We start from the raw sequence: 72,089 nt of genomic DNA, 5'->3' as shown, positions 1-72,089 counted from the left end.
GTCATTTCCAGTGTCGCTCTCTCTCCCGTTTCCTGCTTGGGGATCAAAACGTAAGCTCTCACGTACTGCTCCAGTGACGTACCTGCCTGCTGCTTTGCTTCCCACCGTGACGGTCACAGACTCTAACCCTCTGCAACCGTGAGTCCCGAATGAAATGTTTTCTTTTATAAATTGCCTTGATCATAGCATCTTACTGCAGAAGCAGAAAAAAAAAAGACACCCCATAATGTGGTTAGTAAATCATGATGAGATTAATATATACACTGGAAACTTTCCCCACCAAAGGCTGACAGTTAAGCTTTCATACATGGATATCTTCTGGTATTTGACTTGAATGTGTAAGGCATGATGTGATTTTTGACAAGGTTCCTCGACTGAGAGTTACATAACAGACTTGATCTCATAGTCTACAAACTCAGACTATGAAAGTAGTTTCTATCTCCACATGAATTTCTTCCGTGAGTGAGAACTAAATCAATGCTAATCAAGCATAACTTCTCAAGACAGTTCTGAAATTTTTCTTTACTCTCTTTTTAATTTCTAAAAGGTGGCATCTGCAACACAGATGGATCGATACAACACCCAGGGACAACTATCAAAGGGCACAGAGATCGTTGTTACCCATGCATACTGGCATTTTCTGTTTGTCCTTCCTCTCGCTGGTCTCTAATGCAGGACAAAGATCCATTCCAATACCTACCACTGCCCATGGTCCTATCTTGCTTTTCAGATAAACTGGACAGTTCCTCTGGGTCAACTTTGTATAAACCTCGGAGCTCTACTGGTCTAAAAACTCTTCTCTGAACCCCTGGATGATGTTTCTCTCTCTCTCTCTCTCTCTCTCTCTCTCTCTCTCTCTCTCTCTCTCTCTCTGTGTGTGTGTGTGTGTGTGTGTGTGTGTTTCTGTGACCATCTTAAGGGTAGAGCAAGGTTTTAGCTGCTTTCCCTACTGCCTTGTCCAGAACCATGCCTGTACCACGGCAAAGGGGAACTGTGGATTCTCATCTCCTCCCAGAGCCCATCCAAGAAATAGCACTGAGGTTATGATTGAGTCCCATATCTGTTGACAGAGGCTTTTGTCCCACCCGGTCCCACAACCATTCAGTCCCAAAGAAACACACACAGATCTACATTAATCATAAACTGGCTGGTCTATTAACTCATGCTTCTTATTAACTCTTATAGCTTATATTAGCCCATAACTATTGTCTGTGTTAGCCATGTGGCTTGGTATCTTTTATCAGTGAGGCATTCTCATCTTGCTTTCTCTGTGTCTGGGTGATGACTGATTATTGAGTCTTTCCTCTTCCCAGAATTTTCCTGTTCTCGTTGCCTTGCCTCTACTTCCTGCCTGGTCGCCTCTACTTCCTGTCTGGCTACTGGCCAATCAGCGTTTTATTAAAGCAATAGAATATAAGTGACAGGGTACACAATCATTGTCCCACAGCACACGTCTTCAGGTCTGTGCGAGGAGTCCTTCATTCCCTCATACTATCCATCAACCTCAGCTGTCTTTAACTAGTCTTTTTCTCCAGATTGTGAGAACTGTAGTCTGAGTGGGTGGAAACTCTCTTTCTACGTCTTTTGTTCATAGCATATTTTGATATTTCAGTTTTCCAAGGTACTAAATTTTGAAACCACTTTTTTTTTTAACAAATCAAAATATCTTTTCCCTTCATTGGTTATCCTGAATCTCAAAGTCTGTTTGAGAATTTGAAGCTGAACATTAGCTTTTTGGTTAGTTATATCCTTCCATGTCACGCTTTGGATGGCTGTTATAATGGCTCTATGCTGAGATCTGCGGGAGTCCCCTGTGCCTAATTAGGGTGTGAGTGGTCAGGAATCAGGAGAAAGACCAGGAAAGGGCATGCACATTCATTCAAACTTTGGGTCATTATCTCATTGCACAAAAAAATTGAAATTATTTTGGTACTTTATTTCAAAATGAGTATGACATTAAAAATGAAAGACTTCTCCTTTCACTGCCAGATAAACATGAACAGGGACAGTCAGTAATGCTTTGCCAGTGACTAGGCAAGGTATTTACAAAACACTGGCCCATCTTTACTGGGGAGGTGTGACTGATTTTGTGAGTCCTCATTAAGGGTATTAATGAAAACATTTCCTAAACATATTCCCAGTGGAGTAACTGTAGCCCAGCAACAAGCTGAAGTAGCAGTTCCACTTGGACAACTCACCCACCCATTTATGAACACATATCAGGCCCATAAAGATACCCTGCACGTTCCTCTCAGCCATGGCTCTTTCTTTCCATCAAAGCAGCTGCAGGTTGAGCGCCTCGCAGGGAGTTGAAAATTCTGGTCCACATCAGGGGACTCTTCCAGTTTCTTCTACACCAGTGCTAACCCCTTTACTAATCAAATTATTTTTTCCTAATCTAGTTTTTAAAATCAGGTGACCCCAGGCAGAGCTACATACTAGTTCTTAAAAAAAAAAAAAGAATATAACAACAACAACAAACCTGGGGGTGGGGGTGGAGAGTGCCACTGTGGCTTGCCAGCAAGTCTCCATTGAGGCCCATGTGTGGGGGACTCCCTTTCATTTTGTGCTAAATGTCAAGCAGCAGTTGTACCCTGGACCTCCCGCACTCACCAGTCTTCTCATTCTGCCAAGTGAGGCATTTTATAAGGGGCACAAGAGGCAGAGCTGGACCATGACTCACCCTCCTGTGAACCTCGGCTGGACCATTAGAGCCCCCTGAGCAGCCCAAGAGCCATGATTAGAATCTCCGCTCTTTGGCTACTGCTGAAAGCGCTAATGTCATGTTCCATCCTGTTTATAGGCCCTGATTTACCACTGCTGGACAATGACTGCATTCACTTCTTTATTTCCATGCGTAATGCTGCCATGAACATCTTTATGGAGTATTTTTTCCTTCTGTTGAATTCTTTCCATGTGATAAATTCCCATAAATGAGATTATTAAAACTTTTCCAAATGATAATTATGACAATTGTACAAAAATCAGATTTAGGATAGAACTCTGTTAAAAGAGAATGCAAGTTTGCCTCAAAACTTAACAATAACTGTGCATGTGGTCAAGATGTGGAGAAACAGGCCAACATGAAAATTGTACCAACATAATGGGGTTATGCTGGTTTCTTTTTTCTTTCAATGTTTATAAAATACTGTTGAATTTTGATGGAATTTTTAAAAAGACCCCTGACATTTTCTAAGCTTAGGAGTATGTCAGTTTCTCATTGGAGATTATTGTTCATAGTCTTTAAAGAGCCTATAAAAAAAGAACGGCTTTCCGTCAGAGCCTTACAGCTTTAATTACACAGACTATACCTCCATTGTTTGGTGGAGGCTTCAGTAATTGGGAAGTATCTAAGGGACAATGACAGAAAGAACATTCACATTTCACTGTCCTCCCCTTTCTCCTAAATATGCACACTTGGGGACTGTTGTAATCACAACTGGCTAGTAACTGAGTACATAGAGAGCAATATTTTCATATTTCCATCCTCATTCAGATTTTAATCTAATTTACATCTTATATGCAAATTCCAGAGGAAAGGCAAACAATAAGAAGGAAATACCATTAAAGTTTAAGTGGCTTCACGTTGGGTGGACAAGATGAAGTAAGACATCGCCTTTATTTGTAAAATTATCTTTAAAAATTGTCTCAGAGCCATGAGTGTATTCTAATTGCTTATTAATTTCAATCAAATATAATAGACCACAATTCTCTTCTTGTTGTTTCCAAGGTTCATTATTTCATGCTACTCTTTCTTTTTTAATAATCCTTTCTTTTTGAAAATCATATAATGCATATGTTTTGATCAAAACCATTCAATTCGCTTCCTTCCAACTTCTCCCCTAGTTCCTCAACTTTCCCTCACACTTTTTGTGCACTTCAAGACCCACTGAGTCCACTTAGAGACGCCTGTATGTTCATGAGTACCTCAATACCACGAAGCCTCTATAATTCAGTGGGAAGGTTTTGGTTTACATTTTAAAAACCCAACAGAGGTTACAGCATATTTTCTTAAACCATGGATCACAATCCTATATGGACCTGAGAAATTGAATATAGGGGATGTGAAAAAAATTGGCATCAGTAAAGTATTTTTAAATGTACAATGTCCAAAAATCAATCCAAAAGCAAATGTGTAATATATCAAAAGTATTTCTTCCAGCACTTGGTGGTGCTGTGTGATTTCACAGCAATCTGGGTTCTGAACACATAGGGAAAAAGAAGTTACAAGGGGAAAGGCGTTTAGAGTTCTATCAACATGTGTTTGCTAATCTGGAAGGGAGTCAGGCAAATAGGTCACTCATTAAAAGTTTACATGGTGAATTCACTCAGGCTGGTCCTGAGAACAGCAGCGAAGGTTTTACGGGCCATCCTGGGTGGGCACAAACGCCCAGCAGAAGCATTTCTTCGTCACAGATCCATCTAACTATTCAATGGGTACTCCATCATTACCATTAAATAAATAAAGTAAGTCTTTGCTTCCCTCTTTCTTCTCATGAATAAGAGAAGAAAATTTGACTGTAAAATTAAACACTTCATTCCTCATGCAGTTTTATAGACATGTGGATGCGAAGGAGCTTCAGAGCTGGGCACTGACGGATGTAAAATACATTATGGAGTCAGCAGGCTATTTTTCCTTTATGTAATGACATCATCTTTTAGTTTTTAATTTTCAAACTCCACTCAAACTCACATGGCCTATCAGCAGCCCCGTCTCCATCTCAGGATGGAGATGCTGAGGGTTCTTGGGAAGCCCTTTCAGTTTCTGCTAACACACACACAGCAAATTGCTGACATATATATTGGAAAAGAAGAAAATCTGCTCAAGCTTTTATTAGAATGGGCATCTTTCCGATAGGAATCTTACTAACTTTGCTTTGCCAATATTTCCAGAAAAGAAATCCAAACATAAATGTCTTATTTTCATCTGGCTGCTAGTTGCTCAGGGTTACTTGATGCTTGCTGTAAAGGATTCTGTGCCCCCCCCCCCTTCCTCCTTCTGTGTTCTTCTCACAAGGGCTCATCATTTATGGTTAGCATAGCATCAAGACTAGAGCACAATCCTCTCAGGGCTTAGGCATTAAGTTCGCTGGTAGCTTGATTTCCCCTCACCCTCCCTACTAGTCCTCCTCCCTTCATTCCTTCACTTTCTCTGCTATTCTTCAACACAGTCACTGGCTTTTTAAGAAAGGTGCTATAGTTTGTAGGAATTTAAAGGCCAACAGGAAACATAACTAGACCAGGGCACTTACAAGCCAGAAGTGAAAACAGTCATCACACACTACAAGACAAAAGATGGATGAAAAATTGTCCATTGGACAGGACTGGAAGAACAGAGAAAGAGACCCATTCAAATCGCTTCCTTATTTGTGAATCTGGAAGTCAAGTCACTGCCAGCAGCAGAGCACATCTGCCATAAAAAGCAACAGAGTGTAAATGGCACTGTGAGACAGACTGAATATTGGACATCTTAAATCCCATGACTATGGAAATTACACAACCAAGAAATTTATTGTGTTGGTTCAATTGGTTAAAGCACTAGAAGAGACACCAGGTAACTTTTTCTTCTAAGTACTCCATTAACAAGTCAGGAAGGGCCTGGTGATCTTGTAAAAGAATAAAAAAAAAATCCTCCTATGAGACATCACATATAAATACTGCATTTATGGCCTCTACATGGAAGATGGGTCATGGGACACGGTGCACAGCAGCTCTCATGAACTGAGACACCTTTTGCTCCCACCTGAGGTATCCATTAATAAGTGAAATAGCAAAGCAGTGCTGTGTGGAAAGCCATGATTCTCTATTTCTGCTCAAACTGGACCAGAGGAGATGCCTGAACTAAACACATCCTAGAGTAGGGCCCCTGACCCAAGCGATCCTAGAATGGGACCAACTTCCAGAGATAGAACCTGTTCTTGAGAACAGGAACACCTGAGGGTTATGAGCTCCTTGAGAAAGAAGAGATGAGAGCTCATTCCAGCACCCACATTTAAGATTTACCCATCAAATAAATGACCCTCCCCAGGGAGAGCTAATCAAAGTTGGAGGGGAATTAGGAGTTCCACTAATTACAATCCCTACTCATGGAAGAAATTAAAAAAGAAAAAAAAAATGAAGTGCTCCCACAACCTTCTAGCATCAATGTAAGTCATTAAAAACAAAACAAAAATGAGTTCCTAGAGGCAAAGGATTATGAGAACCCAGGGATTTGAAAGTATCCATGAAGGATTGAAGGAGCATACTCATGCTGAGTAATTTCACATTCAACTCTCTTCCAATTTTTCTTTGACATAGGCTGTAGCTCTGTCTTCAGATAAATTAGATCTGTGTTAGTAAAGAAATGGTGGGAAAGGCAAGGAATAGGAAGAAAGGGCAATAAGGGAAATAGGAAACAAAGAGTAAAAGGTCTCCAAGAGGTGGCTCATAGGACAAGAATTTGCCACTCTAGTCTGCAGACCTGAGTTCAATTCCTGGGCCCCTCCCAAAGATACAAAGAAAAGAACTGACTCCATGAAGTTGTCTTTTATTCTCCCTGGAATACACACACACACACACACACACACACACAGAGAGAGAGAGAGAGAGAGAGAGAGAGAGAGAGAGAGAGAGAGAGAGAAAGAGAGAGAGAGAGAAATTTAAATTGACTAGGCACAGTAGTGCACACCTTTAATCCCAGAACTCACGAGGTAAAGGCAAGCAGATCTCTATGAGTTCAGGATCAGCCTGGTCTACAGAGTGAGTTCTAAGACAGAAAGGCCAAGTAGAGAGATCCTATCTCAAAAAGCCAAAAGAGAGAGGGGAGCAGGGATTGCTGGTAATAAAGAGGTAAAAATAATCCTAAGACTTTTCCTTACAAATATCCTTTGAGTTCAACTCAGGCTAGAGAGAACAATAATTTCAAAGTCGGGAGCCATAACAGACAGAGGAATACATCTCTCTACAGGACTCCACTATGCCTTCTACCTTCACTTGTCTCTGAACGTAAATTATCCTTGCGAGAATGAACACTTCTGTGGGGAAGCATGTATGTCAAGTGTTTCTAGGGGGAGTGAAATAGCACACAAAGTTACGGTGGTCATTACAGTTATATTTTCGGGACACACCAATGCAAGATATTCATGGTGTAGACATCCAATGAGTCTCAAGGTCATGAATCCTGCAGTAGAGAAGAGGACAGGGTCTGGAGCAAGTACACGTGGAGGTGGGGTGGACGAAAGAAAGGGAGTTGGTTATCTCTACCAACAACAGGGCCTTCACTCAGAACTTGGCTTGGTTCAGAAGAATCAAACTTGGTGTCTTAGGGTTTCTATTGCTGTGAGACAACACCATGACTATGGTAACTCTTATAAGGAAAACACTTAATTGAAGTGGCTCACTTACAGTTTCAGAGATTCAGTCCATTATTATCATGACAGGGAGCATGGAAGCATGAAGCCTGATGGGGTACTGGTATAGTAGTTGAGAGTCTTACATCTTGAGACATTGTGCTGTATTCTGAGCATAGGAAACTTCAGAGCCCGCTCCCACAGTGACACACTTCCTCCAACAAGGTCAATCCCCACTCCAACAAAGGCACACCTCCTAATAGTGCCACTCTCAGTGAGATTACAGGAGCCAACTACATTCAAACTACCACATTCGGTTTTATTTCTGAAACCCAAAACTTGCATTTGAGAGCTGTGAAAGGGAGTACCCCTCTCACCTAGCCCCTCTCACTTACTGCTTTACCAAGCAAGGACTTGAAAATGGCTTCTGTTTACTTGGTAGAGTTTTACTGGTGGTCAGGGAGGGGGTGCCCTTCTTTGGAAGCAATTGAGGACTTAGAAATCTATGGACTTACAGTTGGAGAACAAAGGGAAGGAATTATTTTTAAGCATGAGTTTTTGTACACAAGTAAAAGCATCATTCCTTCAAATACCACAAGGAGGCGCACTTGACAGCATTTACAGGACCCTAATTATCATCATAGTAGAGACTAACAGACTTAACCCCATTTAAACATTTCCATTGTAAACCACAGGCTGTCTTGAGAATAAATCCAAGGTTACCCTTGGTGACAGGAGAAGCCTGCAGAGGGAATTTACCTGGGAATAAGAAACAACTTCATGTCCCATTCACTCCCTAACCAGGACTTCAGGACACCATCTTATTTTTGCATGAACCACTAGGCATAAAGTTACATCATAATTCACGTAAAATGAAGAGCTGGCCGTAGGGCCCTCTGCTGGAATGGATCTGTGTGCTTCCTCTCCTCTCACAGTTGAGGCTGCAATGCCTCATTACCTTCATGTGCAGCTGTAGCAGAGCAAAATGTCATACTAACATTTGCTTTCACTCCGCGTCTACTGGAGAAGAGGAATAAACATAGTTTAATATGATCCTAATCACCTTGATTTCCAAAGGGGCAAGTAGATGTGATGTCATCACGCAACTTCTGAAGACGTTTGTCATGCTAACAGGCAGCCCAGAAAAGGCTGATGTCCTGATGCTGGCCTTGGGAAGACTTCAATCTCATCGAAACCTCAGGTCTATGACTGTGCCTCCCATTAAGGAAGAAAACCCGAGGCTTCTGTTCAGCAATGTGTCTTAACTTGTAGGGCAGTACCAAATTCTGCCTTTCAGCAGCACAGAGCTGCTTCTCTGTGTAATCTACAAGGATGAGGAAAGGAAGCTGCCAGCAGAAAGAAGTCCTATTTGCTGCATCAGAAAGACTTCTGAGGGAGTGATCTGCGTGTACTCTTTTTATGATGTTGGAGAGAGTAATTGCCACTCTGCCCCAGCACAGCCCCATTCTGGTCATCTGGCCCTGCAGTCATGTCACACCGGTAAGGAGGTATCAAAACCAGAAAGTGCTAGACCCGGAAGTCATTAGGGCCTCAAAAAACATCTAACTTCTATAACCTGATTGATTACATATGCCTTGAAATCTTACATATATGTGTGTGTGTGTGTGTTGAAGCTTTCAATTTTCTATTATATGTACGCAAAGAACTAGAACTGCCAGCAACAACACATTGACCTGCAGTCACAGCGTCCAGCTCGGGAAACGCACTCTCGTTGGGGCAGACTTACTGCGCTGGAGCTTCCAGTAGATCATATATAAGACATCACATTGACCTGCAGTCACAGCCCCTGAGAGAGTTCCTGTGAGAGTCATTCACACAAGATGTCATCACTGGAGTGTCTAAGGATTAGAGAGATGTCTGCTCAAAGTCTCTCTCATATTAAAGTGGGCGAAAAATCAATTCCAAAAGTTATGAAATGTAAATGTATTTAAAATATTTTACTAAATATTTTAAATGTTTTCATTAAAGCTCATAGCTCTTGGCGATGAGAGATGGCATAGCTGTTAAGAACACTTGCTGCTCTTCCAGAGGACATGAGTTCAAACCCGAGCACCCACATAGGGTCGCTCACAATCACCTGCTAACTACAGCTCCAGGAGATCCTAAACCTCTGGCTTCTGCAGGGGCCTGTCCTTATATATGCTGGCACACACACATACATACACATAACTAAAATAATTATTTTTAATTTCATAGCTTTCAATGAACTGATGCTAGATATTTTTTCCCAAGTCTTCATCTAAGCCTTCCTCTCAGGGCTCAGAGAACTCTACAGAAGAGAGGCAAAACAAATGTAAGAGCATATGGGAGACATCAGTGACAACAGGCCTTCTCAACACTGCCGGATTCATGCATACAGGGTCTTGAGAGAGGCCACGGAAGCAGGCACAGGGTCTCTACAGGTTCAAGTCAGACAGGGTCCCAGAGCTGAAAATGAAAGGGAACTCTCTCATCCATAACCCAGAAGCTATCTTTAAGTGTCAACCACTTGAAAAGAAAAAAACTAGTTTTCTGAATGACTCTCACTAGGTACACAAACCACACTTAGGGGCAGGCCCCATGTCCAGCAGTGGAGGGCCAACACAAAACGAACTCAAGAGCATTTTTGTATACTTTCTGTCTCAGATTGCTTTGACTGGGCATCTCCTTACCTCACTTGTCTTTTGCTTATGTATTATAGAGTGTGTGTGTACGAGTGTGTCCTGTTTTTTCTGTTTTATTTTATTGTTTTGGTTTTGCCCATTTGTATTTTAAAAAGAGAGAAAAAGGAGGGAAGCAGTTTGAGTGGGTGGGGAGGAGATGAGGAATTGGGAAATAAGGAAAAGGGATCAGAAATAAATTGCATTAAAAATTACTTTTAGTTAAAAAAAATCTGCACCTAGGAATACTAGGAATACTTCACATTCCATCACAACTTATTTTGTTAGGATGACTGGATACCAGTACTTGTTAGCAAAAAGAATCTTTAGGTCTCAATATATGAACAAGATGGGAATTAGAATTTTACAGCCCAAATCACGTAGCGAAACCAAACCACTATTCTAGAATTCAAATGACTGACAACCTAAATTTTGGGAGGAAGAAATATATGCATTTCCGCACATGTATCTCTACAGAATTCATATTTTTTCGTTAGGTTATTTGCTACTTGCCATATTCTAAGTGAAGTGGCTTCTTTTGTGACTACATCTGAACTTTGGGTTAGCTACTTTATTTGTTGAACTTACTCCTCTCTGGTAAAGCCAGAAGAAACGAAGCCTTTTAATGTCCCTGACATGATGACTTTAATTAAACACACGGGGGGGGGGTGATAGATAGGAGAGAGGTGTGTGAAAGAGAGAGAGACAGAGACAGACTGAGAGAGCAAGAGCGCCACACAAAGTAGCTCTTCGTAAACATAAGAACAGCCTCGATTCCCTTCCTATCCTCTTTATAGCTACCAGCCGACATGGTTGTTTTTGTTTTATTTGCTGGGCGGTGGGAGCACAATCAGACGATGTTCTACATGCCACAGCATGCCTGTGGAAGTCCCAGAACTATTTATAAGTTGGTTCTCTCTTTCTACCATGTTGGTTCTGAGGATCAAATTCAAATCATCCGGCCTGACATAAGACACCATGATCCTGAGACCTCTTGCCAGCTCCTGGACTCTAGTTTTAAAATGTGATTTTCACTGAAATCATGTAGATTTGTTTTTGAGAAATAGACAGCACAAACTTCAAAACAAAAATGTGTCTAGGCTGAAAGCTTCCAGACAGTAAAGCATGGGCTTGAAATAGAGTTCAATAAGAGGATTCACCTTGCTTAGATGTGAGGCCCTAAGTCTTGTTCTAATACCACCAAATAGAAGAAAGGAGGAGGGGGAGAGGAAGGAAGAGTAGGGAGGAAGCGGGTACATGTGCTGAGCTGAAAAATAAACTGAGTGAGGTGAAAATGCATTGTTATTTGTTGCAACATAAAAACATTATCTTCAAAAAGTTGATTCGCTTGCATGTATTAAACTGTAACCCCATCTGCTAAAACAAAAACCAACAACAAAAAAACTGCAAGAAGTTTAAATAATGCTGCAACATGCAAACCTAATTCCATACCAGAGCTGTTTTCCTCTCAAATCTTAAAAGTCTGATATATAAACATGTCAGAGGTCAAGATGGTGATAATAAACTTAGAGCCTTAAACTGGTTTTCAAAAAGATGACATTTCCATCTATACAATTATATTAACAAATTATATGCCAGCAAGCTTCTTCCATAAGCAAAGGCACTGTTAAAATAACAAATGGCACATTATCATCTAATAGCTGAACTTTATCAAGCATATCTTAAACATAATATGCTAATATTTTATGACTAACTCCTAAATTCAAATGATACAATGGCAATTAAAAACTAAACTCCATTGTTTATCAACATTATAAACTGTAATCAAATTCAACTTCTTTTAAAAATAAATTACTATGTCTCTTTTCCAAGTCAAAAAAATGATTGTTTAAGAACTTAACATCCTATTTTGGCTCCTGCCCCTCCCCAAGTCCTTTCTCTCAAAATGAGTGAGCTACAGTAGCCAATTCTTATTTAAGGCTCCCATGTATCTACCTCCCCGACTCTGTACTCTGAGACCTGTGATCACAAAGGTGTTCCGAGCAGGCTCCAGACACAGTAAGGGACTATCAGATTCACTGTCGCCAACATTGTGCCTTTAAAACAGTAAATACTATTTTGACAAAAAGTGTTGAGAAACCCTGACTTTTTCTCCAGTTGGACATTCTGAACTCTACTCTCCCAGTTATAAAAGCTTTAACTGAAAACGTGGTGCAGGTATGTGATTTGAGCTATGTAGGCAGCTAAGGCAGGGAGATGGCAGATTCAAGGGCTGCTCTGCGCTACAGCGTGAGTTCAGGGACAATTCCGGGACGCTACGTCAAAATAAAAGCAGGGCTTGAGGTACAGTTCAGTGGTAGAATGCTTGCCTGCTTTCATGAAGTCCTAGATGAAAAAGAAATGAGTAGGGGGATAGAGGCAGAAAAAAATACCTGTGATTAGGACTAAAATTTATGAACTACTTCAAAGACATGTCTAAATTGGGATTTATCTGACGGGCTTAAAATAATTGGTTGGAGATTAGTAGCTCTTTTTTTTTTCTGTGAAGTACAGCCTTTCAGTTTAACTTGGTATAACAGGATTCACATTTTAACTTTCAATTTTTAAAAGCCATCCTAATGCACTACATAGAAAAACATATTTTTCTATGAAATAGTCAATCGCATATCTACATCTAAATGGATTATTCAGTCCATAACAAGCTTATTCAAATACAATAAAAATCACTTAAGATACTTTTATATTAACATCCAAGCTCTGGTTCACATTCACTCAAAATGGTTTAGATGCTGTGGGTCTTGACTTTCTGTCTTTAAGGCATCATGTAAATGTGGCCAGGAGTCCTTCAAAACAGGACAGCTGTCCAAGCTCAGAGGCAGTGACAGGACATGTGTGGGAGTCCACTTATCTGAAAAGAAATACTAAGGTTTTAAATCACACTTCGGCAATCCTGCTTGGATGATGAGATTTATGTCTACCATGGAACTAGTAAAATTATAGAGGATTATGTAATATACATTTGAACTTACATATTTAGGGGAGAAATCAAAATAAAAATGTGATGTTCTAATGTTGGATCAAAAATGGCACAAACACATGCAAAAGCAAAATATGGATACTATAAAAACAAAAATGAAATTGTAATGGATTGCTGTTTGGTAGCTGAGCTTCCTTATAACTTAAAGCTACAGGACACGCAGAGACGACAGAACCCCAGAGTGAGTTCTCTGTGTTACCCAGTGCAGGCTCCCACTCAGGCAACTAAGCTCAGCCCTGTTCTCCTTCCCCATGCTAGGACTTTACTCCAAAGGGTGGAGCACATGAACTCAACCAACAACAAAAATTCTACGAAGGAGAGAAATAAAGTGAATTAGGGAAACAATTTAGGAGGCTCAATTAGCAAACAAAACTTATGTTTTATTTACCAAAAACAATGAAAAAAATCATAAAATACAAGAAATACAAAAGTGGTAATAAAACATAATAAATTTTATTTTTCCTTAAAACTGGAATAATGGCCATGAATACTTAGATGTACCTTTTAGTCAGTGTCTAGCAATCAATTTTGTTTGTTCTTTGTAGCTATATTAAATGACAATCTTCACATGTAAGCAGTAATGTAATTTCTATCATCTTTGCTGCTGTTGTTCAAAAGCTAAGATAAAAATGAAAACCACATAAGACAGCGATTTGTAAGATGCCATGCATTATAGCTATGGAGGTAAAAGCAGGTTCCAGTCAGAGTAATGGTCACACTCACTCACCACACACTCAGTACCCCTATATTGCACAGATACATTTCCATAAAATCAAAATATGTATTTTCCGTTATCTCACTTCAGCTTATGTTTTTACAAATTAGAATTATTAAGCAAGGCGCTATTAACAGAACAAGATTTTATTTGCTAAGTTTAACAAATTAAGCATTTAAAGAAAAATGATTACAGTAATACTGAAAGATACTTTTATTGGCTTTTTAAAAGACAAATGCAAATGAGGATATATTTGATAAATCAATTTTTAAAATTGTCTTAGATGTAAATAAATATAAGATCTAATGCATCTCTTCTTGTAAGAATTGCTAAGGTGAGTAATCCTCAAACCTAAGACTCTTGTTTGAAAATCCCTAAAACTACTATTGCCTCTTAGCTTCTTTTTCTTTAAAGGGCATTTGGTATACTCACATCTTCTTAGCGTTCATCTGAAACCATTCTATCTTTAAGAAAGTTTATTTCTATATATTTAGTTGACTTAATTTAAAATTAATGAAAAGAACCCTAGACATAATTCTAAGAAAAGAACGTAAAAAGCAACTTATGTATGGTTATTTACAGTTTTCCTAAATAATATCATACTCAATCTGACAAATCTTTTCTAATAATCACACTGCAAGTTTTAATAAACATCATCTATAGCAAAGAATATTTCATGTTTGGAATTACCAGATGAATCTAAGCCAGAAACTAAAGCATTTGACAAGATTAATAATGTAATTTTTATTACGCTAACGGTCAAGTCAGAAGCATTTACATGCTAGAAGTGTTTACCACTCAACTCTTCCAATTTTATCAAACACTGATTAACCAAGTGTGACTGGACTTTGCTGCAACAACTTTGCAGGTTCTTTCAAGTATATGCGTATCTTTTAAATAGGCACATATGCAAATGTGCAAAATAAATGAAGTACAGACAATTAAAGAATGAGCAGAAATGGCTTTTAAGCATAAACCACCCTGTCATTTAAGTTCGAAGCTCCACCTCTCATCGTCTTCTCCTGCTCTCAGTAGTTTTCTATACTAGCAAAGCTGTGGTTTACAGATGACGTGGACATTTCACATTGGTACGAGGAAGGAATGTTGGCTTGAAGCAGTCTGGAGACAAAGAAAAAGGCACTCAAAATGTATTGCGCTATACTTGTTGTAATCATAGCACAGTAAACACACATTTTATAGCTGCATTTCTTTTAAGTATATCACAGTCTTTGGATAAAGATAACCAAATGTCTTAATATTTTTTTTCTTTTTTTTAAAATTTTTTTAAAAACTTTATTTAACTTTATTTCATGTGCATTGGTATAATGATGTCAGATTCTCTTGAACTGGAGCTACAGACAGCTGTGAGGACCTTCACGGAGTCTACAATATTTACATTATAGCTGACTCTTTAAAAATCACAAAATAATCACACTACTCAGAGAACAGTGTTCAAGTTAGCAATATTTTTTTGCCTTTTATCTCATTGTTAATACTACCAAATCCTTGGTGCCACTATTCACACAGATATTTTAACGATTAAAAAGAAAATTTAGTATCTTATGGGAATAGGGGATCTTAAGGAACACTTAGACTAATATTTTAATATAATCCAGAAATAACCTTTATATACACATTATATTTACATGTATAGTCTTCAGCAAAAATAATGGTATATTCTTTTTATCTTTTTAATTAAAATATAATTGAATCATTTCCTCCTTTCTTTTCCTTTCTCCAGTTCCTCTCACCTAAGTCCCTCTAGAAATCAGGCCTCTTTTTCTGTCCCTGTTAGATATGAATATAACCTGCTCAACCCATTTAGTGTTACCAGTATGCACAATTTCAAGGCTGACCACTTGGTTCTGGATAGCCAACTAGGGGTTCATCCACGAGGAAGACTACTTCTCTCAATCTCAGCATTCCTTAGTTGCCTATCTTCATGGAAGGGTTGAGCACTTATAATAAGTAACAAAAGCTATAAATGTAAATAATCAAATCATAAACTACACAGTTTCCTTACAAGGAGTAAAATCCTCCCTCAGTAACTACAATGTGTTGGTGTCAGGACCTCCCTCCAATTTCAAGCTCCTCCGATGCTCAAGATCAATAAATAAAATGGAATGGCATATAGGCAAACACATGTGCATCCTCTCCTGTGTGTCTCCTCCACTCATGCGCAGTATTTAATGCAGTTCAACACACTGGACTGCTGGGACAACGACAGGAGCAAAATGTGCATGTTCAGTGCGAATGCAGTTCTTTTTTTTTAAGATTTATTTATGTATGTATGAATGTATACATGCCTGCAGGCCTGAAGAGGGCACCAGATCTCATTTAGATGGCCGTGAGCCACCATGTGGTTGCTAGGAATTGAACTCAGGACCTCTGGAAAAGCAGCCAGTGCTCTTAACCTCTGAGCCATCTCTCCAGCTCATGGATGCAGTTCTTCTTTTCAACTGTCTTCAACCCACATGGTTGAAGCACATGGATACAGAGAGCTGAGTAAACATATAAGGTCTCTTTATCTGAAGAAACCTCTTGGCTGTATAATAACTAAATGCTGACTTCACACACCACTTCTGCAAACTCTGAGTAACTATCAAGTTCTCTCTGCTCATTTCTTTTTTTTTTTCCTTTGTAACAAAGTGCTTTTCAATCACAAATCTGGGGTCATTCTGGGTTTTTGCTTGTTTGTTTGTTTGTTTTCTACCAGATATCTGCATAAACCTTGTACTACATTTGCAGAATAGCCATCCTTTCTTTGTATGTTGTTATAAAAATTACTCTTTTCAAAGCCTTCAAGTGTTACATTGCTAGTTACTTCAAGAGCACCTGTGGCAAAGCATTAAAGGAAGTTGAGAAAGGAGGATTTAAGTTTCTCTGGGCACAGAGGTTCACACCTGAACTGTAGCACTTAGGAGCAGCCCAAGTTTAAAGCAAGCCAGGACTACATAGAAAAAGCCTGTCTCAAAAGACCAAGGGCAAAGGTTAACATGCTTGCTTGATCCATGTGTGAAGTACTGGGCCTGATCATAACACCACAAAATATAGAAAATATGAAATAGAGTTTTCATTTATAATTTTGCATTTTAAAATTTAAATTAATAAAATTCAATTCAAAATTTTTATCTAAGTTATCTAAGAGCGTCATGCAACTTATTAAATTTCAATAAACTATTAAGTGCATAGCAACCAGCATAAAGCATACTAAATACATTAAATAAAATGAGTGCATATTAAATATTTAGCATGTATCTGGAAAATATGACCCTATAATGTGAATAAACCAAGATCATATTAACATTTCTTACCTCTACAGTAAGAAGAAGTACCTTGTTCTATGCGCAGCCGCCATACTTTCAGACATGTTTCTGACTTTTAAGTAATTAACAAACCCTCTGAAGAAAAGGAGGAGGCCTAGGAAGATTGAAATAACAAGTATGTTCTTAACATAAGGGGGGCACACAGACAATAGACAATTATAAACATGATTTCTTCTGCTCAAGGAAGTAAATTTGCAGAATCCTATTTATTCTATATTGTATCTTAAACTACAATGATAACTCCATCGTGATAAAATATAATAACATTTTATTGACATTCTTCCAACTCTTTCAATTTCTTAATCATAATTATAACAAAATTAAAGCAGGGTAAGCTATAAAAATCCAAAGTCACATAGAAATATACAAGCAATGATCATGCTAAGTAGCAAAGTTAATGCATTTTAAATAAGTCCAGTCCTAGAAATCTAACTTTAAAAAAAAAAGACAAAAACTTATTGATTCTTTGTGGTTTTCACATATATTGTGTGATATTTTGTTTGTGTTCTGACAAACAAAGCTTGCCTAGAGATCAGAGAGTGGAGCTAGCCATTAGTTAACCATAGAAGCTGGGTGGTGGTGGCTCATGTCGTTAATCCCAGCACTCGGGACGTGGAGACAAGAAGGGATAAGGCAGGGTAGACAAGACCTCACCCCTTTAGGACTGAGGAATAAGAGAGGAAGTCGTTGAAACCTCCCTGGTTTTTACTAAGACTGCGCTGACTAACGCTTCACACAGCTTTCATTCTGGTTCCACTCATCTCCCCAATTCCTCGCATCTGCCCTCTCCCCTTGCAACCGCCACCCAATCAAAACCAAATTTAAAAGAAAAACCAAAGACCAAGCAAAACAAAGCTTTATACAAAATAAAAACAGAAAATTTAAAAGTAAAGAATCTTGTTGGGAAGGTGTAGTGTTGAGACACAGTTTACCCTTTAGTCTTTCCTTTTATGAACCTTTCTGATGACGGTAACTACTGAACAAATGAGGATGTCTATTTTTAAAGTTCCCAGACAAAATGAGTACAGATAAAAGACAAACCTGTCTTCTCACAATATAAAGTGCCTAAACTCGTGAAACCTGCACACAAAAACGGGCATATTTTTAAGTTTTTATTTTTAACTCGTATGAGTCTAACAATAGAAACTGAGACAAGTCACTGCAGTGATTTCTCTGGGATCAGACAGCTGAGGAGGCTCACTAATCAGAATGTTACTTTATATATTACCCACTTACTTCACTAAAAATGTTTGTGAAATGCTTCTGAGTTTCAGATACAGAATGTATTAGATTGTGTAGAAGCATTAACATTATTCATATGAGCCTCTGAATATTCACATATACCGTTTTCTGGAAAGCACTAACTAGTAAATTTGTGACCAGAAGCAGTGGGGAGAAACAAAAGCAGAAGGCATAGATGCATGTGACCGCCTTCACTAGGAAGGAAGAAAAGTGCTTATTCATTTGAAATCAAGTCCAAAAAAAATTTTACCCAATTCTCAGGCAGTAATCAGAGCACTGCAGAGGGGCACATGTGTAACAGACTAGAGAGAAGGAAGAACATATACATGGTAAGGAAACGGAGGCATGAAGTTTCAACTAAACCGAGTCCTGTCTGCTCTCACACTCAACTCTCTCCATTTGTGACTCCCTCTCTACTCTCCCCTCACTCCCTTCCAAATGCGGGCCAAAAACAAAAACATTGGGTTTTTTGTTTGTTTGTTTGTTTTGTCTTTTTCGAATACAAAAAGCACTATTGAAAAATAACAGATAAAATTTAGTTGTGAGATCCCTTCCTTTGTCTATGAAGCTACTAGTTCTTTAACATAGTTGTTCTATTCCTGCGTTTTCTAAAATAAGCCATTCATTTCCAGAACCCACTCAGTGACTACTAGTCTTAGCATTCTACTTGTATCCTGCTTGTTTTAAGTAGGAGACGGCAGCATTAGTGCTAATGAAGTCTGTAACTAAATCTGAGACCCTGGCTCTGATGGGAACTGAGACTGTCACCCGCACTCTGTCCCATCGTTATCTCTCTCTAAGTTCACTCATTTCTTAATGCACACAATAAGCAAACACAGTCACTTTTATGATAAATACTTAATAGAACTGATAGTTTCTCCCCCCACTTTTAGGTAAAAGACTCAACAAAGAGCAAAAAATTCGGGAGGTTAGGACAGAATTAACAATATATAAACCTACCTTAACCATTATATAAATATGATCCCCAACATAGTTGCAACATTAAAATAATTTCACTATAATAATACAGAAAGAATTTAATGACCTTACCTGGCCACCAACAATTTGTTTTCCAAAAAGTCCATAAAGGTTCAATACTATGTCTAAAAACCTAAAGGAAGACTGCCACCTACTGTAATCTAAAAGAATTAAAATATGAATTAACAATCAGGACTTAAATGTCTGATTGTATGGGTCAAAAGTATAATATGATGTTAAAATTAACTTAATTACCATGTATTATTGAAAAGTCATAAATTTCACCAACATAACAAAAAAACATGCCTTACAAAAAGACAACTAAACCAAAGTGCTGTGATCACTGGGCATGAAGCCTTTCCCTGCACTGGCAGATTAATGATTAATAAAGGGCACATTTCAAAAGCACAAAGAATGTTTCCATGATCCAAAAATAAGAGAAGGTATTGACTGCTCAAACCCTCCTACTCACATAATATCATTAAAATTATGCACGTGTGTTTCCTAAGATAATTACTAAAGATAACAATATGTGAATTAGGTTGAAACTGTCCAGCTCTGCAGGACTTAACTGCCACTCAGCCTCTAGTTCTCTGAGGTGACCTAGGAGACACCGCCTAGGAGTGCCATCTCCAAGTGATGCCCTCGAGGAGGGGCACTCCAGAGAGCTGGGAGCTGAGAGGAGAGAGTGCAAGGATTCCACACCAGACACCTTATTTCTGCACAACTGGTAACAACTTATCTGTACTTTATGATCTTAGAAATACGTTAGCTGAGTAATAAAGTAAGATTATTTAAGCTGAACTACATTAAGAAAAACTTACCAAGTACAAGAAATATCCACCAAAGCCAATACTGTCCATTGAAATAGCCAGTAAAATAGTCGGAAAACTAGGGAGTGAACATAAATATGTTAACCATATTTATATTATTAAATTTGGACATTCAGATTACTTTAAGTTTCAGAATACTTTATCTCAAATAATCTTTAATGCTTAAAAAGGACAAATAAAAGCAGCATGAAAGGAAAGCACAGGAATAATACTTAATGGTATACATATGTATCTGGGGAAGACGCTCTTATACAATTGCAAACACATAAAATCTCTATGAACAGAACCTCCACACTGCCTGCAGGAGAATAAATGCCCAAAGATTACAACTGGAACTAAACGTTTTCTTCATTGAAAAGGTCACGTCGATTTCTTACAGTCTCAAAGCTACAACTACCATTCCACATGTGCCACAGCAACCTGCTGCTCTGGATATCAGCACAAAAGACACATCAGTTTAATCTTCGCAGACAGGGATGTGTGCTGACCTCTAGAAAGAAGCGCTTTGACCTTCTGTACACCCCCTAGTGTTAATCACTGCCCAAATACTAGACACATAAAGACCCCCAACTCATTAGAGACTTTACATTTTCAAACTAGATGGCTGGCATTCAGCTCCCAATAGTGAGCTGAGAATAGCTAAATGAGCCCTGAAGTGGCATTTCAACAATTGCTATTACTAGCCATGTTTGCTGGTCTTCTATTCTATGTGAGGTGGGAAGTTAACAGGGCCTCGTAGCACAAGACACAGGTATCTTCTCTTGAACAGACATTGTACTTCATGGAATTTAAAAGGTTTATCTTAACCTATTATGGATAATTTTTCCTTATACAAGTAGCTTATGTACCTTAAATTATGTATGTTTTGTATCTTAAATTACCTCAAAATTCTTTTAACTATTTCAGATAACCTAGTCTAACTTAAAAAAAATTGTTTTAATTTTATCTCTTTCTACTCGTCTCAAACTGAATCTTACCTACCTAAAAATAATTTTGTTAAATGCAGATTGATGCCTGTATCTGAAATTAATTAAAAGTATTTCCAACTATTTGTTGGTAATTTCTATAAAAGCTTAAAATTCTACAACTTTAGTAATAATAAAAATACAAATTTCCATGGTATCACAACTTGGGAAGTATATAAATGGAGATTATCAAACCATTTTTTTTAATTACTGGAGCACCTTTTTTGGAATAATTGTAAATTAATAAATACCTATTTATCTAAGTTCTAAGCTTGGAGTTTTGGACATTCTGAAGATCTGGATGTCATGGTCCTTTGAAAAGCACTGAAAATGCAAGGGCCACACCTACCACACTGACAAGATACACAATGAAAAAAGAATCTGACAACTGAAAAATTACTTTTTAATCAAGAAAAAAAAATGTCATAAGGGTTTTAGAAGTTGTAAGAAATATGAAGGTAAAGAGCCAAAACAATATACTTTCAACGTTCTGCATATGACACCCAATAAGTGATACCCAGAAACTCCCATGAGAGAATGGGGCTCTAACGCCCTCAAGGTACAGGCTATATATAATGGGTTGACTTCTTCTTGTATATAAAGAATGACCCTAATAAATTACCAACTTTAGGAAAATTGAAAAAAATAGTTTTTGAATGGTTTTCTGTGTTCCATGATTTAAAAGAGACACTCCATCTGAATAACAACAGCTCTGTTGGCAATGCAGCTAAGTCTAGACACACTTAGCTCCAACTCTTTCCAGTGTCTCTACCAGGAAAATCTGCAAGGGCAGGATTGCAGCTTTGTCTTTGTGAAACCCACTGGATATCTTTTAAAGTAAAATTAGAACAAAAAACTACCAGAGGACAGTTCTCATAATGGTTCAAACGTTAATCACCTTATAAGAAACTAGTCTATAGATCCCAACCAAGAGTCAACAGATGAACATTCAAAACCTATAATTTGATATGTAACAGTACAGGAGTTGTTAAAAGAATCAAAACCCCGGGAAGCTATAAACAAATTCAAAAATAATAATATATCATTCAGAGTATTAATATTTGTACAATGCCTACTTTTACTAAATTAATGAAGCAGATGCATTATCTAAGCATTTGGCACATTTAAAGAAGTGAACATTTCAGACTTATGATTCTACTATAAACTTCGGAAGATTCAGCACTTTCAACCAGAAAGCAATGTTTAAGTAAATTCTATTTGTATAATTTACATACTTTAATAGTTACATCATTTAAAATTCTGTGGACAGCTGTTATAACACAGTCCAAGAATGGATTCATGTGATGGGAATTCTGAGTGCTTGTAAGAAAACTAAAGTCTTATGACCTCAGTTTCTTCAAAGACACAGAATTGTTCTTGGAATGTGCTTTTGTGCCTGTCCCATGTGTCTGAGGTTCTGAATTGCATGAGACTTTAACTGCCTCTTTGTTAGGCTGCATTCACCTAGGTTCCACAGTCTCTACAGAGGCGAGCAGATAGCTTCTCACTGTTGACACAACAGTGAATAAAGTCACCCATGACCATTCTTCTAGGTCTATCCTTTAAAAACCCAGAGGAGAGACTGCAGAAATGGCTCATTAGGTAAAGACACTTGTCACTAAGTTCAATGATCTGAGGTTGGACCCTAAACCCACATGGTGGAAGGAAAGAACAGACTCTCAGAAGATGTTTTGCACACAGACAAACACACAGAAGAGTATGCATGCACATGCACACGCGCGCGCGCGCACACACACACACACACACACACACACACAAAATAAGAGAAAGCTAACAAAGCCAGGAAGAAATATTTGTGAAGACGTTCAAAAGAAACCTTCCAAGGCAAAGGTAAGAAAGAAGCAAACTGATTGTGTGCCTGAGAACAAAAATTTGTACAGAAAACTATCTCATGACAAGAGATGTTGTTGAGACACAAATGAGAAAAGAACATGTTGTCCCCAAAATGCCACCCTGACAGTCATTTCAGGGAAGAGAAAATTAAGAAAGGCTTAGGAAGAACATGTGGTGTAAGGGATAAATGTTTGTCAATAAGCTTTCTCCTTTCTCTTTTTCTGTTTCTAATTTTGAGATTGGGTATTACAATAGAGCCCAAGCTGGCCTCAAAACCTTCCTTCCTCAACATCATAAGTAGGGGCTGTGGTGTCCACCATACTCAGCAAGAGCAAGTTCTGACAGCCTTTACTTTTGAGCTCCCAAAGCTTTGAGGAGAGAGGAAGTATTTAGTTATTATTTGAAATAGGATTTTCTAATAGTCATTTCTTGTTACATCTCTAAATGTCAGAGTTCTCAGTGTCCGATTTGAATATACTTTTAAATAGTCATTGGCAAACTCTACATTATTCTTAGTGACGTTGAATACCTCTTTCACCAACCTTAACTAAGAACAAAAAGGCATAGTAAAAACCACCTTAGAAGATATTTAAATTCATAACTTATTAAACAGAAACCTTTGTGGGTTTTAGTTAGCCTTAAACTTTTACTACATCACAAGAGCAGAAAGTATGATTTGTTCAAAACATATATATTGTATTTCTGCATACTATATGTATAGACACACATCTGTATACTATGTGTTCAAAACATATATACATATACTGCATGCTATAGGTAACTGGGCAAGGTACTTTGCTTTCTATCCTCAGAAATAATCCCATGAGGCAGTTTTTATCAACTTATGAGGAAACCAAGTAAATGTTGAGAACGTTTAAATAACTCAAAGTGAGGACACAGATACCAAAGATGGAAGCATTTTCTTATTTCAAACTAACAATCTTTCACATACAGTTAGGGCACATACAGGTATAACAAATCTGCACGGTTAAAGAATGCCAAAATAAAAAGTGTTTGTCTTTACTGGATGGAATGTGTGTGCATGAAGCAAACACTGCAATGAACAATACATTTTAGGTAGACATTATTAGGATGCTTACCCTAACAATAAGGATCCATTTGATCAGAGAAAGGCCAAATCCACAGATAGCACCATACCGTCCAGCTATGGTGTTGGTGATACAGAAGGATAAGCAGAATCCAAGCCAGTTGAAAATGAATGCCACTAAAATAACAGAAACAAGCTTTTAAGGTCATAACTTCTATAAAGTTAACAGAAACACAGTTAACAGCAATACAATCATTGCCTAAATGGAATAGTGGTTTCTTTAAGTCTACCCACTGAGCGGTCCCTACAGACTGCCACAGCTGCTGTTTGCATCTTTATCCATTACAACAAGCAAATAAACTGGTAAGCTTGGTTCCTTCCATCTACTCAACAGTTTCTTTAAGTTATCAGTGTGTCGAGGCTTATTACTAGTATGTAAAACTACATTATTATTGATGAAGTTCAGTTTTCATTAATCTTTTAGGGAGCATATAAAATAAGTATTTTGACTTTCATACGTGTGTCTCATTGTATTTGTTCATATTTGTCCCTCCACCCTGCCTTGTACTCCTCTCCTCCCTCCTACTGGTCTCTTTCTTTAGATATTCCTTCTTTATGTCTCTCATATGTATGTGAATATTTATAATATGTAGATTTAAACTATGTGATTTAAACATAGGTTCTGGATGTGAGAAAGCCGACACTTGCTCTTACTTCCTTTCCATATTCTCACTTAAAACTTCATGCATAAACAAGCAAAATACCAGATCACAATATTCTTCCTGTGGAGTCTGATCTCGAAGGGATCAGTCAAAACTGGGCTTTTTGCAAAGGTAAAAACAAAATAATCAAATATAATATTCCGTAAATAAAAAGTTATAATTCTAATATATTCTTTTTCTGGACTAAATACCAATATTAACCTAATCAAAAGCTATTTTAGATTATACAACTTATACAGACAGAACAAGTTTGTTTTCAATACATTAGCATCTATATTACCATTTAAGGGAAGGGACCTGTTGAATTTTATATGATAGATTCTTGATGAATATGCTCAGTGTCATAATTATTTGAGAAATGCAAATTAAAATCATAATTAGACCACACTACATGCTTTTAAGAAATTCTAGACTAGAAATATCACCAATAGTGGTTGTTGATGAGGAGAAAATAAGAGCCCTCATCTGTCTACTGCTGATGAGGCTGAGAGAGAAGGTTGCAATAATCACTTTGGAAGGCAGACTGGTATTCCTCCATGTCAGCTAGTGTCCTACTGCTGTGACAAAACACCATCCATGACCAAAGCAACCTGAGGAGGAAAGGGCTTATTTGGCTTACACTTCCATATTACTGTTCATCTTCTAAGGAAGTCAGGACAGGATCCCATATAGGGTAGGAACCTGGAGGCAGAAGCTGATGCAGAAGCCATGGAGAGGTACTACTTACTGCATTGCTCCCCATGACTTGTTCAGCCTGTTTTCTTATAGAATCCAGGACCACCAGCCCAGGGGCAGCACCATTTACCGTGGGCTGGATCCTTCCCGATTAATCACTAATTTAAAAAATGCCTTAATTGAAGTCCCAGTCTCTCAAATGACATTAGCTGGTGTCAAGTTGGTATACAACTGTGGAAGCCCACAGAAGTGTGTCCACTCCACCTTGACTAAAGGCCAGAGAGCCTAAGTCTACTCTTACTCTTTCCAAGTTATTGACAAGAAGTCTGATTTAATGAGTGGTTACAAACAAGACATCCTGACCTAGGGTGTAGTTACTTGGTGTTTTGGATATTAAGATGGCCCACAGAGGTGGATCTGCTCCACCTTAACCAAAAGTCAGAGAATTCAAGCATATTCCGGCTCCTTCATTTTAAAGACAGGAGGTTTGACCTAAGGAGTGGCTGCCTACAGAATACTTGGTCTAAACTATTGTCACAACATGCTCTGCCTAAAACATCAGAATGCTTAACTCAGAAAACAGTGGCTTGATATCTCAAGTATTGAAGTAAGTGATTGTTGTTTGTCCTTTGTGTCGTGTTAAAGCAGTCTTTTTGGATCGGGGTATATAAGCACATATATTCAGTGTTCACTGGATGGCCCTCCTGGCTCTATCCTCCTCCTTTCACGTTTCTGATCCTCTTGCCTAACATTTCTAATCCACATGCCCTACCCTGGAACACACGAGCCTGTCAAGACTGGGCCCCAACAGTTGTTACTCCAACATGTAGCTACGACATATAACTATCCAGCAAACCCTGCAAGTCACATTTACATTTCAAAACTGTCTTCTGGTTCTGGGTTTTGTTTGTTTTTTTTTTTTTTTTGAAGTGCTAAGTTACAAGAACACTAATTTTTCTCTAGGTTTTCCTGGTCTAAAATAAGAATGATCTGGGTAATTAACGATAATGTCTCCTGCATTCTGACACGAAGATTCTGACACACATGATACAAATGACTACAACATTTCCTTGGAGAAAAAGTTTTCATAAAATGGTCCATCACATTTTAAAGCACTTGCATTCAGTCATTTTCAATCTAGTCAGTCATCTAATGGACCAAATATTAATTTCTATAGAGTTATGGGACAAGCAACTCTATTCTATTCTTTTAAAAAATTTTAAGAGGTACTTTATGATAACACCTAACTGAATATGAGATTACTTCTCATATTCTATATATCCAGAGATAGAAATATACACATTTCTTCCCTTTTATTTTCTATACATAAAAATGTAATTGTATCATTAAATCTAACTGTAAATCTTTTCTAAGGTTACATGAGTTAAGAAGCAAGAACACATCTGTTTTAAGTAAAGAAGTCAAGAGTTACACCTATGAAAGGTTTTAAATAAAATTCTTATATTTGTTGTGATTTTGTTTGCAAAAATATGAACAGAAATGCATAAGTTATAAGGTATATTAAAGAATGCATTTCCAGACTACCAGTTTAAGGATGGAACAGAAACCAAGTTGCAATTTCAAAAATAGCCACTAGGTGGTAGTAATAACAAATAAATCTATGCTTATCAAAGCAGGCTCTGAGAATCACAGAATAATATATAATTTCATTTTTATTGAAAGTATTTGTAAAAGCAAAAAGCATAAAGGCATTTGTAGAAATAAAATTTTATAGAATTTTACTAAAATTAAGAAATTGTGCATTAAATCTAAGAATATACATTTACATAAATTAATATACTGTCACTGACCAAAAATAATGTTACCACAGATTTACAACATTTACAAGTATTTAAAATCTAAAACATGAATGTTAAATAAAGGATATAGTGGTTATAAAAGCAATGTAAGTTCACAGTCAAATACTTGGATGACATAAATGGCCATGCTTTTCTTTCTAAGGAGGCTGCTACTTATATGAATGGTATATTCATAGTCTTTTCTAATTGGTAGTTTTCCTTTCGGGCCATGCATGTGTGTGTAATGTAGATGTGTGCATATATACATTTTTGTTTTGTATGTTTATGGGCACACAGGTGTGGGGTGCACATGTATGAACACATGTGTAGAGGCCAAAGGTTGCCAGTGGGTGTTGGTCTTCCTCAGTTGCTCTCCACTTTATTCATGGAGGCAGGATCTCTCATCGGAACCCAGCTTGCTCCAAAGAGCACTGTCTCTTCCTCCCAAGTGCTGGAATTACAGGCAGCTGTCATGCCTGCTAAACATGGGTCTTCATGTGTGCACAGCAAGGGCTTTACCCACTGAGCCATCTCCATTGCTCCAAGATTTCTTAAAAGACAGAACAATGAAACGAATTAATGTTTAAGCTGTCCTTTATGTAAATAAGATATGTGAGGAATTTGGTGTCAATATAGGAGCTTACTAGACGAACAAAGCTCAAAGACTGAAAACTACGGCTCATTAGACTAGCAGTTATAGAACAGGAGCGAGCGGTTATGTGTAGCCAACAGAGGCACTGCCTTGCCATGGCATCTACCATACCCAACCAAAACTTACAGCAAAATGAACTTAGGATTTGAACACTGTACACACTGGACAGCAATGTAAATACAATTAAGTGAACATAAAAAGAAAGCTGACTCTTCCCCATTCCTTGCGAGTTTCTTTTGTTTGACAGATGAAATAAAGAGAAGCAAGAAACCTCAAACTGGGAAAAAGGGTTAAGTCAACCTCCAGACTAAAGGAGTTCAACACATGAAGAATGGTTATTTTTGAAGCTAATTTTATTATTCTACATTAAGCAAACTATTTCTCACTTTCATCTCTAAAATAAACAACATGTAATCTAATGTGCTTTTAGTGAACATTAGATGTCTAATATTGGTTTTAGCCACTTAAGCAATTTATTCCATGCTTTAATAATATTTACCAACAAACTTAATACATGCTAATCCTTGGGTTAGGAAATAAACACGATGACAGCCTTCCTTCACAATTTAAATTTACTCTGTAAGTCAAATAATTAACGATTTTGTTTGATGTTAAAAATATTAAGGATTTTAGCCTTCTAACTAGTCCCCTGAATAAGACTTACATATCCATACCTTTGAGGCACTGTTCTGGAGTTTTAGAATTTTCCCTTCTCCAGCCCTTCTGATCCCAACCCAAAGCAGAATGTACAGTTCACTGCATATATTACTACAGCCTTAAAAGGATACAGTATTCTCTTAAAATTCTCACTCTGCTTTTTCCCCTGTAAGATCTCATTCAGTTTAAATATGCGTATACTTCTGGCCAACATCTACCATAAAGGCTGTAACCAGAATTACCTAACAAATTCTAATAAGTTCCAGGATTTATTATGTCCACTGTCTTGAGCAATTTACCTTTTAAATGAGGTAGACCCATGCTATCAGCATTTTCTTCATTGTTATTTTTAAATATACATACACCAACATTTCTTAAATGAATAATGGAAAGGTCACTTACTGAAAAACGCCAGCATGAAAATGCCATCATTGCCTACTCTAAGCTGGTCTACGTCACTGAAGTCATCTCTTGGTGTACACTCTTCCTCTGGGTTCTGTAAAAGACATACCAAAACATTTCACTAAAATAATCATGGCTTTATTACCTTCAATTGAAGAATAAAAACATCAGTAACACCTAACCTCAGGTGGTCATACAGATAAGAGACTAGCAAGGTGACTTGAGGATTCGGGGGGTGGCTTAGTCAGTACAAGCACAATACCTGAGCTGGGATCCTCAAACCCACATAAAAAGCCCAGCATTGCAGCATGTGTGCCCACAGCCTCAGTGTTGGTGGAATAGAGATAAGCAGGTCCCTAACGCTCACTGGCAGCCAATCTGGCTAAATGGTAAATTTTTGGCCCAGTGAGAGTCCCTGTTTCAAAAGTGAAAGGTGGAGAAGGACAAAGGAAGAACACCTCAGCCCCAATAACACGCCCAAAACTTGCTTCAAGCCTATACACACAGGAAACATACACCTATACACACACCACAAACACACATCATACACACACATACCATATACACACACCATAAACATACACCTATACACACACACACTGTAAACACACACCAAACACACACCGTAGAAACACATACCATACACACATACCATACACACACACCATATACATACACCATAAACACACATCATATACACATACCTAAACACACATACCATAAACATACACCTTATACACACACCATACACAAACACCATAAACACACGACTATATACACATACCACACACACACACACCACAAACACACCATACATACACACCTATACACACGAGATAATAAAGACACACCAAGCTATTTATGCAATTATTAAAAGGTGCAAATGCATACATGGAAAGGAAGAAGGGGTAAATGGTATATTGGGAGTGGAGAAAGAGAAAAGCAAACATGACTAGAAAATAAGACAGCACAGCTCTGATGACAAGACTATGAAATCTGAACTCAATGAAGAGATCACTGGACACGAGGGCCACAGGAGAGAGAAGAGGTGTGGGGGTGGTGCCGATCACAGTGAGCAGGTGTGCATGGAAAATCAAGTGTCTGACACGCCTGAAATCAAAACGCACTGAAAAAATAAGAAGCCATAAGCTGAGGCAGGGTACAGACAGATCAAAAGACACTGAGGGGGTCAAGGACAAGAGAAGGCGAACTTATCTGTCGAGTGTAATGTGACCAATACTGACACACAGACAGTAACAGGAAGACTACACACACTTCTGCACACAGAGAACGATTTTTATATTAAAGCTACAGAAAGTCACGAAAACATTGTTAAACTAATGATGTGTTTACTCTTTGAGGTGCTTCCGCTGCTGCAGCTGCCATGGCAGCAGCTTTAGCCTTCTCAGCTTCATCGTATGTGGGAAGAGAGGTAGCAACGCTGTACGGAGGTGGCACGGGGTAAAACTCACTGTAAACTTCAGTATCTGAAGAGAAACAAGATTTTTAAAGGATAAACATTAAGATTGAATCCGATTTTTACACCATGATCATACTTGAACAGCTTACAATAGATACTAAAGATTGCTGTCGCCGGTGTAGGTCTGTATTCTAAGCTACAGAACATAAAACACTGTCCAACTTTTATAATCTTCCAACTCAAAACGGGCACAAGACTGAGAGTTCTGAAAATCCATTTATTTTGAATGTGCAAGTTCATTCTCTCCTTCAGCTGTGTGGACTCTTGGGATTAAACCCAGGTCATCAAGGAATGGCCTTATCTACTGAGGCCTCTCACTTGAAGCAGGAATCTCACGGTATGTGACATCATCTATGCTCTCCCCAGTCTGCACAAAGAAGCTTGCTCACTCACTCACCCACCATCTCACAGGCCGACCAGGCAAAGGAAAGGCCTGGAAACTCAGCAATCACAGCATCTCTGCCATGCCGACCATGCTGTCTGTCCTCTCTGTGCACGAATGTCAGCAACTCTGAGATCCAGTCCCAGTCCCACAGAAGTGGCAGCCCCAGAGCCCTCTGCGCTGATGAACTACACAGGGTCACTTTCTAACGTTCGTCTCAGCAGCTACCCTCATTGTTTCAGAAAACTCTGTGTTCTCCTTGCTTAAAGACTAACGGACTTTTACTCTTTCTCATTCTCACCCCTTTCCTTCAGTTTTCCCAATATCCACATAGTTCTCTAGTTTCTATGAACAATTTCTGTTTGATTTTTAAAACATTTTTGAGAAATGGTCTCCAAAAATTACAGTAAAATAGTAAGCATAGATTGCTCATTTTAAAAAATGAAACTACAGAATATATTTCCAATATAATTAGTATAAGTTAAATCAGCATGAACTGATAAATAATTATTATAAGTTAGATCAGCATGAACTGATAATATTTACAGCAGAATGATATAGCAGAATTTATGTGGAAAACGTAAATTCTAAATGTGAGGTCAAACATTAAGGAACAAAGAATTTCCTCTAACTATAGCTGTAATATTTTTATATTTTCTACACTAGCTTATCATTTTCTCTATAATAGAACTTCTTGCATCTCCAATATGAAAAGCTTTTATTTTAGTATTACAATTTCAGCTATAGAGACTTTAAGAAAAAAATAAGTTACCAATATAGGCTAAGAATCTGAAGCTAATCTACTGACAGAAACTGGAAGTAACAGTACAATTAAGAAGCAAAATCTAAATGAAAACAGTATTATCAATCTAAATAAAATATTGAAATTATAAATTTAAATAGCATACATCATCCAAGGAGATATAATCTTCTACACCAACCGTATGTAAAATCTTGAAAACTCTTTAGGTCCCATTAAGGTGTCTAAGCCTCGCTAGAGTAGTCACACACTTAATCCAGAAGAGATGGAGCCATGGCATGACAGTTCATGACAAAGATAAAGATGGGTCAATTATTTAAAATCTAAGATATATTTTTATTGCTACTTCATAATTGTAATTTTGCTACTGTTATGAATCATAATATAAATATCTGTGTTGCCCAAAGGTCTTAGGCGACCCCTGAGAAAGGGCCGGTGGACCTCTGAGGGGTTCTCTGAAAGCTCTCACCCAGAGGCACCAACAAGCACCCTGCTGGAATAAGCATCCTAACACACAACACCAACACACACCACCTTCACTATCACGAGCCTCAGATGACAGCCAAAAACTGCCTGGAAAAGTAAATGAACTTCAAGTGTTTGGTCTTTTGCAGATCACAAATATAAAAATGGTAACTAGATAAAGTCAGCATGAGCTTCCCACACGGAGTCAACGTTCACTACAAAGAAACAAGAATAAAATGTAATGAAGGCTTGTCTTTGTGGTGCTGGCGAGCAATCCAAGGGCTGCGTGCACACCACACAAGCACTCTACAAGGAGCGAGAGCCCCAACTTAGAAAGGGTTGTTTGTTTCTGTTACAATGTTTTTCAGTAACTAATTTTTAAAATAAGTACTTCATAATGAATGTGAAATAGAGAACTTATAAACACCTTTTGAAATTACTACACTACTCAAAAATTATATTAAACAGAATCATACAACTATATAAATAAAAATATATAAAACATGGATGTATACAAATTATTATATGACCAATTGAACACAGCTGAGAAATCACACATTGAGTGGAATGGCCTGACACGGAGGACAAACAGCAGCAAGCAGGAATCTGACTTGTTTGCAAGCATTCTTACCATATGTATGGCATACACTATGCACACTGCTCATGTCTGTTCGCACATTCTTACTCATGCATCATTATTAGCTTTCCATTACAACCTTATGAATATATGAACACAAACATACTGTGTGTATCTATACACACAGACATGTACATATATGTATGTATATACAAGTGTGATTACATGTGTGTGCATGTATTTCTTTCAAAGTTGATTTAACAAGCTGGGTGCAATGGCACATGCTAGTACTCCGAGCACGCATTACTTGGGAGGCTGAAGCAGAAAGATTATGAGTTCTAGGCCACCGTGGGTTACACAGTAAGCTCCAGTCCAGTTTGGGTTGCAATCGTTCCACTGAAGACTTGATAATCACACACACGCCATGCTATCAGGAAGAAAAAGACTCAGAGAAGCCCACCTGAAGTGGTTGGTACTTCCACAGTAATGCTACTGTAAGGTGGAGGCGAAGAGTCAGTTTCCAAGGCTGGTGCTGAAGAAGCAGCTTCCGCAGTCTGTGCTGTGGAGTTAGAAGTTGATGGTTGCTCTACAGCAGATGATTCTGAATTATCTTCTTCATTATGAAGCTAAAGAACAAAGAGAAAGAAAATCAATGTAATTATTTATTATTCTCTTCACCAGCTAATTTTTAAAGAGTATTTAAAATTTAAAGATATTCAGGAAAAGGAAGAAAACATAACATTTTAAAAGATGGGCAAAAAAGATTTAACAATTTATAGTATAGGACAAAAAAAATCACAAGCAGAAACTAAGTTTATAAGCATCATCCTGCAAGCAAGCAAATGTACCTAGTTCTCAGCATCTTGCTTTAACATGCACTGAAATCTGGTTTCACATGTCTAATGTAAAAATATGTTGCGAGTAAAGCATTTCTTGTTGGTAAACAGAACACACTTGGATTTACAAGAACTTGGATTCTACAGAAGTGGGGTCCTAAGTGTCCCATCACCCAGGGCTTTCATCAAACAACTGAGCTGTCTGCTAACAAAAGCAGATTTTGTTTTCATCTTAAACTTGCTGCTCTTAGTTCACATTCTATTGTGGTAACGAGCACCACAACCACAACAGCTGTGTGGGGTAGCATTCGCCTCACAGGTCACAGAGGTCACCAAGGGGAGTCAGAGCGGGGACTCAGGCAGAGATCATCGCCTCACAGGTCACAGACCATCACCAAGGGAGGTCAGAGCAGGGACTCAGGCAGAGATCATGGACAGTGGCTGTGAGGCCGGGCCCCATAGCCTGCTCAGCCTGCTGGGCTCTCCCACACAGCCTTGCTTACGGGCCAATCTGATGGGGTATTTTTTCTACTGAAGTTCCCTCTTCTCAAATGACCATTGCTTGTGTGAAGTTGAAGAAATCACACACACGCACCCACATACACATTAACCAGCACATTGCTGCTGTGCCCACTCTCACGAATAAAAACAAGCTGTGAATGTTCTGCGGGTGGGGCTGATTGGACAAAAGGGTCTACTGTGTGGCACACTGCAGCTCCCAATGTCACTATCAATGAAGAGTGTTACAAAGACAGAGGAGCGAGGTGGGGTTTATTGTTTTATTTTTAATAAATTTTCAGAGAGGTAGATTCTTCTGGGGGAAATGCTGTAGGAGTAAGGGCAGATATGGAGAGATTGGGAAGTGAGTGGGATTGGAGTGCATGGTGTGAAATTCCCAAAAATAAAGAATTATATAAAAAATAAAGTAAATAAAAAGATTTGAAAAAAATAAAAATAACTCTACTAGAGATGACATTCTTACCACAGTGAAACAGGAGTCAAAGGAAAGAGAATTAAAAACAAAACAGACAACAAATACACAGACACACAGAGAGACAGACAGACAGACAGACAGACAGGCAAGCAAATACAGTATAGTTATATACTGTATCATGTAAATTGTTATATAAATATATCCTGATTTATATAACAGAATTCACCACTTAAACTGGGAAATTAAATCTGTATTAATTGCAGTGGATAAATCTCAGAAGCATACTCCCCTAGTTTCCTTTCCTTTCACTGTAATAAAATGTTCTGTAAACAGCTTAAGGGAAAAGGGGTCTGTTTGCACACACATTCACACAGATACACTTACATATATATAGTTAAAACAATAATAAATCTCTAAAGCTAAAAAGAAGTACATCTAGGTGCTGGAGAGACGGCTCAGCAGCACTGGCTGCTCCTCCAGAAGAGCCAGGTTTAACTGCCTGCACTCGCATGGTCACTCACAACTGTCCAGGGGATTCAGTGCCTTCTTCTGGCCTCCACAAGTACTGCACACACATGGTACACAGACACACATGAAGACAAAACACACATACCCATAAAATAGAAATAAAGATTAAAAGAATTAAGTAGCAAACTAATGTAACAACACAATTCATATGATCTGATCATAAAGGATCCACTGTACAGAGAAACATTTTGTCATCAATAAAGTAAAGAAAGCACACACAAATAGGAGGATCCCTTGAAGGAGAGGACAGACACAAAGTGAAGCCTGTACAGCCTGGAATCTGGGCAGGTGGGAGAAATGTTGATGACCTGAAACAACACTAGTTTCTTCCATGGTAGCAAGATGCCTTTTATATAATTCTGTATTTTTATGTTGGAAATGTTTCATGATTTTAAGATTTTTTTAAAACTGAGCCAACCAAACTGTCTTCCAAACATAACATTAAGAGAAATATTTTCCAGCATAAAAGCAGTCAAGGAGCATATAGCATTGTTCTTGCTTCCTTGCAAAGAAACTATGAAACACAGGCAAGCAAAGAAGCAATAAAAAAAAAAAACCCTAAAGAAACAAAAAGGTTACATCATTTTTTTTTTCAGTGTACATCCAAGGCTCAATCACCCATTCAAGGATGGCTTGGGCCAGTTAGCAACACAGCCAAACTGAGCTATGTACTAAAATCCTGTCTCAAAGAAACAAAAACAAAAACACTAAAAATAAAAGAGAGGATAACATACATTTCAAACTCATTTTTCCCATTTTAATATTATGCCCTATAAAACTGTGATGGTCTTGTTCAGTACCAAGGAGAAATTTTACAGATATAAGTTTTCTTATAACCCCAGGCTACTCAGAAAATTAAAACAAGAATTCTTATAAGGGTATTTCTCACAATGTACTATTAAAAGAAAATAAGAAAAAGCCATTAATCCAAAGCAGAATGAACAAGCTGTTCATTATAACAGAATGTAATCATTTTAAAAAGTTTTTTTAAAGAATATTTAACAACCCAAAGAAATCAAAATAGACTTGAGAAGTGAATGAATCATGTTATCCTAATTTTCTTTTTATGTTTATTTATTTACTTATTTATTTTGTGTGTGGGGAGAGGGTAGGTACAGGCATGCACCAGTCACGGCACATTATGTAGTGGGCAGAGGAGGCCTTGATGGAGCTGGTTTTCTCCTTCTACCTGTACGTGGGCTCCAGGAACTGAATGCATGTCTCCAGGCTTTTACCGTAGGTGTCACTACCTGCTGACCTACCTTACCAGGCCCAGTTAAATAATTTTAAATAAGACATAGGATTATTTAAAAATGACTATTCTCACCATTATTTCAATTGTAAAAAAGACAAAATGTTGTTTCAAAATGACTGCTAATAAAAATAGGCAGAATGGCTTCTGGAAAATTTTGGATTCTTTTTCATTTTCTTTTTTACTAGTCTGTGCTTTCCCAAGATATTTATAAGAAAGATAAAAAAAATTCTTTGTTTCTAATGTAAGACATAATGATATAATAAAGAGATTTCTGTGTTTAAAGGAATTTCTGTAAGTTGGTTGGTTAAGCCTGGGGTTATAAGAAAACTTATATCTGTAAAATTTCTCCTTGGTACTGAACAAGACCATCACAGACTCCACATAATATTTAAAACCTTTTATAACCATCATCAGGAGAAAGGTGAGGTCACAGATCCATATATGAGGCAACTGTCCCAGTCAGTCACCTTACAGCACTTAAATGCTGTACTGTCAGCATGAATCCATTTCCTTGTGGTGACTTGCTAATGAAATTAAGTTAAAGGTCAAAGGGCTTCAGAAGGGCTTTTTGTTGCTTTGCCACCTGTAATAACAACACTCTTCCCTCATGGTGCCCTCTTCCCACACACAACATAAACCACATACATTCAGCGATAATCTGAAGAGGCATTCTGAAATCAAAATCCTGTTAAATCCTGCCTCAGGAAAAAAAAAATAAACCAAAAAAAAAAAAAAAACCTCTGCTTTTAGTTTGGAATGAATACTACCTATTCCTTAGACACCTGCTAACACACACTGTACACAGCCCTGTGAGAGGTTCTCACTAAGCAGCTTTCTCCCTCTGCTGTCCAACCTACAAGTACAAATAGCCCTTCAATCAATAAATACTAAATTCAAGAACTTAAAACTATTACTTTATTTAAATGCTGTTTGGTAAGAAAGTGCCAAAATGATGGGGTCCATGTCACAAAGACATGATCTGAGTAACATATACATATATAGTAAGTATACAATTTATAACTCAGAGAATAAAATACGAATCTGTAAATCCAATCTGATATAACTGATTTGAACCATGGGAAAGCTCCCCCTTTTAGAATCAAAGCTAGTAAGTTCTTATTGAAAGATGAACTGGGAAACTAACTTGACAACCACTGCGGTTACTATTTCAATCTACAATAGTTAAAGAGCCGTAAAGTCAGCAGATCATTTTTAAAGCCAGGGCATTTGTGCTACAGAAGTCCTGACCTGACCTTTCCCAAAGACTACAAGGTCAGAATGTTGATGTTGTCTACTCTGCCTCCAGAAACCCTGTGCGATGCTCCCTCCTCTACTCCACTCTCAGCCTTTCCAAAACCACCTATGAGGAATCTCTAAGATAACAGTGTTATTCCTCCTTCTGGGTTTTGTATAAGAACAAATTACTTGGGAGACTACAACTGCCTCTCTTCCAGTTTATACAGTGCACACAGCCTGCCAGACCCTTTGGAGGAAGGGTGGGAAGACAAGGCAGACAAAGAGAAATGAGAAATAGAGTCCCTCACTCTCTTGCTTTTGATTCAAGTCTCACTGAATCAAAAATTTCAATACAAAGCCAAACCCCTACAAGACACTCTTGTTACATTCTGTTGTTGTTGTTGCTGTTTTGAGAAACATTTTAAACAAGAGCATTAAAACAGCTAATTAACAATGCTAAGGTAAAACCCTTATGACTTTTGACTTTTAATCTTATCTTTATCCTTTATAATCCACAAGCGTGGCTACACCCTGTATAAACCATGCCTCAATCTAAGAAAGGAAATTCTTTAGATAAAATAAACCTTTGTACCTTGTTTTAAAATTTATTTTTTAAACTTTAATCTTTAACCTTAGCTACAGATTTTATCTCTAGGACAAAGTAACTTGAAAAGGCACAAAAGTCTCTTACACAGCTACTATTAGGACATTTTACTGCCTTTTCTGTAAGCTGAACTCTTTTTTTCCTCCTTCATTTTAGTTTATGTGCACTGATGTTTTGCCTGCATGCATGTCTGTGTGAGGGAGTCAGATCCCCTGGAGCTGGAGCCACAGACAGCCATAAGCTCGCATGTGGCTGCTGGGAACTGAACCCAGGGTCTCTGGAAGAACCACTGAACCATCTTCCCAGCTGCTACTGCCGTTTTATGTCCTCCACATTGGGTGTGCTCTTCCCTGATTAATAAACTCCACTTTTGTTCTCTTCACCCAAATACCAGACAAATGTAGTGAATCCTGCCTCCTAGTGGAATTTTTCTCTTCAAATTCTGTCTCTGACTCAGTGCTGTCTACCTATATCACTCACATAGATTGTATTTACATCACACTAACAAATGACAGCAAACAAAACCTGCCCATTTAAAATTACTCTTTTTCTGCTTTTTGAACTGACTCACACTTCATTCCTTCACAGTCATCCTGAAAAAAATAAAATAAAATAAAAGATGTCTTATTTCATTCTCTGCCATTCTGATTTCTATTTCTGCCCCAATCCATTACCATATAGCTTTTACTCAAACATTTCTTACTAAAAATAATGACCGTCTAATTGTTAAATTTGAATTTTATTTCCTGATGCGGGAGAATTGTCTGTATTCTGTCAATCATATTTTAATAAAACACTGATTGGCCAGGCAGGCAGTATAGGCGGGAAAGCCAGACAGGAAGTAGGGGTGGAGCAAAGAGACTGGGAGTATTCTGGGAAGCAGGAAGCTCCCTCCGCAGTTCTGCCCAGACCACCAGAGAGGAAAGATGTAACCTGCCTAGCTGGAAAAGGTACTGAGCCATGTGACTAACGTAGATAAGGATAATGGGGTAACATAAGTTATAAGAGCTAATAAGTAGCCTGACCTAATGGGCCAATCAGCTTTATAACTTATAGAGATCTCTGTGTGATTGATTTTCTCTGGGACTTGCCGGCTGTGGGGTATCAGGCAGGGACAAAAACCCCAACAAGCCGGCCCCTCATGTTACAATTTCCAGTCCTCAGCCTCACAAAGATCTTTAATACTTGCAACATACCAAACTGTATTGGTTAGATTTTAGCTTCCAATAATTGCCCTCTCGTTTTCCTTGCTGACCATTCAATCCTGTTCTTTTTGAGAGATCCATGTTTTCCTTTAAAATGAGAATGGCCCCCTTAGGCTCATAGATTTGAATATCTGATTCTCAGCTGGAAGAACTGTTTGGGAAGAATTAGAAGGTGTGGCCTTGTTGGTGGAGATGGGTCACTGAGGACAGGTTTAAGGTTTCAAAAGATTGCTCAACCTTTTTCTATGCGCTTTCTACTTCCTGTTTGTGGATGGCAGAGCTCAGCTGCTGCTTCAGTGTCAAGCCTGTTATCACCATCATCCTCACATGGCACCACTGTAGTGATAGATTCCAATCTTTCTGGACACACGAGCCCCAAATAGCCCTTCCTTCTATAAGTAGCCTTGGTCATGGTGTTTTATCACAGCAATAGAAAAGTAACTAAAACAAAAACTCTTAACTAAAGCTGAATCCTGAGCAACAGATATGGTTGTTTAGTTTTCCTACCAAGACTTAGGCTTAGGAATATATATTACAATACTGGGCACAGTGAATAGATTCAATACCATTAACACCCAGAACCTGGAGGTTCTGACTGAGGAGTTCTAGCAAAAGGCTGTGACAGGGTGCTACTGGTGCTGCAACAAGGAGAATAAAGAAGGCCTGTATTTGATCACAGGTAACACAGTGAACCAAGACTACCAGGGACCAGGCCGAGATGCCTATTTTCTTCAGACAAAGTTTTATTCTTCCCTTTACAAACAGCAAGAGGCTAAGAACAGAATCCTCAAGCAAAACTAAGTATGGTGACATCTGTTACTAAGGCATACTGTTGCTGGTGATTCATTCAGGAAGCAGCAAGTGCCAAGATACCACTATAGATACTATTAAAGGGATTGATCCATCAAAGTGTTATATACAAAACCAAAGATTCTCAAAAGTTGGCCAGGTTTAAACACACAAACTGATTAACTCTAGATTACCAGAAGACAAACACCCACGTAAACATATGCTATGAATCTTCTCTCTCTCCACCCTCCAAGACAGGAATAATGTATCTCTAAACTTATTTTCCATATTGTAGTAGGTCTTAATAAGTTTTCAGATTTTGACTCACAGCAAATGTCAACTTAAATTGCAGCAACTTTCCACACAACTTTCCTGCTCCTCATATATGAAGTCTCCTTCCCCATTATCTTCATCACACAAATTATCACACTTGTTAAATCTGATGAACCCGCCACGATACACATAATTGTCATTCCAAGTTTAGTCTTGCTGTTAATTTTGAGGCTTATGAACAAGGTCTTAGGACCTCTACCCATTCTCAAAGTAATGAAACATGCAACATCCTTTATGCTATTTTGAAATATACATTATTAACAATAGTTATATAGCTAAACAATAAAACAGCAGAACTTATTCTTAGCTAACTGTGTGTCAGCTGGCCAGCTTTCCAGCTCACTCTCCAAACCATTATCACACTTCAGAAAGCTACTGTCTCAGCTTCCTAAACAGCAGACATTAGCTTTAGAAGACCCCAGTTAAAAGGTGCCTCTAAGAAACGACTTGTTCTGAAGCCACAGAACAAGTAAAGAACACAAACTCAACTTATAGGAGAACAGGGGAACATTGAAGTTAAAAAAAAAAGACATTTAAGACATTCAACATACATTAAAGAAAAACAAAACTAAGAAGAAAGTTTAATACATGGGGGTGAAAATGTCAAAAACCTGTTACTGGCTCTTGTTTCAACATGGTAGTAGGCACCTACATACAGGCCAACCCTCCCACTGCAAAATGCAGTGCTGCTCATTGTTAACTATAAAGTCAGGACAAACAATTAACAACAAACCTCTAGACATTCTTAATACTAAAGAAAATGTTCTGGAATATACAGGAACACACAGAGAGGGAGAGAGGGAAGGAGAGAGGGAGGGAGGGAGAAAGGGAGGAAAAGAGGGAGGGAGGGAAACAGGGAGAGAGGAAGGACTATATAAGCACTCCCTACTCAGTGTGTTTAGTGTTACTTGCCTACAAGTGCTAGTTCCAGGACAGACTCCAAACCTACAGAGAAACCCTGTCTCAAAAAAACAAAATACAAACAAACAAACAAAAAAACCAAACATCCTTAGAATTATTTGTGACCTTCCCTCCGTGTCCTTCTGTATTGTTTTGGTATAATTTTAATACTACAATTATATTTACAAGTAATGAAATTTGCCCTCCAAGTTTTGTGTATAATCTTGAACAGAAGTTCCTATAGACAGACTTCTATTATATGGGATGGCTGAAGAAAACGATTAATTAAGTACTCCCTACTTACAAAAGACCTTGATAGAACTAGTCTCCTTTTCATGGTGTCTTACTTAGTTTTTTTATGGCTGTGAAATGGCACCATGACCATGGCAACTCTAGTAAAAAAAAAAAAAAACAAACAAAAAAACAAAAAAACGGTTAACTGGGATGGCTCTCTTGCGGTATCAGAGGTTCAGTCCATTGCTACCAGGATGGCATCGTGCAGCCAGATGTGGTGATGGAGCTCAAAGTGCTGCATCTTGCAGGCAACAGGAAATCAACTGTCACACTGAGGGAAGACTGAACAAAAGAGACCTTAAAGCCTGCCCCACAGTGGCACACTTCCTGCAACAAGGCCACAGCTCCTAATAGTGCCACCCCCTTTAGAAACCATTTTCTTTCAAACCACCACACCCCATTCCCTGGCCCCCAAGAGCATATATCCATATCATAGTTCAAAAAATGCATTCAGTTCAACTTCAAAGGTCCTTTTTGTTTAAAAAGAAAAAGGGAGGTGATGTGGGAGTCCCCTCTGTGTGTTGCTTGTATTGGCTAATGAATAAAGAAACTGCTTTGGCCTGATAGGGCAGGTCTTGGGTAGGTGAAAAAAACAGAACTAAATTCTGGGAAGAAGAAAGCAGAGTCAAAGAGACGACATGGATTCCACTGAAGACAGACGCTGGGAATTTTATCCAGTAAGCCACTGCCATGTGATAATACACAGATTAATAGAAATGGGTTAAATTAAGATGTAAGAGCTAACTAATAAAAAGTTAGAGCTTAGGGGGCCAAGCAGTGTTTTAATGAATACAGTTTCTGTGTGATTATTTCGGGGATAAGCTAGCCAGGGCGGCCAGGATGAACAAGCAGGTTCTCCCTCCTACACCTTAGTGTATAACACTCTCAAACAGTCCAAAGTGTCTCCAGAGTTGCATGGCAATTTCTTAACTGTAATCATCCATAAAAATCAAAATGCAGATCACATACTTCCAACATATAATGGCACAGAATATATATTACCATTTCAAAAGGGAGTAAAGGTAGCATAGTGAGGAAATACTGGACCAAAGCAAGACTGGAAACCAGCCAGGCAACTCCAGACTCTTCATCTTCATTGTCTGATGTCGATACACTCTTCAGATATCCAACTCTGTTCAACTTTGTTGGCTACAACATATTTCTCTCTCTTAGGCTAGTTCCACTCCCTGTTAACTCTCCTTGGCAGGTATCTCATGTCTCTGGCATCTCTAACATCTTGGGTTCTCCATGGCAATCCAGGCCTCAATTTCAGAGCTTCTCACAATGGTCTTTCTACTAGGCCTCCATTCAGGGACACCCCTGACACATGCCTGGCCTCAATGGCTTTTAGGTGTGAAGACAAATTCCACAACAGTTTTCTTCTATCCTTAATTCTAAAGTCAGAACCACATGGCTGAAGCTGCCATGTTTTGTGGCTTGCTGAGGCTACAACATTGCCCCTCATTCAAATACATCTGTATCAACTTTGTGTCTTTCATTGCCTAAGCTTGGCTGTCCTGAAACTTGCTCTGCAGACCAGGCTGGCCTCAGACTCGGCGATCTACCAGCCTGTCTTCCCAGTGCTGGGATTAAAAGTGTGCCCAACACACCAAGCTCTAGGTTTTCTTTGGAAACTGAGCTGGATGGGATCTTGCCCTGAGGTCCCCCCTCCCTTACTCCCTTTATTCTATTTCTTCATCATTTATCTCCTTGAATATAGGATTTAGCTCCATTCCATTTCCTGGTGCTATTTTTCTCCTCAAAAATTCATTTTCTGGAATTAACCCTGCTCAGGTTCATTAGAGTTATCACTAATATTCACATGACAGTCTATACTTGGCTGTTTTGAAATTTCTTCTGCCAATGGTATTCATCCAAAACTCTTCACTTCAGCCTCAGGTAAAGTCTTCAGATAAGGGCAAAAAGCAATGACTTCCTTCACCAAAATATCACAAGACTGATCTCTAGGCGACATACTAAAATATTTCTACTCTGAAACCTCTTGAGTGAGCCCCCATAGTTCCAGTAACTCTTAATGCCACTGCCTTCCATGCTCCTGCTAGTTTCATCCATAAAGCAGTGTTTAAAACATTCCACTGCTTTCCAAACCCAAAGTACCAAAGTCCAAATTCCTCCAAACAAACACATGGTCAGGCCTGCCACAATACCCCAGTCCCTGGCACCAACTTCGGTCTTAGCTAGGGTTTTTACTGCTGGGAGAAGTCACCATGACCATGGCAACTCTTATAAAGAAAATAATTGGGGTGGCTCATTTACAGAATCAGAGGTCCAGTCCATTATCATCATGACGAGATGCATGGTACCATGCAGGAGGATGGGTTGGAGCTGAGAGTGCTACATCTTGCTGAGCAGGCAACAGAAAGTCAACTAACTGAATGAAGCTTGAGCAAAAAAGACCTCACAGCCTGCCCCACAGTGACACACTTCCTCCAACAAGGCCACACCTCCTAATAGTGTCACTCCCTTTGGCGGCCATTTTCTTTCAAACTACCACACATGGTTACTATTTGACAAATGTAAGTTGCTAAACAGAAGAGGCATTGTGTAAAACTATCAGAATTAAATAGCAGTGTTATCCACAGTACCTATCCTAATGACACACAGGAAATATGTTAGTATTTTATAGTTGGACAGCATACTTTTCCAGTACAGAATTCTGTAACATGATGTATCACTCTATAATACACGCTTTTATCCACATTGACACTTCAAACACTCAAAAAAGACATCCAGCTATTTATTTTCATTTTCTCTCCTGTATATTTGCCATCTCTGGTTTCCTGAGATAGTGTCAAGCTATGTAACCCAGACAAGTTTCAACACATAATCTTCCTGCCTTAGTTTCCCAAGTATGAGATAACAGGTGCACATCATCATATCTAACTCATTTACCTCTTCCAGAAGTCATTTATGTTATCCCTATAATAAAGAGACCCACAACAATTTAATATATTTTATAAGCAAGACAGATCTAGTTCCTACTTTCTATAGTCTAGTGAGCAAATATATACTGCAAAATAAGAGCTACAATAAGCAAAAGTGCAGTGTTAAAAAGACATACGTAACTTGGAAATAAAAAGTGGAAAAGGGCAACGAGGAGGCAGGGAGTAAGAGGACACTCCTCCAGAGAAATTATCATCTAATGCAGACATAAATAGAGATTAGGAATTAGTCCTGAGAGGGAAGGAAGACAGAGAAGGGGGAGAATATTGTGTTTAAACACCAGAAGTCAGAGATTAACATGGTGATTGCAAAAGAGAGAGAACAAGAGAATTAAGAGTATAATACAAGGCTGAAAAGTATACCAATGCAAATTACACAGAAATAAACTAATCATTTTGCTAAGATTACAGAAAAATTCACTGAAGTCTCAAGTTTTATCTCAAGACCCTGTCTCTTGAAAAAAAAAAATACACAAAATGTCATTTGACTTCAATAAAAGCCCTCCTGGCTTTTTATTTATTTTTGTTGTAAAAACAACAAATTGGTATGGGACAACTGTCTATATCCTGTCAATTATGTTTTAAATAAACGCTGATTGGCCAGTAGCCAGGCAGGAGGTATAGGCGGGACAACCAGACAGGAAGTAGAGGCAGGTCAATGAGAACAGGAGAATTCTAGGAAGGAGAAAGTCCATTCCTCCCCAGTCCTGTCCAGATAACAAAAAAAGGAAGATGTGACCTGCCCTGCTGAAAAAGATACCGAGCCATGTGGCTAACATATACTAGAATAATGGGCTAATATAAGTTTTAAGAGTTAATAAGAAGCCTGAGCTAATGGGCCAATCAGTTTGTAACTAACGTAGACTCTCCGTGTGATTTTCTTTGGGGCTAAACGGCTGTGGGAGGACAGAAACCAGGCAGGCCAGAAAACTCAGACAACAACAAATGACCTTCAAAATGTGCCATTGGAATATTCATTGGTATTCCAATATCCAACAGACTACATGTCTTGATACCCCCAAAATTACTGAAGAGATTAACATCATCATACTAAAAGATATTTACATAATAAATTTGAGTTAGTTCCTATTCTCAAATCTGCTGTCCAAGTAGCATGATTTCTCTACATAATGTTAGGAATAACTCTGCAGAGACATTACAGATGAATGAAAACACAGCACATTCCTCAACTTAAAATTATTATGTTGTTCATGTTCAAACAAATCTTAAAGGTAAGTCAAAACAGTAAAATAATCTGATAGTAAATCTTAAACTACTGCAACATTTCCCAACTTGCACTTGGCATGTCTTTAACAAGAATTTTTACCCACACCTTAATTCCAGCTAAGTGATCAAACTTCTTAAAGAAACCATAACAACATAGCCAGAAAACACAGACATAATGATGACTTAAAATCACATGGTAGGTAGGGCTAGTCTTAATTAGAATCATGAAAGTAAATTCACATTAATAAATGACAGCAGTAAGTATTCCATAGTTATTTGAATGCATGTCAAAACTATCTATATAGAATACCAACAAAATTCCAAAATAATGTTATCAAGTATACATGCAACCAGACAATATTTTAGAATGAAAGAACCTAACTGCTAAACAATTACTATAAAACAGTAAGGACAAGCTAGAGAGACAGCTTGCATCTCTTGTTGAAGATACACGTCCAGTTATGAGCACTCATATCCTACAGCTCACAACTGCCTGTAACTCTAGCCTCCACCAACATCACATTATTAACTCACACACAGACACACACATACACATAATTAAAACAGTGTTTAATATAATCTGTAGTCACTGTCTTAAAATTCTTTTTCTTTATTTCTTTTTCTTTTCTTTTTCTGGTTTCTCAAGACAGGGTTTCTCTGTGTGACTCTAGTTGTCCTGGAAGTAGCTTTGTAGACTAAGCTGGCCTTGGATTTACAGAGATCCGCCTGCCTCTGCCTCCTGAGTCTGGGATCAAAGGTGTGGGCTCCCACAGTCAGCCTAATTGAATCTGATTTTTTTTTATGTGTTGTCCAGTCAAGACTGCCATTGAGCATGTGCTAGGGACTTGCAATCTTCAGTTCACAGTTTACCTCCCCTGCAAGAGTTTAATCAACTTCACCCTCTGACTCATTACTCCCATAGTCTCCCAGCTTCATATAGAGCTACAAAGTCATAGCCATAACTATAGGAAGGCATCTTTGAACTTTAAGCCAGCAAATCAGAAGAGTCTCTTCCTGTTGCTGATTCATATACTGGTATGTCCTACTGTGGTTCTACACCTGAAGACTTTGAGGTCTGTCTGCAATGAACTCAAGCAACAGACTACAAACTGGTGAACTAACCTTTTCACTTCAGGCCAGAGTCTCAGTTTCATTTGACTCTGTGTCTTGCTACTTAGCTGAACCTGACTGCTTTCATGAAATAAAAATTGGAAACTAGAGTTATCAATGGAGTTCTGTTTTCCTATCAAATTCAGATACAAATTATTCTGAGTTTTGGCCCACTCCCAATCCCCACCTCACAGAAGCCTTTTGGCTTTCTTTCTGTCTTAAACCAACAAACTCATGTGGGCCATTACCATACCTGCAATGCTCACCCACAAGAACTAGATCTTTTCTCAGTCAGGTTTCAGCCTGATTACTGCACCTTCATAGTGGACAGGATCCTAAATATTTTAGTACTTATTTACTTTGAATGTCCAATTCAAAGATGAACAACATCAACCTCAATATATTCCCTCAAAATAGGTGCATCCTCTGCCCCATTAAAAGATGGAAGCTGAGTCAGTATGGTGGCTCATGCCTATAATCCTAGCACTTCAGGAGCTGAGACAGGATAATTGTTAGAAATTCAGGGCCCAGCCTGAGCTATGGTGTGCAGCTGTCTCAAAACAAGTGTGAGAGTAAGGCAGGAAGACTGGTTCCCTCTCCTTCTGAATCTGGGCTGGTCTTACAATTGCTCTGACTAAAAGAAATGAAAGAGAAATTGAGTTCTAAACTTTTAAGTCTAGACCTCAAGAAAAATGGCAGCTTCTCCCTCCTCCTATGCTGTGAGAATCCAAGGCCATATTGAGAAGGCACATGAAGAAGACATAAGAAAACACACAGAGAATTGGGGGTGTTCCTGTCAATATATTTCATATTTTCTCTTAAAAGATTTTTACTATTTTTAACTATGTATACATCTGTGTGTATGTGTACATGTGTGCAGGTGCATTTGAAGGCAAAAACCACCCAACGGGGTGCTGGGAACTGAACTCAGGTGCTCTGCGATAATTCATACCCTTAAGCCAAGCCACCTTTCCAGCTTCCAGGATAAACTTATAGATTATCTGTATTATAGTATTCTTACAATCTAAATTATTATATAAATGCTACTGGGTACATACTACACTAGTACTAGAATATGTACAGCTAGCTCAAATATACCTAATAAGGGTCTGAATTTGATTCAGCATTGCTCATGAATGCTGAAGTAATTAGTCAATGTATATAGATATTTTAATGAGGTACATTCAAGTCAATGCACAGTTTCAATTGTTATAATAGTCACTGAAATAGCAAAGGGAACTTTAAGGTACACTGGAAAACAATTTGCCCTTGCAATCAAAGGAACGTAATGTTGATCCTAGAACATGTCAGAGTGCTGACGTGCACCTTGGTAAACTACTCGATACACAAAAATTTGATTGTAAATTCTCTCACGTACAAATTTTCAAAATTTTACACATCTATTTGAAAGATTAACTAAAAAGCAGTCTTTCACAGAACCTCTGAAGTACCTCTGGGGAAAGCACTAGACTCCACAAAAAGGCACACAAGCATGTAAATCCAGACAACAGTTTTTCTAATATTGTGATTCTCAACTTTTACTTTGCCTTGGTGCAAATGGCAGATCCAAAACTCTTCTAATTATAGATTTAAAGGGATTCCTACATTTAAGAATAAGATTGTGCTGGGTGGTGGTGAAGCACGCCTTTAATCCCAGCACTTGGGAGGCAGAGGCAGGTGGATCTCTGTGAGTTTGAGGTCAGCCTGGTCTACAAGAGCTAGTTCCAGGACAGGCACCAAAGCTACAGAGAAACCTTGTCTCAAAAAAGAGCAAAAATAAGCAAATAAATAAAAGAATAAGATTGCATGAGGCAAATAAACCAAACTAGGACTTCACATAAAGTAAAAAGAACTGTAAGTGGGAGAGAATATACTATGGCTGAAGAATTAACAAGAAATAAGCCCTGCTAGACATCACAATCAGTACCTAAAAGCAAAGGAGGGAAGGTTGCTGAGATCTGGCTCTGTACAGGTATGCAAAGCCCAGTCAAGGAACCTGTATGCTAAGAATCACACACTGCAAACATTCAAAAGTCATCAGAGCAGAAACAAGTTTAAAGACTGAAAAGGCCCAAACATTAAAAATGAAATTAAATCTACCTATGAGGGAAATAAAAAAAAATAGACGATTTCAGGAAAAAAAGACATAAGTACATTCACAAAAAGACTGATACAAGAATATTCTTCGGTTTCACTTATAATAGCCAAAAGTTAAAAACAATACAAATGTCTCCCAACAAAGCAACAGATGAGAGAGGTATATTCATACAACTTGCATCACGTAAAACTAGTCAATAACAAAAAGAGATGATCCATCGACATTTTAACATGGATCCATCTCAAAACCTTCACACTGAGTGAAATAAGCTTTATATTCTATCAGCTAACCATTCTAAAATAAGAAAGTCTATCTATTTGATGTGGAAAAACAATCACCTGGGGGATAGGAACTGACTGGCAAAGGTTGTAGGAAACTTTCTGGAATGATGGTAATATTCTATATCAGGGCAGTGAGTTTTATTTGTAACAACAATGGTAGAGACTGGGTATTTGTGCTTCTCAGAGTTGCAGAATGAGACCTTGTCTCAAATTTTAAAAATTAAAACTTAAAAAGAGAGGGCCAGGTGGTGGTGGTACATGCAATTAATCCCAGAATTGCAGAGGCGGAGGCAGGAGGATATCTCTGTGAGTTCAGCTGTAATACAGAGAAGCCCTGTCTTGAACAAAAAATTAAAAAGAGGGTGCTAAGTATGAAGGGAATCCAGTGGGGGTAGATCTGGGAAAGGGACAGGAGGAGTATGGATGAATATGATCAAAATACATTGTATGCATGTATAAAATTCTCTCAGAATAAAGATATTCTATCTTTTAAATAAGATTGAAGACATACGAAAGCATAAATGTAACAGACTTATTTCTCCCAGCCTTCTATACATTTCTGTGTACTTGAAGCTGTAATAGTAAGTGCTATTGAATGGTGGAGTGGGGGTTTAGAAGGAAACCACAGAAGGTTTTCGAGAAATAAAATAATATATATATTAAAAGAACATGACTCATGTCAGGCAAACAATAAACCAAAGGGCAGCTAAGCAACAGAAGAAAGTAGCAATTATTTGATAGCATGAAAGGCACCAGCATTTAAGGAACCAGGAAGAATTCACATCAAGAATAAAGACAAAAATGTCAAAAGAAAGCTTCTAAATATCAGAAATATGGAAGGACTTTTAGGGCACTGTTCAGAGTCAATATGACAGAGACTGAAGTAGACAAGTATCATATTATACAACTTGGCAAGTCTGAGTATGTAAAAATGCAGTAATATAAGACAGATAATGTATATTGACAAATTTAAAAGAAAGAAAGGTCATGAAAATCAGGAAGGTCGTGAAAATATAATAGAAGCAACATAAAGTAAAAGACTAACCATATTTCTTTACAATGGAAAATGAAAGCAAACGACTACACCTAGATTCACCATCTACTATATCACCTAGAATGGTCTACTGGTGAGGCAGTGGCCTTGGTCTGAAAATCTCTGGGTATTCTTGCTTAGTGTGCCATCCTAAGCACAGCTTTCTGCTCCTGATGAGGGAACTCTCCTTGTACTGAGTCTACAGACAACAGAGCAAATGCCCTACAAAGGCAAATAAACAAGCATTACTGTTTGTACAATGTTATCTGCTTCCTACAAAATAAAGAGATAAATGAAACGTGCTAAGCCATGACTCTGGTTGACTCAGATGTGACGCTACTCAGCGCTCTGTCTCTAAACATTCATTAACCTCATAGGACTTTGGAACAAGGAAAACTACTGAAATATGCTGTGTTCCTGTTGCTTGGTGCAACTATGAGTAATGTAATTTGTTCTGACTTAGGAGTCTTCTGTTTTCTGCCAACAACCATGAAACATTAACAGACTAATTAATTCATTAGCTTATGAAAACAGTAGTTACTTCTATATGCCAGCCTTTATATCAGTGGTTCTCAATCTTCCTAATGTTGAGACATTTTAATACAATTTCTCATGTTGTGGTGACTCCCAACTATAAAATTATTTCATTGCTACTTCATAACTGTAATTTTGCTACTGTTATAAATCATAATGTAGACAGGCAGTGGTGGCACATGCCTTTAATTCCAGCACTTAGAAAGCAGAGGCATGCAAAATAAATAAATAAATATCTGATATGGGACCCCTGTGAAAGGGTGGTTACACACAGTCCTCCCCCTCAAGAGGTTGCAAACCATAGGCTGACAACCACTGCTCATAATACTTATGAGGTTGTGCTAATAAGAGGAAACAGTGCTTTAACATGTGAGACAACTAATCCAATGTTTAAAATCTGCAAACAGGAGACTGGTAAGATGGCTCAGTGGGATAAAGCAGATGCAGAGACCCACAGCCAAGCATCAGACAGACCTAGGGAAATCCTGTGGAAGAGGGGGAGAAAGGACTATGAGAGCCAGAAGGCTCAAGGACACCATGAGAAAACACACAGCCAAACTGCATAGGACTGACCTGGGCCCTCTGCACAAGTGTTACAGTTGTGTGACTTGGTCTTCTTGTGGGACTCCTTACAGAGAAAGGAGGGACTGTCTCTGACTCTGTTGCCTGCTCTTAGGACCCTTTCCTGCTGCTGGGTTGCCTCATCCCACCTCAATAGGTGTGGGAGGAGGAGCTTAGTACTGCTGCAACTTGATAAACCCCAGCTGGCTGATATCCATGGGAGGCCTGCGCTACTCAGGTCAATTAGGAAGAGAGGAGGGAGGGGAAACTAATTGGGAGGGAAAAACATTAATTGATTGACTAATAAAACAATTAAAAGTTTTAAAACATAGAAAAAAAAAGATGGCTCAGTGGTTAAGAGTATTTGATGCTCTTCCAAGGACCAGAGTTCAGTTCCCAGCACTCTCACCAAGTGGCTAACAACCATCTGAAACCAAAGCTCCAGGGCGTTTTCTGGTGCCCTTGAGGGCCAGCACACATACAGCGTACGTATATACAAAAAGAAAAGAGGCATTATTTTGCATTGCAAACAGAACAACCTAAATATAAACCTAGATGACATTAAAGCCTGTTTTTTGTTGTTTTGTAGTGCTAGAGATGGAACCAGAGCCTTCTGGACAAACATTCTAGGCCAAGTGCTCTACCACTGAGCTACATCCCAGCTCTCTAACTCCATTTTAGATTTCAAGTCTCTTTCCTTAGTTGATTTATCAGGAGCAACTTTAATTTTCCAGATATAAAAGTACGTAGACCTCTATAGTACAAATACCTCAAATTATATTTCAGAGAAAACTTGCACTGTAGTAAATTATTTTTAAAAAAATTGTGGCCAAAGATCAAAAATAACTAGTATAAAAAAAAATCTAAGATATGTCTTTACTAAAGAGTGTCTCACTGTGTTAATATTTAGACATAGTCCAAGAACACCTATTGTTGGCATTCTAGTATATAGTTTGAAAAACTGCTGCTACAATTAACACTGCCAATTTAAACTGTACGTAGTCCTTTAAATCTTTTAAATCTTAGTCAGCTTGTTGTAGGTACATGAGCCTTCAAAATAGAGACCATCAAAGCCAGAATGTAGTTTGGCAGCTGAAGACAAGTTAACTTAACCATTTGCACATGGCTCTTTTCCTATTAAGCACAACTCAATTTCCCATAACACAGCAAAAGTCATGTCTGATTTCTTTTTTTTTTTTCTGAAATTAAAAGAGTACCAAGACTTTGGAGCTGTGATTTTATCTACTGTTACAGATCTTTTTAACAATGGAGAGGAAAGAAGAGGAGGGAAAAGCAACTTCTATAGCCAGGAATGATGGTGTGTGCTTGTTATCATAGTAGGAAGCAGAGGACAGACCTGAGGGTGCTGTTCAGCTATAAAGAAAGAAACTACAACATTCACAAAAAACAGGGAAACAGGTGGAACTGAGGGTTAATGTGTTAAGTGAAATAAGCCAGATTCAGAGAGAAAAATACATGGTGTCTCTTATAAGGGGAATCTAGATTTAAATTTATACATACATGTATACATACATGTAGGATGTGAAGTACAAAAAGAACTTATAAAATTTACTACTTAATACACAGATAAAGTGTATACATGTGGTAAAGACAGTAGGTCATTCTAATGGTTCCAGGCATCACCGCCATGGAGAGGTGGGTTTTAGCTCTTGAAAAGGAACACAAGCCCAGCATTGCTCATCACTACACATAGTTCCCTATCCCCTGACCTAACCACCTCTTAACACACAACAACCAAAGTTGCTAATTAATCATTCTAGAGTTTCAAAATAAGGCCTGAGCTAAAAAGGCAGCCATAAAATAGTCGTGTTCGTCTTATAAACTGGGTTTCCAGATTGATAATTAGCTACAAAGTCTACTCAGAATATGAAATTCAGGTGTACCTATGCCATGTTCCCAGACGGTTATGTAACAGGAAGTCTTTCTCGGCAAACCAACAGTTGCCCCAGAGACAAACATGCTATGGAACTGCACAAGTGAAGGAATTAAAATGCAAATGTAATCCACGATAAAATTCTCTAATGCACCTGCTTATAAAGAAAAATATTTTACCTAAAATCAATAATTTATTTAGAATGACTGATTTTTGCCCTCTGCCCTTATGGAGAGCCTCCACCCATTCAAAGTCTATATAGAGCATAGCTTCAGTTTTGAAGGGGAAATAAAAAAATGTGGTATTTTCAACCTACTTTGAAAGTTTAGACAAAAAGAAGATATATTAATGGCAAAGTAAACACTAACATTTTATCTGGAGAGATTTTGAGGAAAAAAAATAGTTCCAACTAGCTACATCTATTGAAAGCAAAAAAGACAACATAATAAATTGTTTACTGTTAAAAATATTTAAGTATTTTAAGTAGTGGCCATGGTTGAGCACAGTAAGGAAAATTATACCAAAGAAAGATTTCAAATCAATTTATATTACTAAGACACACATAGAAATGGGAAAGAATTGAAAAATAAAGCAAGTATCGATGATAAAATTATCCAAGATGTTATCAGTGGCATGACATTTCTGCAAACACTTAGAAAGGCGGCTTTAAAAGTATAGTGCCACCCAAAACGGACAACTTGACAAGCACCTTCTATAAAATGGCATCTTTGTACTAAATCATTCTGAACATTTTCAGGAAATTCATAATCTGAATCACCTGGCCATGTTGGAGCAAATAAACTCAAATGATGCAAGACTCTTACCAAAGAATAATGAAAAATCGGTTATGGTACGATCCACTCTCCCACAATCCTTGGCAATTGTCAAAAGGCACTTGATAGAAACGCCTGGGTGGCAACACACATGCAAACAGACAGGAAAGGTGACATACGGGAAAGGTGACATACGGGACTGTGACAGGCACCATCAACAATATGCACAAATGCTTTTCTTCTGTCCCTCAGTAAATAGGTTTCACTAAATTATCTGAAATTTATAAATGAAAATGCAGCATAGCAAATATTGCCGACATTGATATTTGCCAATAGTCATCTCCAACGACACCATCAGAATACACGAAGGGGAAAAAAGTACAGAAATCCTGACAAAGAAAATACAGGACAGGTTTCACTCATTTAAATACAGTTAGAAGTTTATACACTTGAGAAATAAGATTGTATTAGATGAAAACTAATTTATTTTCAAACAATTTGTTTCTAACAAAACGCTCCACTCCCACCAAAATGCGCGCACGCACACACACACACAGTAGGGGCAGTTTTTTCCCAACAAACGATCACTTTAATACTAACATAAAGGAAAAGGGCAAAACGACAAGGTTAAGTAGAATGTTCATTCCCCACCATGGCTCTTCTCCACGGCCCCTAAAAGGGGGGTTTTAAGCCCAGCTGCATCCCACTCTACAGTGTGGACCCCCACGCCATTCAATGACGTCGATCGCCTCCCTGACAGGTCGGTGCACGCAGCCCCGCCGCCGGTGGAAACCCCACGACAATGTCTCCTGAGTGTCTCAGTCAGGAAAGAAGAAAACGACACGACAGGAGGAGAAACAGAGACCCGGGCAAGTTGGGGAGCTCGGGGAAGGGGATTTGGTGCGGAGCAGGCCGTCGGGTGCGGCCAGGGGCTGGAAGAGAGGTGGGCCAGGCGGGAAGGGTCTCGCGGGGGCGGGGATAGGGGCAGCCCGTGCTCCCGGGGGTGGCCAGGAGGTGGTTGCGTGGTCCCGCCGGGTGGCCCGGCCCGTGCTCCCCAGGGTGGCCCGGAGGTGGCTGCGTGGTCCCACCGGGGAGAGAGCAGCCCTTGCTCCCCGGGGTGGCCCGGAGGTGGCCCCGGGGCCCGCGTACTCACCACCTGGTAGCGGCCAGTCCCCAGCTGGTGGTGATCCATCCTGCCCGCCTCGGGGTCCGGCTTCCGAGCGGGCGTGTCCCCTCGGCGCTCTGCTCCTTCGGCCTTCTCCCCGGTCGACGACGTCGTCGCCGCAGAGCCCCTTCCGCCGCCTCGGGTTCTGCCGCCGCGGTCGCCCAGCGGGGCCGCTTCACTTCCTGTCGCTCCCTCGGCTGTCGCCGAGACCTCCGCGTCGCTCGCCGATCGGCGCCGCAGCTCCGGGGAGCCGCGCGAGCTACTGAGCATGCTCGGGCCGGACGCGCATGCTCTCTGGCTCCGCCGCCGTCGTTCCATCCGCGTCCGGGCTGCGAAGGTGTCCCTAGGTGGGAGGAGATGGAAAAAGTCAGGCAAGTCCCGGGGAGCCCTCTAGGACGGCAACCTGTCGGGAGTGGGCGGTGGCAAAAGGAAGAAAAAAAAAAAAAAGAAAGAAAAAAGAGACAGTCGTCCCACTTGATTGGCGTTTTCGGTGAGGGCAGGTTTCACTGTGGAACGAGCCAATGCACCGTCACTGCGGAGACGAACGAACGTTCAGGAGAAGCATTCCTAGAGCACATGAGGACAGATCGCCCTTTTGATAGTCCCAAGCCTAAAACATCTCAGAGATCCATCTTCAGGGCAGTCCTAAAACGCTCGTTCAAATCACTAATGAGGTAATGGGTTACCAAATATATGTGCGTTATATATATGCACATACATATTGTGTGTATTTATATATGTGATATATACATACATATGTATATATATATAATCAGCTTAAAAGTCACAGTAAAATTTCGAGGAAGGAAAAAGACCCTTATTCTCGCTTCTGCTTATGCATAGCCTTCCTCAGCACAGCTGTACCAAATGTTGAGCCCACGATAGATACCATACCATTATCACCTAGAGTGTGTTGGGGTTCATTTTCAGTAGTGTACGTTCTAAGGGTTCTGACAAATAGGCCATAACGATGCACCATTATAGTTCACACCGCGTGGTTTCACTGCCCTGAAAATCCTGTATCGGACTTTACCTGCCTCTTTCTTTTGCCTCCTTCTTGGTAGTAAATGATTTAGAAATCCAGAAGCCTCTTTAAACATATCCCTATGCCTTACAGAAAAAGAGGCCTTCAGAAATAGGAAATGAGAAGAACAGAGGAAAATAATGAAGCGAGGTAGGATTTTTGCGGTAACCCTCAGGTGTTACTAAAATTTGATAATGGTGAGGAATCACGTCTTGTGGACCATCATAATACAGCAGCTAGCCACATGTGACCTACTATGTTTATGAATCAAACAGCACAGAGTGTACCAGGGCTTTTTCTTTTAGGCCACCAACCAGCTCCCAAATCATGACACCAAGACTTAGTTATAAATGCTCAGCCACGCTTAGGCTCATTTCTGGCTAGCTCTTTATACTAGCCTGTTTCTCTTTATCTACCTTTTGCCTTGGGGCTTCTTAACTTTCCTTTCTTTCTAGGTATCTAGCTTTCACTGCTTCCTCCAGGGTCTGGCTGGATGGTGACTGCCTGGTTTCTGGCCTCAGGAATGTCCCTGTCTTTCTCCCCCATTCTCTTTTCTCCTCTCTCAATTGTCTTTTCTCTCTCGAGCCTCAATTTTTCCTCCTGTCTATTCTCTCTGCCTGCCAGTTCCACCTATCCTTCCTCTGCCTAGCTATTGGCTGCTTGGCTCTTTATTAGACCAATCAGGTGCCTTAGGCAGGCAAGGTGAAACAAATGTAATACATTTTTACAAAATTAAATACACATTCTTACATAATTAAACAAATGCAGCATAAACAAATGTAAAACATCTTTGCCTGGTTAAAATAATATTCCACCACAATGGAACATGTTTCTCTAACAAGATAAAAGATAGCATACAGCGGACCAGCAAAAGGTACCGTTTAATCAAAACATCTGCTTAGTGTACCCTAAGAACTATGACTCCACCTAATCTGGCCAAGCTATCTTCTTTAAGACAACCAAGCCCTTTTTCCATAAATCATCTTACTTGGTACCCCTTGAGGGGCACAGGCGAGAAATCTGTTAATCCCTCACTTTACTTTCATGTATGTACAGAGGACAGTTCTGAAATTAAGGAAGCCAGTAGAGGCACCTGGATAACTGGTTCAGCTGGCAAGACACAACAAAGTTCGATAATCTTTGGATAATCCTTAACTAAAAAAGTTAAGTCTTCCTGATACGTTTATTTTTCAAATCATTTATCAGATCTCTATTTGGGCTATCTTGAAATTTCTAATATCAACATTGCCAGTCTAGCAATAATACAAAACTTTGGTATTGCCTCTACCTAGTTTTCTTTAAACTTGCTTTCATATGCTCCAGTGTAATATATTTTAGATTCTAAGATAATAAGCATGCCATTTCATGGATATTAGTGTAAATGCTAACTCCCCCTTACAATATCACCCTGAATAGAATTACCTCTCATGACACCTAATGTTAGCAAAGAAAAAATAGATTCCTGTATAACTTCTTATCTCTAAAGATATTTTAGAAATGATTTTTGTGTCTTTTTATTTCCATTAGCCACTTAGGTTCACTTGTTTTTAAATTTATTACTTCTGAAAAAAAAGTCATTGACAACGAGAGACCCGACTCAAAGCAGACAACCTGAATCCTGTTTATATATCAAGTATTTCATTTTACTCCTGCCCAGGTTCTCGGAATGTGCTTCCAGTTTCACAGATGACATAATTCAATAACACAATACATTTTCAGTGAGGAAGAATAGGAGAACAATGAAGCAAATTAGCAGCATACAGCACTGAAATCTCCTGAGTCTAGTCCCTGTGTGTTATTTTTCTTTTTGGCTCCTCCCCACTCTTTGGTGTAGGTAGGCATGACAGTGGTCACCACTTAACAGAAAGAGAAACTAAGGGACAGAGAGAGTGAGCAACTCTACCAATGCTAAAGTCACCAGCAAGTGGTGACAGGCACCAGAAGCATCACAGTGTTTGGAACTGTGCTAAATATTACACCACAGGTAAAAGAACTAGTCCTTGTCTCCTCCCCTTCCTGGCCATCTCTACTGTGCAGAATAGAGGAAATAATGGTACATCATAAATAGCTGATCTGAATTCCCTCAGTCCTGCCTTTATCGTCCACATGAAATCGTGATGCTTTCTCGTCGTCTATGGAAGAGACATCCTGATCACATTTCCCATGTCCACTAACCTATGACCACAACACAACAAGATGCCCACATGTCCCTCTGGGAGCCACTCCTTGGGGGATGAAATGGAAATCCTCTTAAGAGATCTGAAACAAATGGCAATATTCTCCAGAGGTCTTAAACAATAGCTAGTAATATTTCCAACACTTGATCTTTTAACATTGACTTCAGTTACCTAAAAACAACTCATGGCGATTCACTGCTCTGAACTACCTCAAGCAGAGCTGTAGGATTTTGCTGTAGTAGGCTAACACTTCCTGCTAACCTAATCAAATTCCATCTCCAAATACAAATACAACCACCCAAACGTTTACAAGTGCTGCATGCCATCCTGGGTAGAACATCTGCCCCAGATTCTCTTACAGGAAAGTTCAGTCTGCTCAGCTGTAAGGAATGTGGGCTGCCAGCATCTTCCAGTTGTTGGCTCTGAAGTTTTAATCCTGAAGTGATGCTCTTTTCTGGCCAGCATCCAGCCATTCACTGATGAGGCAGTTGGACAATGCCTAAGTTGTTCTTTTGTAACACCAGATCTCTTTAAGCTAAACTCACCAAACTGTTTTCCTTTCAGACTCATTATTTAATCTCACCCACTCTTAATTTTGTGTCAGCATCTGCTTTCTGAAAAGCCCAACCTAGGCAAGTACCAAGATGTAAAATGATAGACTATAATGGATACTATTAAATTTGTGTTAAAATAACTACAACTATCATTTTGTGTGGCTAGTTTTTCATGTCCACTATAACTTTCAGTACTCTCTGTTAGCGTTTTATCATTTAGATGTGTGTCTTCAACCTTCTCCTTAAGAACAACTTTGTTGTTATTTTATAGAACAATCACATGAGGTCATAGCCAACTGTTTGGGACATGCTTTTCCCTGGGAACTACTCCCACCTTCCCGGAGGCGGAGCCATTCCCTCTAGGAAGAACTGCTTTCATTCACCATCATTTCTCTTAAGCAGGTTTGTTGAGCTGCATATACAGATAGCGAATTCTTCATTTATGATTCCCAGAAGTTTAAGAGCAGTGGAGATGCTGTTGCCCACAGAGAGCCACAGGTCTAAATCACAACTTGGCAAGGGATCCAGCTTCTAGAGATTTTTAGTTTTGTGTTACTCCTTCCACACTGTATAACATGCAAATATATGTTATCCTCGAAGTAGCTTCTAGGTTTTGGTGGTTAGTGAGACAACTGAATCCTGACAAATCCTGACTGTTGAAGGAATATATGTGACTTTGCACATTTATCTATAGAATGACTGGAAAGAAGTAAAGTACCTTCTCCTGGAGATTTCTGTCTATATCTAACCAAAATCCATTGTCATCTTCTGAACTTTAATATTCTAAAATATATTTCAGAGCATACAGAAATCTGCATTTCACTTTAGTAAATGAGAACCAGCACATTTATCAATCCAAACTTTTCAACATTACTGTATCTACTTGTCCTTAAAGCAGTTGTAGGCTTAAACTCAATTTAGCATCATATCGTGTTCTGTATTTAGCTGGGTATGAGATTCCTGTCATCTGTTCAGCTCCATAATTTTAGAGAGAAAATGTAAAGTTAGCTATTTGACGATGTGGCACATGCTGTTTTGCTCTCTCCTCGTTCTATTCCAGTATAAAGGAAACTCTAAAGTGAACTAGTCTTCCATCCATCAGAATTCACCTTCAGAAAGAGAAGGAAATACATGCTTGGGATGTATTGAGGAGAGGGCTGGGGAGATAACTGAAAAGGGTGGGTTTGGGGCTTGGGTTTTTGTTTATTTGTTTGTTAGCTTTGTTTGTTTTGAGGGAAGTTCTATGCAGCTTTTGTTTCCGAGATTATGCACGTAACTGGGGCTCCAAGGCTCTGCCTCTCTGACAGGAGCTAAAGGTTCCGTCTTAGGCAGAAAAATATCTTCTTAAGGAAACCCAGCTCTGCTTTCTAAATACACTTAAGTGATCACATCAGCTCCTCGCAGATTATAGAGGATAACCATCACTTAGGTCAGCTGATTATGAACTTGAGCCGTGCACGTTAAAATGCCGCTGCAGCAAAGCTCCTTTTGACTGATTAGTCAAACCACCCCTGGCCATATTGATGTGTTGAACTGGTTTCACAGGTTTATTTCTACAGAAGCTAAAATGGTCTCTGTAGAATAAAGATAGAGCATGAATAGAAAGGGGAAAGTACCCAAAAGGTAGCTTATAGATTAAAATAATCTTCTTATATTTGTTTCCTGTCAGGTTTATCTCATATAAAGTACTTAGGTGGAGTTACATATGGAGGCCTCACTAGGCAACAATTGAAAAAAATAAGAAGTATGATTAACTGTATTTCAGTCCTGACAATAGAATTAGCATTTTCAATTGTTTCCATTGTGTGGTTATGGAAAGCAAATGTGAACAAATCAATAGCCATTTTACATTAGGAAGTTCAAACTGGAGGTTATTAAATAATGTCTTCTAGTCCCTGGATACCTTTAGTTCTTTGACCATACTAAAGCATACTTGCTCTGCAAGTCAATCCTTGCCATTGTAAAGAAGCATTATTGCCTGTTGTGACAGGTTTCTTTCACTGATTAATATGTGATCGTTGTGTTAGAAAAGAATTATGTGGAAAATACTAGGAAGAAAGGATGTCTACTGCATATCAGCCTTTGTCGACATGTTAGCGAGCATGTCTCTTCCCTCCACAGTGAGTCTGTCCCTCTTGTTCAGCGTAGTCTGATGGGAGGCACTGTTTCACCACCAGCAGGGTCACACGTCAACAATAATGTCACTGTATGAGGCTGCCTTCTGTTCAGTACTGAGCATAAAGGACATCTAGCATTAAATGGATGAACAAAGATGATCATCAGGCAAAATGACTTCTCAAATGCTGCTTTTTCAAAAGCAAGAAGCAACTCAAACCTATTTCCTGTCCTTAACTTTCAAGTAGGGAAAACACTGGTGGTCTCATAGAACTCAAGAAAATAAACATAGTAAAACCAAAAGAAGTTCCTTTGACATCTCTTTTTGATTGTCACTAGTATTGTTCTTTTTTTAAAATAATATGATGTTGGGATGTCCCGGGCAGCTTGCGGAGGAGCTGCTAGTGGCTGTGGGTCCCCACAAGATCTCCAGGGTGGCAGCGCCATGTGGCCGGGGGAGTCAGGGTCCGCGGGCGAGCGGCAGAGTCAGGCGGCTGGATGCGGTGGACGGCAGAATAAATGGACATAAGGCTATACATAAAGCTAAACATTTATTACTTAAAAAAGGGAGACATAGACAAACATAGAGAGAACAAAGACACACGTACATACGACACGAAACAAACATACATACACACACACACACACCAGAGAGAGAGAGAGAGAGAGAGAAGATGGCGAGGGAGGTCCGAAGTGGCTGAGGTGGGCGTGGTTAGTTCTTAAAGTGACAGCAGAAGACTAACATTCCCGAATTCTTTTTATAATAAAAAGTAGAAGGTTAGACATTACAGGTTGAAGGAATTGGGGCGGCGAATTCTCAAGACTGCTTCTGGCTGATTTGTGGGTGTCGTCTTTGGGGGGGTGTGGGGGTGAGGGAGATCCGAGAGAAGCTGGGTGCTGGTCACATCCTGGCATAGTTGGTCTCTGCTCCCGACAGGACAGGTGTCTGTGGCATGGAAATGTCTGGTGTCCCTTGTACCTTGACCCTGGGCAGCTAGACTGTCGATTCCAGTGATTTTGTCCACGTTTGGAGGTCTCCAGTTTAGGTGATAAGCAGTTTTTGCCCAATGGTCAGCGCTTGGCAGTCGAAGCAAACTGCAGATGGACGTTGGTCTTCTGTCTTCTCGGAGGAAAAAGAGTGCTTGCTAGGAGCCAACCTGTCTCTTTTTGTTATGAAAAGTTTTTTAAATAATTAAACATTTAAATATCGCATTCCCCAGATCTCTGAGCAGTTGAGGGCTGATTATTAGGTATAGCTGCAATATAGAATCTGTCTGGAAGGTTGGGTTTGAGTTTGACTGTATTGACTCTTAACAGGTAAGATCCATATTTGTAAAAAGACAGACAGAAAGGAAAAAAAAAACCTGTTTGTAACATTAAGATTAGTGGCAGAACTGACAATGGTAGAAAACAGCTTAAAAGTCCATACCAGTTTAAAATATGAGACTTATGATTTTGTAGTCTGAAACAAGATGAAACAAACAATTATTTTACATAGAAAGATTGAACAGGAATTAAGCAAAGTGTATATTTCTGATGGGCCCTATCAGAAAGCATGTCACTATGCAAAACACCTGTAATCAGAGTTAACGAGAACACCGAGGAGGGGGAGAGGAAAGGCAGGACATACATAAGAATGAGAAAGCTTGTTCGCGTGATCTGGCTCTCAGTGAATCTAGTGATAAAGTCACCTGACCCCAATGAACATGGTGGTAGCCACGTGTTGTGGCTTGAATGGAAAGCCGCGGGAATTTTAAAAGCCGGGGGCCGCCTGGTTGTTGAATCGTGAAAAACCCACATAAACAGACAATTTAAGGCATATTTAGGCTGTACGACTTGCTTTCCCAGGTCAAGACTGTGAAAATCCCTCAAAAACCATGGCATCTCGAGCCTATGGGGAACGGCCCCCCGTTTAGGTGAGAGGCAAGCGAACATCCAAACCATGTGCCCAGGCATCCGAGTGCCCATGTGGGATTCTAAAGGCCGAACCGGATCAGCCAATTACGTCCGCGAGGAAGGTAGGAAGGAAGAAAAGACTGAAATAAAGAGGAAGAAGGAGACTGGAAGCCCCGGGCCTCCAGATGAGGGAATGCACGGGCTTAACAGGATGCAAGCCATAAAGGACGCCAGCGACGGAGCAGAAACACCGGGAGGAATCCCGGGTTAAAAAGGCTCAGATAAGCTGGCTGGAGTGAGGAAACTTACAATTAGAAGCCGGTGTTGTTTGTAGTAAGGAGTCCAGGCAGTTGGCGGTGTTGAGGAAGGCCCTCGGTCCGATTCAATCCTGAAAGTTGGTGGTCAGAGTCCCGGACGAAAGGTAAAGCTGGAACCCTGGCTCTTGGCGGGTGAATCTCTCGAGTCCTGGCACCAATATTGTTCTTTTTAAAAATAATAAGATGTTGGGATGGCCCGGGCGACCTGTAAACCAGGCAGAAGCTGCCGCCAGAGCAGTACAGGGTCCCCGGGCGAGCGGCAGAGTCAGGCGGCTGGATGTGGTGGACGGCAGAATAAATGGACATAAGGCTATACATAAAGCTAGACATTTATTACTTAAAGAAAGGGAGACATAGACAAACATAGAGAGAACAAAGACACATGTACACACGACATGAAACAAACATACATACACACACGCACACGCACACACACACGAGAGAGAGAGAGAGAGAGAGAGAGAGAGAGAGAGAGAGAGAGATGGTGGCGAAGGAGGTCCGAAGTGGCTGGGGTGGGCGTGGTTAGTTCTTAAAGTGACAGCAGAAGACTAACAACTAGTATGTAAAGTTTAAGATCTGTCGAGCCAGGCGTGGTGGTGCAAACCTGGAATCCCAGCTCAGGGAAGAGGCAAATCTCTGAAAGTTCAAGGCCAGCCCCTTGAAATTCCAGACTAGGCAGAGCTACCCTGTCTCTAGATAAATAAACAAACAAACAAATTTTGGGAGAGTTCCTCTGAATCAAAGACATCAAGTTTTAACCTTCTTTCTCCAGGTACTTTTAATAACAAACACATTAATGATACAAACACATGTGTGCACATACTCATTCAGCATAGAAAATCCAACTTTTTGTTAGTTCGAATGAGGCAGATGATATTCATACATTTGGCATTTGACAAATGACAATGGCATTTGACAAAACACAAAATGTCTGGAAAACCAGAGTCCTAAAACTCTAGCATTTGTGTACTTACCAAAACTACAAGATCACCCAAATCAGCACCTTCATTTGAAAGAAAAGGAAACTGAGGTTCTAGGCACTGGGGGGGGGGATAGTTCAGTCTGTAAAGTTTGATCCCCAGAACCCAGGTTTAAAAGGCAGACAGAGTGGTGGATGCTTGTTAACTGCAGCAGTGGGGAGACAGAGTAGATTTCTGGAGCTAAGTGGCCAGGCAGCCAGGGCCATTGGTGCTGTGGGACAATGGTCTTTTATCCTGTCACTTGTATTGTTTTTAATAAAATGCTGATTGGCCAGTAGCCAATCAGGAAGTAGAGGCGGGGCGATGGTGACCAGGCGGGAAGTAGAGGCATAGCAATGAGAATTATGGAAAGAGGAAAGTTTCAGTTCTCAGTCATCACCCAGACACAGAGGAAGACAGACACAGAGCAACAAGATGTGATTGCCTCGCTGAAGAAGGTCTCCAAGCCACGTGGCTAACACAGACAAGAATTGCGGGCTAATATAAGTTATAAGAGTTAATAAGAAGCCTGAAATTCTAGGCCAATCAATTTATAATTAATGTAGACTGTGATTTCTTTGGGTCCTTGATAACTGTGGGAACCGTGCAGGACAGAAACTTCAGACAACACATTGGGGATCTCCAGGTCAGTGAGGGACCCTGCCTAAAGCAACAACAACAAAGTAGACATGACTGAGGGATAAAGCCATGTTGACTGCTGCCTCATGCCATATGTTCACATGCCAAGCATGCGCACGTGTGTGTGTGTGTGTGTGTGTGTGTGTGTGTGTGTGTGGCTTGCACAAACTGAAGCTTAGAGAGGTAAGTTCAGACACTTGGGCTATATCTGCAATCCATTACCACTTCTCTCTCAGCTTTAGTGGTTAAAACTTTAAAAAAAAAATCCAAAATACTTTGGCTTTTCCCACCTCATCCAACAAGAAATAGCTCTCTAAAACACTGCTACTATTATAAGTCAGTAAGTTAGAACTCCAACAGACATGAACTTAGTATGTCAAGTTCTTTTAGAAAAAATAAGATAGGTAAATATATTGCCTCCAAAAGTGTCTACATTGGTATGATTTTTTTCCAGGTTTCTGCTTTGGAACAAATAGGACAAATGCAGTAAAATATGTTCCCCATTAATCATTTCCTTACAAATATAGTAGATATCACATTCAGGCTTGAAAGTCAAACAATCCTTTTCATTTATATAGAGTTGAAGATGTAAGAAAACCTAAATGTAGAGATGGAGTAAGTAGGATTCTGTCTCCCTTGACTAAGCCTACACTCTATGACCATGCCCATTTTGATGTGTTTCCTAAAACAATACATCTTCACTGTCCAAAATGCCAGGCCCTAGTCATGTATGGTCATTTACATATAAACTAAATAAACTACAAATTATTTTACTTACTCACCCAAGACACATTTCAAATATTCAGTTGCCACAGGTAGGTCTAGTGGCTGCTTTACTGAATCACCATAGATACAGAACACTTACATCACAGAAAAGTCCATTGGGCATTATTGCTCAATAAGGTATTCTCTTATTCACCTCGAAATATCCCCACCTCTCTTCACTTCTGGAATTAGCCAACTAATTTTGTAATGGCTTTGGTCTCAACTTTGCCATGGCTTAGCAATGTAGCACCTGGATAAATCAACTTGCTGAAGTGCTTTGCTTATCTTTCATATTATAATAATTTATTCTCCATTCATCCCATAGATTATTCTGAAGCTCAAGTTAAAATGTAACCATTCAAACAGAAAGGACTATTGTTTCCAGAGGCCCTTTTCCTAACATTAGTGTTCCAAAAGCTTTAAAATGTTTGCACTTAAATTTTGGGATAAGTATAATGATCTCCCTATAACACTGAAATGAGTTAGGCCTTCTCTACCATAACCATATCATATGTTCTTCTGGTATGACTAGGCTTATACTGTACATACCAAGCCATCATAAAGTAATAGACTTCACTGTGTGTCACCATAGAAAATATGTCTGAAGTTGTTTATCCAGTAGTAAAATTATGACGTGGCATATTAGTCAATCGTAATCACGGTAATAATGGATAATGTTGCTAGCAGTTTTGCTTAGTGTTTCATACATATTGTCTCACTGCGTTCTCAGAGTAAACATGTGGAGTAAGCACTATTGTTGCTAGTGTAGGATAAAAGGCCCAGCCAAGGAAACCTACCCTGGCCCTGGAGCCAGAGTCAGTGAAGAAACCCACCCTGGCCCTGGAACCAGAGCCAGTGAAAGAAATATGCCCTGCTCCCAAAACTAGAGGAAAAAAAAACTTAAGGAAAAAGGTCAGGAGCAAGTCTGCCCCTGACCAACTAAACCAATCAATCCCTGAGCAGAAAATCCTGGAAAAACTCCACCCCCAAGAAGTCCTCTATAAGCCCCTCTTCCTGTTTAGTTGCTGAGTCAGCTACTTTCCTGGCTCCTTTTCAAATAAATCTCTTAAAAGTGTTTTAGATGAAGATCTTCTTTACCCTGCATAAAGCAGAAGAATCTTAGCTGAGTTGTTCCCTCAGGGGTGCTGAGCAGAAAAAAAAAGGAAGGAAGGAAGGAAGGAAGGAAGGAAGGAAGGAAGGAAGGAAGGAAGAAAGAAAGAAAGAAAGAAAGAAAGAAAGAAAGAAAGAAAGAGTTACATTTTCTAAGAAACATCCTTAGGAGTAGCAGAAAAAGTAAGTTTTTGTGGGAGCAGGAGATTGCTACATTTCTGCAGGGGTTTTTCCTTTAGCCAGAGTAAAGCCTAAGAAGTAAGATCTTGGGCGGGAGCTGAACAGAGCAGAAGAATACTTCTGCTAGAACATTCCATTAGGGGAACCAAACAGAGTTTGGCTCTCTAGGAGAAGAGCAGGATTGCTACAAACTGTAGGGAGACCATCCCCCACCACACCCCAGCTTCAAGTGTAGCCTGATTTCCCAACAAATCAGGATATCTATCCCTCCAGAGCTGTCCCTTTGCAGCTCCAGCCTCCAAAGTTGTCCCTTTGCAGCTCCAGGTATAGCCTGACTTCCCGACAAGTCAGGATACCTTTCCCTCCAGAGCTTAACCTCATTTACCAGAAGATATAAGCAAGTCAGACAAGAGGGGTGTACCATATTAAACTTTTAATTTAACCGTATTTTATTTCAATATGACCACACATAAGAAAGTATACAACTCATAAGTCTATACCTTGATGATTTTTGTAAAGTATTTAATCTCATGTAGCCAGAATCTGAGTTAAGAAATAGAATTATTTCCAGAACACCGAAAAGAGCACAATCACTTCTTTCTTATCTTTTAATTTGTGCAAGGAATAACAATTAACTGGACTAGTGGCACTAAAAATTAGTTTTTGCTTTTCAAAATCTTACATTAAATTTATTGTTCTATTTGTTTAATCTTATATCATTGAGATTTAGTTTTATTGTTGAATGTGGTTGTTTATCTAATCTGACACTATAGATCCTTTCATTTATTACAGGTTTTACTGAGTAAGCACTGCTTATATCCCTTTCCTGGGACTCACCACAGTAAAGTACAATAAACTGTGTGGTTTAAATAACAGAAACGTATACTTTCATAGTTCTGCAGGTTCCAAGTTAGAGATCAAGGTTTCAACAGGCCTGGTTCGTTCAGATATCCATAAGAAAGAATCAGTTCTATGCTTCCCTAACAGTTTCTGGTGGTCTACTTGCAATCTCTTGTGCTCAGATGTATCACTTTGTGTGTGTCTGTAGATGTATCATTCACCCTGTCTTCATCTCCTTATGGTACTCTCTGTGTGCCTGCTTGTACAGAAAGGTTTCCATTCTAGGGTCACCAGTTAGTGGATTTGGGTTCCAAAGTGCTGTCTGACTTCATCTGTGCCACAAATACAGCAACACTATTTCCTGATAAATTCAAATTCTCAAGCCAGAGCTTTCAACACAGGAATGCAGGAGATAGAAAATTCAACCCTAAGAGAAACATTGTGAACAATACTGCTAAAAATGTTCTCGCACATGCTTTGGAGAATGGATGTGTTCATGGTTTAAAATATATGTTCCTAATAATAATATATATTATAAGTATATGTGTGATAAATGTTTGTATAAAGGTGTGTTTGTATGTTTGTGTATATATTTCAGCTTTAGCTAATGCGGCAAAATGATTTTTAAAATGGTTATAATTTTTGTTCCTAATCAGGGTATGGGAATTAAATTGATCCACAGCTTTACAAACATTTGGTTTGCAATAAAAATAATCTTTTTTTTTCTTGAGGATCAATCATTCTGGGACTAGAGAGATGGCTCAGCAGTTAAGAGTACCAGCTGCTCTTCCAGAGGACCTCACCTCAGTTCCCAGTACCCACATGGTGGCTCCCAACCATGTAACTCCATTTTTAGGGGCCGCAACACCCTCTTCTGGACTCTGTGTACAGCAGGCATGTAAGAGGTGTACAGATACACATGCAGACAAAATACCCATACACACCTGACGTCTTCCTCAGGGGAGGGGGTGAGGAGGTGCAGTGTCAACATCCCAGACACTGGGAGTCAGAAGGTGGACAGCAGACTCGTTTATTTAACAACAGGGAAAAACTTATATACTCTCCCCACGCCCAGGCATTCTGATCCGTTGACAGTTATCACATGGTCACTCCTCATTGGCTAGGCACAGTCTGGACCTCTGACAATGCCTGTTGCTAGGCCCCCAGAAAATGTCACTTGGTCACTTGGTTAGGCACGATCAGTAACTCTGATAGTACTAGGCAGACTCCAGCTTGGCTCCTTTTGGCCTGGTAGGGCTTAACTTCCTACACACAACAAGTAATTTTTTTTTAATTTAATTTTAGTCAGTTGCCTAAGAGTCTTGCTTCTCTTAATGATAATAAGTTTGAACTCACTCAGATGCACCTTGGTCATCTTTTCTAAACTGCTCATTTGTCTGCTTTCTAGAACACTGACTTTTTGTTGTAGGGTTTGCCAGCAGTCTTTTATTTTATGGACTTATTTATTCATTTATTTTGTTTATCTTTGTTTGATATAACTTTGAAGTTGGCAGTAAACCTTAGCATCCATTTTCTTTTTCTTTTTTTTTCAAACAATCAAAAATCAGTCTGTTTTTATCTGATTTCAAGCTTAAGGAAATGTTACAGAAACAATTTGTCGTTCTCACATATTCGTCACATAGCTAATGCTGACATCTTATATAACCAAAATAGCATCATCATCATCATCATCACCATCATCAATCATCAAGAATAGAAGATCAACCTTAGTACAACACTATTATTTAAAGCACAGAACCTGTGTGAGCTTTAGTGATGCTTCCACTGACTTTGCTCTCTGCTCCAGGAGTTTTATACAGTATTTACCCGTCATTTCTGCCAGTCTCTTCTAGTCTGTGACAGTTTCTCCCATTCTCCGTTACCTTTCATGACACTTATATCTTTTTATAAGGACTCATTTTCCTTTCTTTTCTTTTCTTTTTTTTTTTTGAGTTTCGGGATTCTCTTTCTTTTTTTATAGAAAACAAACTATCTTTTTTCATTATACATACCAATCCAAGTTCCCATCCCCCTCCTTCCATTCCCTCCACTTACCCCCATCCCCCCCCCCCCCCCCCGGCATCCATTCCTCAGAGAAGTTAATGCACATTGCTTTGGGGAAGGTCCGAGGCCCTCTCTACAAGATCTAGACTGAGCAGAGTATCCATCAAAAGAGAATAGGTTCCCAAAAAACCAGTACAAGCAGTAGAGATAAATCCTGGTGCCACTGCCAGTGGCCCTGCAGTCTGTCCCAGCCGTGCAACTGTCAACCACTTTCAGAGGGAATAGTTTGTTCCTTCCCGGTTCAGATGGAGTTGGTGAGCTCCTGTTAGCTCAGGTCAACTGTTTCAGTGAGTGTACCCATCATGGTTCCCACTTTTTGACCTCTTTGCTCGTATTCTCACTCCTCCCACTCTTCAACTGGACTTTGGGAGCTCTGTCCAGTGCTCTGACTTAGCATTCACTTTCATTCTTTTTGCTCGTAGAAGGCAAGCTTCAGGAGTGGACATGTGCAGTTGATTTCCTCCCTTTTATGCATTCTTCTTTAGTGTGTTTTAAATGCCTGTCTTAGAGTTCCTATAACTGTGATAAAACGCCATGACCAAAAGCAACTTTGGGAGGAAAGGGTTTATTTTATACTTTTCCAGATAATGGTCCATCATTGAGGGAAATCAGGGCAGAAATTCAAGCAGGGCAGAAACCTGGAGGTAGAAACTCATGCAGAAGCCATGGAGGAGTGCTGCTGACTAGCTTGCTCCCCATGGCTTGCTCAGCCTGGTCCTCATTCCATCCAGGACCACCTGCATAGAGATGACACTGCCCACAATGATGGCACCACAATGAGCAGGGTCCTCCCACATCAGTCATCAATCAAGAAAATGAAGTATGGGCAAAATTTGTAAAGGCATTCTCTCAATTGAGACTCTTTTCCCAAATGGCCCTAGTTTGTGTCAACTTGACATAGAAATCATCCAGGACAATGCCCAATGATTGAAGGGGAAAATCATCCTCTCAAGCCAAAACAGGACCTGTAAATCATACAAAGCCATCAGAAGATGGATCGTGTAAAGATTTCTGTGTCCCTTCATTAAGCAAGCTTTGGCTTCAGGAGTGAATGCACGTGCTTTTGTCTCTGTGAGCATCAAACTCAGCTGCTACTGAAGTTTCTTTCAGAGACTAGCTGCTTGCCTTTGTTCATAGGTTTTCATCAGGCCTGGCTCCCCTTTCCGCAGCTCTAAAACTGTTAAGATTGACTCATAATGTTCCTGGGATGGGGTTCTTCCTCTCTCAGAGCCTACTGTGGGTCCTGCACAGAGTAGACCATCCTTAGCACTTTATCACCGCTAGTTAACTGATGTTCCTATCCCATCACATTAATGGGATGATGATAAAATGCTACTTCATTTAGTAAGCACTGTCCATCTTAACAAAGAAATGCTGCAGGACATAACAGAAGCGCCACGCTTTGCAGATGGAGTTTAAAAAGCCACTAATAGTTGTCGTTGACTTTCCCTAAGTGTAAATGGGGTCTGGCCACTTAAATGCCATCTCCTTTCTGTTTTTATCTGTTATTGAACATAGAGTCTCTTAGGATCTCAATCAAGTGTTGGTTCTATAATGAGCTAAAAGACAACTCAGGTTTTCAAAAGTCAGTTTATTATGGTAGTAAAATAAACCTAATAGAAAAGTTGCCTCATTCACCATTTTAAGTGTACAGCTCACTGGCATTAAGCACAGCCCTGTTTTCTGTCTCCGCTGCAGCCAGCATTCACATCCGACTGTCATCATCACGTACTGTCACAGTGTGCTTATTGAACATCAGCGACAAGTGGCTTTCTCCTCCTCGGCTCTGGTCAGCATTCACTTTCTGCCTCTATCATCTTGACTGAGGAAAGTACTTCAACTATGTGAAATTATAGAATATTTGTTTTTTCTTTGATTTGATTTCAATTACCATAAAGTCTTCAAAATTTACCCACGTTGGATCTGTGAGATGGCTCACTGGATGTCAGCACCTGCAATCAAGCCTAATGACCTAAGTTCCATCCCCAGGACCAACATGATTGAGGGAGACAAATGACTCTGTGTGTGTGTCATACATGCACACGTGCGCACACACACACGTACACACTGCACACACAATCGCGCAGCCGCATGCACATAAACAATGTCTCAAATTGTATTTGTTTTGATATGTCAGAATTTCATCCATGTTACATCCTTGTGTTAGCACTATTTATTTAGCAAAATAATGTTCTATTGTATAATAAGCTAGGATTTATTTATATAACCATTTTTGAATAGACATTGGACTGTTTTCACTTGAGATGCTTTTGTTTATTTAATCTCTGTAACTAAAGCCCAAGGCAAAACTGAATTTTAAAGGTGAGTGTCTCACTGGATATCAGTTGAGCTTAGTCAAGTTGAATATTCTCTTTATA

The 72,089-nt window shown here is 39.2% G+C and overlaps 1 protein-coding gene and 1 long non-coding RNA gene across 2 annotated transcripts; both read right to left on the bottom strand.

Moving 5' to 3' along the window:
- Positions 1-13,420: 13,420 nt before the first annotated feature.
- Positions 13,421-55,404, bottom strand: Ndfip2 (Nedd4 family interacting protein 2). Its single transcript, XM_048421872.2, has 8 exons — positions 55,060-55,404; positions 32,979-33,144; positions 30,208-30,341; positions 28,855-28,948; positions 24,000-24,124; positions 20,072-20,138; positions 17,016-17,121; positions 13,421-14,820 (listed from the first exon to the last, which is right to left on the bottom strand). Exons 1-7 carry the CDS (start codon positions 55,387-55,389, stop codon positions 17,018-17,020), a joined length of 1,020 nt encoding a protein of 339 aa, XP_048277829.2. The 5' UTR covers positions 55,390-55,404; the 3' UTR covers positions 13,421-14,820; positions 17,016-17,017.
- Positions 55,405-61,479: 6,075 nt separating this feature from the next.
- LOC148120283 (uncharacterized) lies at positions 61,480-64,596 on the bottom strand. The gene is made up of 2 exons (XR_015739498.1): positions 63,147-64,596; positions 61,480-62,403 (listed from the first exon to the last, which is right to left on the bottom strand). It is a non-coding gene; the product is annotated as an uncharacterized LOC148120283 (long non-coding RNA).
- Between the last annotated feature and the right edge of the window lie 7,493 nt (positions 64,597-72,089).

Source organism: Myodes glareolus, chromosome 12 (assembly GCF_982192425.1).
Source record: "Myodes glareolus chromosome 12, mMyoGla1.1, whole genome shotgun sequence".
Lineage (NCBI taxonomy): Eukaryota > Metazoa > Chordata > Mammalia > Rodentia > Cricetidae > Myodes > Myodes glareolus.
Note: the sequence above shows the minus strand (reverse complement) of the source record. Positions and strands in the feature narration are given on the sequence as shown.

What these genes read in the sequence shown, in the direction of transcription:
- Ndfip2 (XM_048421872.2), bottom strand. Translation starts at nt 55,389, where the DNA reads ATGGAACGACGGCGGCGGAGCCAGAGAGCATGCGCGTCCGGCCCGAGC. An exon ending in CAGCGGAAGCACCTCAAAGA is followed by an intron (nt 28,949 to 30,207) that starts GTAAACACATCA and finishes TGTCTTTTACAG; the next exon opens with AACCCAGAGGAAGAGTGTAC. An exon ending in AATGGATCCTTATTGTTAGG is followed by an intron (nt 20,139 to 23,999) that starts GTAAGCATCCTA and finishes TTCACTCCCTAG; the next exon opens with TTTTCCGACTATTTTACTGG.